The 69,333-nt window shown below is 49.0% G+C and overlaps 3 protein-coding genes across 12 annotated transcripts; all 3 read left to right on the forward strand.

Moving 5' to 3' along the window:
* The first annotated feature begins 5,856 nt into the window (after positions 1-5,856).
* Znf358 (zinc finger protein 358) lies at positions 5,857-10,308 on the forward strand. The gene is made up of 2 exons (XM_041678354.1): positions 5,857-6,017; positions 8,139-10,308. The coding sequence occupies exon 2, from the start codon at positions 8,177-8,179 to the stop codon at positions 9,860-9,862; it is 1,686 nt and encodes a 561-aa protein (XP_041534288.1). The 5' UTR covers positions 5,857-6,017; positions 8,139-8,176; the 3' UTR covers positions 9,863-10,308.
* A 2,540-nt stretch (positions 10,309-12,848) lies between these two features.
* Positions 12,849-26,635, forward strand: Mcoln1 (mucolipin TRP cation channel 1). 3 transcript variants are annotated; one of them, XM_041677668.1, is made up of 15 exons: positions 12,849-13,073; positions 17,141-17,346; positions 18,548-18,715; positions 18,793-18,958; positions 19,552-19,660; positions 19,892-19,988; positions 20,159-20,258; positions 21,696-21,802; positions 21,916-22,065; positions 22,197-22,298; positions 22,973-23,047; positions 23,188-23,310; positions 24,211-24,426; positions 26,208-26,338; positions 26,436-26,635. In XM_041677668.1, the coding sequence occupies exons 1-15, from the start codon at positions 13,043-13,045 to the stop codon at positions 26,470-26,472; spliced, it is 1,818 nt and encodes a 605-aa protein (XP_041533602.1). In that variant the 5' UTR covers positions 12,849-13,042; the 3' UTR covers positions 26,473-26,635. The 3 variants fall into 3 exon arrangements, with proteins under 3 accessions (XP_041533602.1, XP_041533603.1, XP_041533604.1); XM_041677670.1 differs by lacking the exon at positions 12,849-13,073 and adding an exon at positions 13,277-13,416; XM_041677669.1 differs by lacking the exon at positions 22,973-23,047 and having other exon boundaries at positions 12,851-13,073.
* Positions 26,636-26,812: 177 nt separating this feature from the next.
* Positions 26,813-55,451, forward strand: Pnpla6 (patatin like phospholipase domain containing 6). 8 transcript variants are annotated; one of them, XM_041677666.1, is made up of 35 exons: positions 26,813-26,973; positions 27,921-27,983; positions 28,094-28,162; positions 28,487-28,574; positions 28,724-28,806; positions 28,963-29,060; positions 32,200-32,340; positions 32,432-32,591; positions 33,025-33,105; positions 33,252-33,380; positions 33,584-33,664; positions 33,746-33,911; positions 34,266-34,349; positions 34,884-34,993; positions 35,117-35,284; positions 35,371-35,448; positions 41,917-42,122; positions 42,397-42,528; positions 42,606-42,729; positions 42,969-43,082; positions 43,258-43,333; positions 45,376-45,516; positions 45,698-45,761; positions 46,286-46,454; positions 46,576-46,758; positions 47,314-47,432; positions 47,653-47,809; positions 48,130-48,246; positions 48,333-48,402; positions 48,646-48,762; positions 52,460-52,761; positions 53,445-53,561; positions 53,752-53,848; positions 53,973-54,082; positions 55,143-55,451. In XM_041677666.1, exons 2-35 carry the CDS (start codon positions 27,960-27,962, stop codon positions 55,215-55,217), a joined length of 4,050 nt encoding a protein of 1,349 aa, XP_041533600.1. In that variant the 5' UTR covers positions 26,813-26,973; positions 27,921-27,959; the 3' UTR covers positions 55,218-55,451. The 8 variants fall into 8 exon arrangements, with proteins under 8 accessions (XP_041533600.1, XP_041533595.1, XP_041533596.1 ...); XM_041677661.1 differs by lacking the exon at positions 48,646-48,762 and adding an exon at positions 48,848-48,964 and having other exon boundaries at positions 26,814-26,973; XM_041677662.1 differs by lacking the exon at positions 48,646-48,762 and adding an exon at positions 48,848-48,964 and having other exon boundaries at positions 26,814-26,973; positions 27,924-27,983.
* Positions 55,452-69,333: the final 13,882 nt, after the last annotated feature.

The raw sequence follows: 69,333 nt of genomic DNA on the forward strand, positions 1-69,333 counted from the left end.
TCACTTTTTTTTTTTTTAAACATTGATTTGTGTTTGAGCATTTGCCACAGTGGGGGACGGGTGGCAGAAGGCAACTTGCAAGAATTGGTTTTCTCCTTTCACCATCTCAGGTCCCCAAGGACCAAGCTTTGTGGCAAGGCCTCTGTTTGCTGAGCCATCTTCACTGCCCTGAACAGAATTTAGAATCATCGTGAAAACCAACCACTGAGCATGTCTACGTGAGAGTTTCTAGATTAGGTTAAGTAAGGCAAGAAGACCCTAAATGTAGGTGGCACAATTTCATGGTCTAGGGTTCCAGCCTGAACAAGGAGTCTAAGCTCCAGCATTCTTCACTGCCAGCCGCCTCCTGACTGTGGAGGCAATGTGACCAGCTACCTTAGCTCCTGTCAGTTTGCCATCCCATCGTGATGAACCGCGCCCTCAAACTGTGAACCTTCCTTCCTTCCTTCCTTCCTTTCTTTTTTTCTTAGAGTATGTGAGCCGGGCGGTGGTGGCGCACGCCTTTAATCCCAGCACTTGGGAGGCAGAGGCAGGCGGATCTTTGTGAGTTCGAGACCAGCCTGGTCTACAAGAGCTAGTTCCAGGACAGGCTCCAAAACCACAGAGAAACCCTGTCTCAAAAAACTAAAAAAAAAAAAAAAAAAAAAAACAACAAAACTTAGAGTATGTGGTATTTTGCTTACGTGTATGTCTGCACACCATGGACATCCTGGTGCCTGTGTAAGCCAGAAGTGGACATTGGCTCCCTTAGAAGTGGAGTTACAGATGGTTGTGGGCTGTAGGTTCTGGAATTTAAATCCCGGTCTTATGGAAGGCAGTAGGTGCTCTTAACGCTGAGCCATCTCCACAATCCTGAACTGTGAGCTTCTACCAGATAGTTTCTCAAGTGATGAGACAAGTAACGAATACAGAGGGTTGTGCTGGAGAGAATGATGTCACCAAGACACCTGAGCAGCTGTGTGTGGTGGAGCACACCTGGAGACTCAGGCAAGAGGATGGAGAGTATGAGCCTCATGAACTACATGGTGAGTACCAGTTTTACAGAACAAGATCCAAGCATGGAAAAAAAAGACACTTGAGCAGGTTCTTTTGATTTTTTGTTGGTTTTGAGACAGGGCTTCTCAGTGTAGCCCTGGTAGTCCTTGAACTCTCTCTGCGCATCAGGCTGGCCTTGAACTCAAAGATCCACATGCCTCTGACTCCTGGGATTAAAGACATGCACCACCAACGTCCAGCTCTTCTGATGTTTGAATGACACACAGAATATGAATAGTGGGTCTGGAGATGACTCAGTGGTTAAGAGCCCTGGCTGCTCTTGCAGATAACCTGAGTTTTATTCCCAGCACCCACGTCTAGAGGCTCACAACCACCTGTGAGTCCAGCCCCAGTGCCCCAGCTTCTGACTTCTGAATGCACTAAACTCTCTCTCTCTCTCTCTCTCTCTCTCTCTCTCTCTCTCTCTCTCTCTCTCATACACACACAGATATGCATGTAGACACATAATTTAAAAAGTTAAAAATCAGCCAGGCAGTGGTGGTGCACTCCTTTAATCCCAGCACTTGGGAAACACAGGCAGGCGGATCTCTGAGTCAAGGCCAGCCTGGTCTACAGAGTGAGTTTTTCAGGACAGCAGGGCTACACAGAGAAGCCCTGTCTTGAAAACCAAAAAAGAAAAGAAAAGAAATAGCTCAACAGTTAAAAGCACTGGCTGCTCTTCCAGAGGACCTGGGCTCAACTCCCAGTGCCCATATGTTGCCTAAGCTATCTTTAACTTCAGTTCTGATGCCCTCTGCTGGGCCCTTATGGCACTTGCTTCTTTGTGGAGCACATACATACATGCTGACGAAACACCCATACATATAAAAATGACTAAATCTTTTAAAGAAAGTCTTTAAAGTACTTACTATAAAGAAGAGAAAATGGCTAGTGCCATACAAAGGCTTTGGGCAGGAACATTGAGTGTGGTGAAGAGTCCTGGACTCCGGGACAGTATCAGTCCAGACTCCTTCAGGTCTTAATTTTTTTTAATTTTAAAAAAATATTTATTTTATTTATATGCATCTTTGTTATGTCCACAGAAACCAGAAGAGGGCATCCTGTCCTCTGGAGCTAGAGGTACAGGTATTTGTGAATTACTCTATGTGGATGCCGGGAATTGAACTCTGGTCCTCTGTAAGAGCAGCAAATGCATTTAACCGCTAAGCCATTTCTTCAGAGGCCACCACCCCTTCCTTTTAGAGACAATATCTCACTACGTAGCCCTGATTGACTTGGAATTATCTATGTAGACCAGGATGTTCTCGAATTCATAGAGATCTGCCTTCTTCTGCTTCCTGAGTGTTGGAATTAAAGGCGGGTACCAGGATGCCAGTCTTTTTAAAGTTTCAATGGTTTGGGGTTTTGTTTGTTTGGTTTTTTTTTACATTCATTTACTTAGTGCAGGTTGTTGTGGGGAACAAGTGCTGTGTTGCTTGGGTAGAGGTCAGAAGACAGCTTGTAGGAGTTGATTTTCTCCTTCCACAATGTGGCTAAGGGGGGAGACTAAACTCAGGCTTGGCAGCAAGCACTTTACCCACAAAGCCATCCTTCTGGCTCTCACTGTAATGTTTTTGTTGTGTTTTTGTTTGTTTATTTGGAGACAGGATCTCACTCTATAGCCTTGGCTGGCCTAGAGTAGACCAGGCCAGTCTTGAACTCATAAAGATCTACCTGCTTCTGCCTTCTGAGTGTTGAGGTTAAAGGTATACACCACATGCTTGGCCACACCACAATCTTTTCCCTCTGGGGCCTAATATTACTGGTTCTTATCTCCTAGCAATAGACCTACGTCTGCCCAGACCATCTATCTAGTTGAAAATCATAACCTAACGAGGGTAAATTAAAGCCTTTAGTGAGCTCTCACTACTGAAAGGAATACTTAGGGTCTGTGGACAGGGAGTACTTAATCAGTCAGGAGAAAGGGGCAGCTAGAATCCACCTCGATTATCTCTGATAATGCCAGTTTTATCTCTACCTCATTACCTTCATCATTTGGTGTGGACAGAGAATTCAGCTCACCAATTTCACATGGAGTAGAAAAAAATCTCTTTTTTGTCAAAAAAATGTAAGATCTTATATGTCGGGGCTGGAGAGATGGCCCAGTGGTTAAGAGCATTGTCTGCTCTTCCAAAGGTCCTGAGTTCAATTCCCAGCAACCAAATGGTGGCTCACAACCATCTAAAAATGAGATCTGATGCCCTCTTCTGGCCTGCAGGCAAACACACAGAATATTGTATACATAATAAATAAATAAAATATTTCAAAAAAAAGAATCTTATATGTCTTTTAAGACATAAGATTGAAAGGGCCTGTGAGTTGGGCCCAGCAAGTCCAATTTGTGGCCAACTGGAGAGACCTGAGTTCCACCCTGAGAACCCACATTGTGGAGGGAGAGAGCTCCACATTTCAATGTCCTTTTCTTTCCGAGGGGTGATTCCTGTTATTTTGGTTTTCTTTGGGGGGCATTTTGTTTTTAGTTTCTTTCTGTCTGTCTTGTTTTGCTTCTATATTCTTGAAAAAGGGTCTCATTTAGCCCAGGATAGCCTTCCTCAACTATATAGTGAGTTTGAGGTCAGCCTGAGCTACATGTAGAGGAAGGGAGGGAGAAAAGCAAGGAGGGACACAAGCTTCTGTGTTCAGTGAGAAAGATCCCAAGCTGAAAGACAACTCTTTTTAGCAGAGGATGTTGGGAGACTTCTGGGGGAGGGGCATGAACTTGCGCCAGGTGGCTTTAGGGGAAATTGAAGCAGTTATGGTTGGTATAGTCTGTGTCTGGGATTCCAGCAACTCTTATTTCAGAGCTGTGGGAGGATTGAAAATGGAATGTGGGCTGTGGCTGGCAGACAGGGGCAGTCATTTGTGTTATGGGGGAAAGGAGGGATGTGTGGTCATTGTTTTGGTTTCAGCCTATCCTACGTCTATCTTAGTTCAGATATGGTCAGAGGGTGGCCTTGCTGTACCCTATCGTTTATGCTTAGGTCTGTGTCCCGCTGCCAGCCACCCAGGGCTTGTTTTCATTCTCTATGGTGGAGGGAGGTGTGTCTAAGTCGGAAAATTTGCCCTATAGCCTTCTTTAATCCTGGCTGACAGTCAATGTCAGTGTTCCCAAAATCAGCACTTTCTCCAGCTTCTTGACCTGCCATTAGAATAGGAGGCTGAGAAGATGGAACTTTCAGACTTTATTACTGGGGACAGGGGACGAAAGAGTTTCCTAAAGGTAGTGAAGGATTCTATGAACAAACAACTGTGTGTGTGTGGGGGGGGGGCTGCACACATACATGTGTGTGGAGTACAGTGTGGGGGGGGGCTGCACACATACATGTGTGTGGAGTACAGTGTGGGGGGGGCTGCACACATACATGTGTGTGGAGTACAGTGGTTGACTTCAGGTGTCGTCCTCAATTGTGCACCTCCTTATTTATATGGAATTTATTTATTTATTTATTTATTATATTTGGTTTTTTTGTTTTATCAAGATAAGGGTTCTCTGTGTAGCCCTGACTGTCCTGGAACTGGCTCTGTAAACCAGGTCATCCTCAAATTCAGAGATCAGCCTGCATCTGCCTCCCAAGTGCTGGGATTAAAGGAGTGTACCACCACAGCCAGGCTATCTTGATTTTTTTTTTTAGATTACAATTATTTACTTACTTACTTATTTATGTGGTGGGGTATGTATGGCTTGCATGTGGAGGACAGAGGACAACTTGTAGGAGACAGTTCTCTCCTTCCACCATGTGGGGACGAGGGAATCTAACTCAGGTCTAAGGGCCCTTGAGCCAATACCTTTACCCACTGAAACGCCTTGTTGGCCCTCTGACTTTACTTTTTGAGACAGAGTTCCTCAACGAAACCAGAACCACTAATTCAGCTAGACTGGCCCGTGAGTCCCTGGATCCTCTTGCCTCTGCTACCTCAACTCTAGCATTGTGGTTGCCCTCCACTAAGTCTGTCTTTCCACATCATTGCCAGAGGTTTGAAGTCCCTAAGCTTCTGCAACGTGCAGTTTACAGACTGGGTCACCTCTCTGTCCCCATCAGTCACACCACAGACCTTCTTCAGTTCACCCACTGAACTGTTTGGACAGCCCTAAACTTTTTGAGATAATACTGGATGAAGCAAAGACAAACACTTTAAATTGCAGGGCTTCTCAGAGCCTCCCTTTGCCTATGTGGTTGGATATCATGATAGCTGTTGTTTGAACCAAGATAGAAAAATGGGCAAAAGACCAAGACAAAGGCCGGCAGAAACAAAACAGGGCAAAGGCACAGAAAATGACCAGGCCAGAGGCAAAGAAATTGAAAGATGAAAAAGAGAGAGCCTGGTAGGAACAGAGAAAGAAAAGAAGAAAGAATTGTTTCACCAAATACAGGTTAACCATGGTTCCATCCCTGGGCTCTATAAAGTGGAAGGAGAGAGTCGACCCCTGCAAGTTGTCCTCCAACTTCCTTTCCCATAAGCAACACGGCACTAATACACACTAAATCAAATAATTTTTTTAAGGGGGTGAAGGCAAAAAGAGACAGAGAGGAGCAGACAGAATAGAAGAGAGATGTACAGATGGAGACACAGACAGGGATACAGATGGAGAGTGTCAAGATCAGAGTCGGAGAAGGGGCGGAAAGAGGCACATGGGTGAATGGAGGGATCGTGCCAGGATGGCGCGGGCTGGTAGGACGCAGACAAAGACTGGACGTGCGCTGGCCGGGGTTGCCCGGGCCGGGACAAAGACTTGGCCCGGGGGGCGGGGGCAGCGATGGCGCCGGCCGCCGAGGGCGCGGGCGAACTACAAGTCCCAGCAGCTCCCGCAGCGGCCCTCGGCCGGCCCCTCTCGCTCCCCGGGAGCGCCTGGCGGGGCCGCTGGGCCGAGGGGGCCGCCGGCGGGGCTGGTGGGCGGTGGGGTTTCCTGCGAGCCTGGGGCGGGGAGACGCCGTCTGGCCAGCGCGGGTGCAGCTGGGCCGGGCAGGGGCGAGGGGCATCGGGTGAGTGACCCCGAGAGCGGATCGGGCAGACTGGGAAAGACTCGGCAAAAGGGGGAGGTGGCTGGGAGGAGGCCCCCAACACTAAGAGCAGGGTGCGGGGCGCGGCTCTGGGCTGCTTATATGCACCCCTCGCCGAGTGCGTGATGCCAGCTCTCGAGCTAGGTAGTCAGGGTGGCAGACGCGGTGGAAGACGGGGGATCCCCAAGAAGCTCAGGCCTAGTGCATTTAAACCGCCACCCCCGGGACCACCCGCAACCCCCCCCCCCCCACTGTGAGCCTGCGATTGGGGTGGGTGGAGGCGCCCGCTAGCTCTGAGGTCCTGCAGCGCAGGACGCCTCCTTGCTTCAGGAGGTGATGGTGGGTGGGTGGAGGTGCTTTCTTTCTGGAAACCAAGAAAAGCCTGGGGTATTGTTCTTCCGATGTGGGACTTAAGAAAGGCCTTTTACTCCATAGTGTGTGTGTGTGCCGCGGGGAGGTATAGTATTACCTCAAGGGTCCCAGGAAAAAAAATCCCAATTGTTATCTCCCACCTCCCAGTCTTGGGAGTTCTTTGAAGCCCTTTTTCCCAAGAGGTGATCCGGGTGCACCTGCCTTTTCCCTCGTCTAAGAGATGGGAGTTTCCATCCAAGATGGGAGTTCATGAAACTGCTTCCTTTGAAACAATCTAAAAGTCCCCTGTCTCTCAGAAATCTGGGAGGACTCCCGGGAGTATTGCCCGCTAATCTCCAACAGTGGGGCCTGGGTAGAGAAGTTTTTAGGGGAACTCAGCACCCCTCTAAGTCTCCTGGCTGTGAGGCTGGGGCTCGGTAGATTTTCCTAATCCCCAGGAACCCAGCCCAACAAACAAAGAGTTCCCTCAGCCCCAAGGTAGAACTCTCTTACTTTCTCCCAATCTGCCCCCCTAGCTTTCCCCTTAACACAGTCTTCATACCCTAATCATTGAGTCTGGGGCTCAGGCATTCAGTTTCCTGGAGACATTCCTCCTCTCCCTTCTCCTGTCGACCCCCCCCCCCCCGCCGCCCCCAGTTTTCTCTATCACCCCACAGTGCCCAGCTATTGTTTTCACCAAGGGGTTAAATGCACAATCTTCTAGCCAATTGGAAAATAGATCTATTAACTACTCTCTCCTCCCTTCTGGCTGTGGAGTTCTTAGTGCCCCCGCACTCCCTTCCCCAGGAAAGACCCATGTATTTATTCACTCTCCTTAATTCTGAAAACTGTTACTTTGTAGCCCAGGTTGCCCTTGAATTGTGCAGATCTTCCAGCCTTAGCATCCCAAATGCTGGGATTACAGGTGTGTACTGAGCAGCTAGCTCAGGTCTCCTCTCCCGTGTCCTCTAGCTTAGGAAATGGACACCAAAGATCTTCTGTCTAGGAGATAATATATCCCACCCAAGCTGGGAGGTCTATAATTCTTCACTGGGACACAGAAGGGATACCAGCTATCATTAACTTCTCAGCGTTACCACCACCCATTCTGCTTCTGCAGGACAAACCACACAAGTTCCTCTCTCTATCAGGAACATCCTGATCTACCACTTTCTAAGGTGGGGCAAGAATTCAGACCATGACCTCATGAGGAACAAAGAACCCTGACATCCTTTTCCCCAGATGAAGGGTGTCAGACCTTAGAACTGTCTTCTATAAGACCCAAGCTCCCTTTCTACAAGATCTCAGGATGGGGCTGGAAATGTCGCTTACCTACCGTGCAGGAAACCCTGGGTTTGAATTCCAGGACTACCTAAGCCGAATGTGCTCGTGCACAGCCTGCAATTCTGCACTCAGGAGGTTGAGGCAGGAGGATAAGAAATTTAAGGTTATCCTTGGTTACATATGAGTTGAAAGACAACTCAGGCTACACAAGACCTTGCTTAAAAAAAACAAAATCCCAAGATGGCCTCTTATCCCCTCCAGGTTTAAGCTGAAAACGGAGACTATCATCATGTCCCACTAGGGTCCCTGTCCTCCAAATCCTAAGTAGGACACCAGTTAGAACTCTTCCTGTGGTTAAAAACAAAAACAAAATCTGTATGTAGTTAGCAGGGACTTTTGTGTGTCATGGGCCAGTCACTCCCCCCCCCCCCCACCTCCCTCCATCAATCTCCTGTGCTCATACTGCAGATTCTGTGCCAGAAGCCGCAAGCAGTTGCACTTCTAGGATGAGGCGCTCAGTCCTGGTTAGGAATCCGGGCCACAAGAGCCTTAGGCCACTTTATGGAGACCTCCATTCAGACCCAGAAGACCTGGACCCCAGTCCCAAAGATCCAGATCCTATTTCTGAAAGCCCCGAGCCGGAGCCAGAAGACCTCAACACTGTCTCAGAAGATGGGGACGCCAGCTTTGAAGATCTGGACCCTGAGGCAGACGAAGCTCAGCAATCCATTTTGGGGAAGCCAGACTCGGATTCCCAAAATTTGGATCCCACGTCTTCAAGTTTTGACCTTGATCCTGATGTCATTGGCCCGGTGCCCCTGGTTCTGGACCCAAGCAGTGACACCCTCAGCCCGGCTGCTCCAGATGTGAATCCCCTTCCCTCTGGCCTCACTGCCACCCCTGAAATCTTGGCCACAAACCCAGCAGTACTTCCCGCCCCCGCAAGTCCACCTCGTCCGTTCTCCTGTCCCGATTGTGGGCGAGCCTTCCGTCGCAGCTCTGGGTTGAGCCAGCACCGGCGCACCCACAGTGGAGAGAAGCCTTACCGCTGTCCCGACTGTGGCAAGTCATTCAGCCACGGCGCCACACTGGCCCAGCATCGAGGCATCCACACAGGCGCGAGGCCCTACCAGTGTGCTGCCTGCGGCAAGGCCTTCGGCTGGCGGTCCACACTGCTCAAACATCGTAGCAGCCACAGTGGGGAGAAGCCACACCACTGCCCGGTGTGTGGCAAGGCCTTTGGTCATGGCTCGTTGCTGGCCCAACACCTGCGCACACATGGTGGCCCTCGTCCCCACAAGTGCCCGGTGTGTGCCAAGGGCTTTGGGCAGGGTTCTGCGCTGCTTAAACATCTGCGCACCCACACTGGCGAGCGTCCTTACCCATGCCCGCAGTGCGGCAAGGCCTTTGGGCAGAGCTCAGCCTTGCTCCAGCATCAGCGCACGCACACGGCTGAGCGTCCCTACCGCTGTCCCCACTGTGGCAAGGCCTTTGGGCAGAGCTCCAACTTGCAGCACCATCTCCGCATCCACACTGGTGAGCGACCTTATGCCTGCCCACACTGCTCCAAGGCCTTTGGGCAGAGCTCGGCGCTCCTGCAACACCTCCACGTGCATTCTGGCGAGCGCCCCTACCGTTGTCAGCTCTGTGGCAAGGCCTTTGGCCAAGCCTCTAGCCTCACCAAGCATAAGCGGGTGCACGAGGGAGCTGCAGCTGCAGCTGCTGCAGCGGCAGCAGCTGGGCTGGGCCTCGGGCCTGGCTTGAGCCCAGTTTCTATGGTGAGGCCAGGGCAGATCTCTTTCCTAGGTCCCGATGCTGTTTCTGTGCTGGAATCTGGCCTGGACCTCAGTTCTGGTGCCAGCTCTGCTCGAAGTCCTGATCCTACTTCTGTGCTGGGTTCACTCCAAAATCCCATCCTCCAGACCCACTCAGGATCCGTCTCCAGTCCCGATCTTGTTCTGTCTTCTGACCCTAAACCAGCCCATGATGCTGACCCTGATGTGGTACCCAGTCCTGACCAAGAATCTGATCCCAGCCCAACCCCCGATCTTGTCCCCAGTCCTGACCCCAACCCCAAGTCCCAAATGAATCCCTGCTCTCCTACTCACGACAGTCCCAGCCCAGCCCTTCCAACTGGAGAGAGTCCCAAGTGGGTAAAGGAGGAAGGGGCACTGCTGGGGCCCGATGGATAAAGGGGGCACTGGCATCTATGGTGGTTTGGGAAAAGTGTCTGTTATATTCATAGTAAAATCCTCCTGCCTCCTGACTCTGTGTGTTGCTTGCCTTTTGCGCCTTCTCCTACTGCGGTAGGGGTGGAGGGTGTGGTCAGAGCCCAGACCGGTGGAGGCACACCCTCTAGGCTTCCTAGCTTCCCATACAAGGCCCCACACAATCTTTCCCACTCATCATGCCTCTGTTCTTCTGGGTCTGGCCACTGTGATCCGTCACTCAACGTCTGTGGGTGTTTTCCAGTGCTGGAATTTCAGGCATGCTGATGTTCTAGTGGGCTACTAAAGGATCCATTGGATCCTTGAGCTAACCTCCTTGCCCTTGAAAAGCCACTGGAGGAGCAGAGGTTTCTCTTCCTTATGTGCTTAACAAACATCTCTTAGCCTGTGTAGTGGTGCAGGCCTGTCACCCCAGCACTCTGGAGGTGGTAGCAGGAGGATTGGGCTATGTAGTGAGACTCTGTCCCAAAAGGCTAGGCTATTACTTGGTGATTGTTGCTTATTTCTATATTAAAATATCTATTTTTATTTGATGTGTATAAATGTTTTGCCTGTGTGTATATCTGTGTACTATGTGCATGGAATGCCCACATGGGCCAGAAGAGGACGCTGGATCCCCTGGAACTGGAGTTACAGCTGGTTATGAACCATGATCTTGGCGCTGGGAATTGAACCCAGGTCCTCTGTAAGAGCAGTAGTGCTCTTACCCACTGAGCCATCATATACATTCATTTTGTGTGGAGGCAAGGTAACTTTCAGGAGCCAGTTCTCCTACCATGAAGGTTCTGGGGACTAAACCCATCAGGCTTGGCAGCAAGTGCCTTTACCTGATAAGCCTTCTACCAGCCTTCTTTATTTTATTTAAAAGTTTTATTTTTATTTCATGTGTATGAGTGTTTTGCCTGCATACAAAGTGCATCAAGTGCATACCTGGTGCATGCCAGAGAGGCCAGAGTGGTGCTGGATGCCCTGGACTGCAGCTATGGGCAGTTATGAACTGCCATGTGGGTCCTGGGTACTGGCCCAGGATTAACATCAAAAGATCTCTTCTCTTGATTTGTTTGTTTATTGAGATAAAGTCTCATTTTGTACCTCATGCTGGCCTGGAACTTGATGTAGTCCAGGCTTGCCTCAGTTTCCTGGGTGCATAGCTATAAACCATCATGCCTCAATAAACATCTAATGCTCATTGAGGTCTCAGCAGGAAGCAAGACCAGCACAGTTTGGACACTTATAAAGCTAAGTACAGAGGGTGGAGCATTCTAAAGCATAGCAAGGTTTCTGATTTAGATGGGAGGATCACTTTTCCTGAGGAAGAGTTTTATGTTTGTTTTATTTTGTTTTAGGGGTAGGGTATCACTACACAGACCTTGCTGTGGTTTCAAAAACCATCTTCTACATGACGCAACATGCCTGCTTGTGTGTGTGTATGAGTGTGTGTTGTAATTGTGGGTGTGGATGTGAGTGCCTGTTTGTGTGTACACATGAAGGTAAGGAATCCAGGTTGATGTCTTCTTTTTTACTCTTCATTTTTTTATTTTTATTAGAGATCTATGAGTATTTTGCTTCCAGGTAAGGGTTCACTGTCACTGGTAACTTTGGAGGTCAATATATACTGGAAATGGAGTTAGGGAGGTTGTGAGCTGCCATGCTGGGAACTGAACTCTATCCTCTGCAAGACCCGGTGCTCCTAACTGCTATGCCATCTCTCCAGCCCCTTATGTGTTTTATCCCGGAGCTCACAGATTTACTAGAATGCCTGGCACCTGGCCCTGGGCCTCAGGGATCCTCTCATCTCTGCCTCCTCAATGCTGGGATTGCAGGTACCAGGCCAAGGTTTTTATATGAAATCTAGGGACTTGAATTCAAGTCCCGAACTCATATAAACAAGCACTTGGGCCACTAAGCTATCTCACCAGCCTCCACGCCTGGCTTTTGAGGGAGTCTTACTATGTTTACCAATATTACTGACTGCACTGACCATCATGCCTTGTTTCTGCAGTGCTGGGGACGGATCCCAGTTTGTGCATGCTGAACAAGCACCCTACCAACTGGGTGACAGCCTCAACACTGGGAAAATGGTCTTGTACCGCTCTGAGAGGCAGGTAACTGTGGGTGATTCCCATTTTACAAAGGAGAAGAAATTTTTGTTGTTTTTGGTTTTTTTCCAAGACAGGGTTTCTCTTTGTAGCCCTGGCTGTCCTGGAAATTGCTTTGTGGCTGACCTTGAACTCAGCTCCACTTGCCAGGATTAAAGGCATAAACCACCACGCCCAGCAAGATTTTAATTTATTATTATTAATAATAGAAAGAAATAGATCGCATAGTTTAAGGCACTCTGGAAAGTTTTGAAGCGATGGTTAGAAGTGCTTGGATTCAAACTCGTATTTAAACTACTTGTCTTACACAGAACCTATCTTTACAACCGCAGACCGCAAACGTCCTGAGGCCATAAAGAGGTGGAGTCTCCGTTTGAGCGCGAAGTTTTCAGGTCTTTGCAAAGCCACGGGAAACCACTAGGAGGTTCTAGTAGAGACAAATTTTATGGAGGTCCTTCAGGCTGCTCGTAGGCGGAGGTTGGCAGTAAAAGGCAGGACTGAATGCAGAAAGGCCGGTGTGTTTGGGCTGGTAGAAAATGGTTTTATTTGGCTTAGAAAGTACAGTTTGCTTGTAACCTGGATGGGAGACCGGAAAAGTTTCTGGGAGTTGAGGGGAGGGTACTTTCGGCTTAGGACGTAGGGTCATCACCGGACACCATGAAGGGTAACAGTGTAGACATAGAAGTCAAGAGGCTGACACGGAGCCAGATCGGAACCAGTCGCTGCCACACGCTAGAAATCAAGTTTCCCAGACCTGTTAGCCTTGCTAGTCGGTGCTAGGACCGCGCGACTGCCCTTAGCCGGCACGTCGCCACCGAGGAAGCGCATGCGCACTGCGGGAATGGAGGGACGGAGGGGAAGCACTGCCCTGGCACCCTAGGCTGGGTCAGAATTCGTCACGTGTTCAGCGCTGGCGTCCCGCTCACGTGACCGAGGCTCCTGTCAGCTGACGCGAGAGGGTTTGAAGCGACGCCGGGAGGGAGCGAGGCCGCAGTGACCGCGGCGCGCGCTCGGACCCGCCCGCGCCCGCGCTCACCGTGCGGCCATGGCCACCGCGGCGGGCCAGCGCGGCTCAGGTGAGCGCGGGCGGCGGGAGGGCGCGTCCGGCTCCTTGATCTCGGAAGGCGAGCGCCCAGCCCTCCGCTCCTCAAGTCTAGTGCGGGAGAAATGGGCATTGGGTTTCTGGAACCTGGGCGGCGGGTGGGCACCAGCATCTCCGACCACAGGCGGAGAGCTTCCACAGATCCTAGAATCTGGGCGTCTGGTGGGTATCAACATACCTGACCTTGGGCGGCGAGCGGCGAGCTTAACGTTCTGAAGTTCTCTGAGGTCTTCTCTGCATTCCTATGGGAGAGAGATTGACAGATGCCTCCTAGAACCTGGGCAACGTGTGTGCGTCAACATCCTCGACCTTGGGCGGTGAGCGCCCAGCTTCGCGTTCAAGTCTAGTGCGGACTTTCTCTGCTGCTCTGTTGGGAAGGGAAGGGCAGAAGGCTTAGAGAACTTGGGGGATGAGCTCCCAGTTTCCAGCTCTGAAGTTCCCCAGAATCCCCATGGGAACCTGGGTGGTGGGTGGGTACCAACATTTCTAACTTAGGTGGAGAGCTTGCATAGTTCCCAGAACCTAGGTTGTAGAAGGGTACCAGCATCGCTTGGCCTCAAGCAGTGAGCTTCCACAGCTCTTAGAACTGGGTGGTGGGTGACCACCGTCTTTCCCAACAGTTGACACTAAGCTTTCAGTTTTTCCCCTTAAGTCTGGTGCAGACTTCTTAGCTGCCCTATGGAGGAGACATGGGCAGATGGTTCCTAGGACCGGTGGATGGACACTGGCCTTTCAAACCTCTGGCAGAGAGTTTTTTTTTTTTTTTTTTTTGTTCATCCTGAAGGCCAGTCTTATGAGAGAGAGGCAGATAGTACCGAGAACTCTGACTGTGGGTGGGCATAAACTTCTCCAACTTCAAAGGGCAGGACTCCTTATAACCCCAGCTTCCGCCTCCCTTGTGCTGGGATTATAGGCATGGGTCATCATGGATGTCTTTATTATTGTTATTCTGGAGCATTTCTTTCCAGGTAGTATGTGACCTATGAGAGTGTTACCTTTAGCACCTAGTTCTGCTCAGTTTGTGAACACAGACAGCAGCCAGCTTCTCCTATTAGGACAGTAGTTGAAACCCAAGGATTTTGTTAGTGATGCTTTTGTTTTGTTTGGGATCAGTGTTTTATTCTGTAGGCAAGACTTCAACCTGCTTTGCTTTTGTTTTCGGTTGTTTTGAGACAGTCTTTCTGTGTAGCCCTGGCAGTCCTCTGCCTCCACAGTGCTAGAATTACATGTGTGCACCACCACACCAGACTTGAATATGCGATCCTCCTTTCTCGGCCTCTGAGCACCGGGATTACAGGCCTAGACAAGTAGTCCTCCTCTGCCTCTTCTCTCTCTGGATTGAACCTAGGGACACGCTTACTAAGCAAACACACTACCACTGAGCTATGTCCCCAGCTGTAAAGGTCCAGTTGCTCAGTTTACTGAAACTCAGTAACTTTCACATGAGACTCAAGGCTTCGCTTCTGGCAGCCAATGTTCAAATGCTCAGCTTCCCTAAATGCAGGCAGGAAGGGAGCTAGCGGGATGGCCTCCATGAATCTTGATTACAACACATGCGGTCTTGCCTTCCTAAACTGAGATTGTATGTTCCCAGCTTCCAGGCCTGCCATGGGGAAATCTGGGGTGAAATCTCATGTTGATCCCCACTGTGTTCTGACTTCAGACACTCCTGTGGGAGGCCTGGCCAGTAATGTCTGGGATAGGTTAGCTGGGGAGTAACAGCCTGCCTCTGGCTTTCCCCTACTAGCTTGTAAACAAGCTCACCTAGATTAAATAGGGAGGGGCCAGGTCCAGACCTGAAGAACCACAGGTAGTGACATGGGCCAGCTTCATCCTGGTAGGCTTAGTGCTGGAAGAATGGCTCACAGATAGAATGCTTGTGTTCCATCACCAGCAGCACAAATGAATCTATTTTCACCAGGCCTGGTTGTGTATGCCTTTAATCCCAGCACTCAGGCCCAAGAGGCAAAGGCAGGTGGATTCCTATGAGTTCAAGCCAGCCAGTGACACCCTGTCTTAAAGCGGGGAAAACTACATAGCTTTGTTAGATAGAGGATGAAAGCCAGGAGCAGAGGCATGCCTGCAATCCCAGCATCCAGCATGTGGGCGGTGGAGGCAGGAGAATCAGGAGTTTAAGGCCATCTTCAATTCTGTGAGTTGAAGCCACCTGGAACTACATCTGTTTGTTGTTGTTGTTTGTTTTGTTCCAGAGAGAGAGAGAGAGAGACCAACTGAGACCTGAAAGGTCTTCCAGTGGAGGTGACTAGGCTGTTAGAGACAAGTCTAGGCTACCAGGAACCAGGACTGATGGGGACTCCAACAGTTGCTGCTGCCTGGGAACTTTGTTTTTGTGCTCGTAGTTGACTCTCCCACACTGGCCTACGACTCATAGCTCTCTTGCCTCCAACTCTCAAGTGTTTGCCTGGCAGGTGTGAGCCCCATGCTGTGCCCTAGCTCTGCACAGACCTAGCTGTGCACTGAAGAACGGGCTCTTCCCTGCTGGATCTAGCAGGATTCTCAAAGCAGTTTCAGGATCTCAGCCTTAGGGGAAAATGGTTTCTGGAAGAGTTGGGGGAGGCGAACCGAGGCTGGAATTTGGCTCTTGGCTGTGTGGTCCCCTGAAGGATGATAAGTGAGTTGGTTGCACGGGGCAACCTGTCTCTTCCACCATGTGGGTTCCGGGATTGAACTCAGGTTGTCACCTACTTAATGAGTCACCTACTTTACCTACTTAATAAGCCAGCCCCAGTTTTGGGGTTCTTCTGGGTCAGGTTCTAACCCAAGCTGGCCTGTGTTTCGGTATGTAGTTCAGGGAAAACTTGAACTTTCACCTCTGCTGGGTTTACAGACATGAATCATTATGCCAGCCTTTATTATTGTTAGGCCCAGACCTGTGACCTGGGATGGGCTGGTTTCTAATGGGTTCAAAGGTTATTCTTGTGGGATTTGTCCTGAGAACTCTGGAATGTGGGCTCTGCTATGTGCTAATTACCTGTAGGCTAGAGTTGGGATAAGTATAGGGGCCTTGCCAAGCTCTCCAAGAAGCCAGCGTAGACAAAGCTGATCCTTCTTCTCCCCAGCCCACAAGAAAACTGGTGGATTTTTCTGGCTAGCCTCAATCCAGGCTCTGAGATAAAAGCTTTATAAGTATCGAGTGCTCCATTTATGGAGGATTGTGGCTACTTCTTTTGGAAGATGAGGCTGAGGCTCAGGGAGGAGAATAAATTTAGACTGCCAAGCTTGGTAGCAAACATCTTCACTCTCTGAGCTATCTTACTGCCTACGCCCCCGCCCCTTTCTCCTTGAGACAGAACCCCAGGCTGGCCCCAGACTTGTGGCTACCTTGAACTCCTGATCCTCCCACTTCTACTTCCCAAGTGCTGGATTATAGGCCTGTGCCTTGCCAGGTTTCTTTTTCTTTCACTGTGTGGCCCAATGCTGGCCTAGAGCTTGTAATCCTCCTGCCTCAACTTTCCAGTGTTCAGATTACGTTTGTGCCTTCTTCCCTTCCTACCTCCACCCTCCCCACTTGCCTTTCCTTTCTCAGCAGGGGCTCATGTAGCTCAAGATAGCTTCAGACTTACTGGATAGCCAAAGATGTACTTGATCTCCTGATCCTCCTGCTTCTAGCTCCTGAGAGCTGGGAGTTCAGGTGCGCACCACCATGCTCACTTTCTCTTACGCTGGGATCAGACTCAGAGCTTTGCGCTTCCTAGACAAACACTCTGACAGCTGAGTTACATCCCAGCCCTGGTTTTTCTTTTTTTATAAAATACTTCTTATTACATTTACTTATTGTGTATGTGTGCACGTGTGATGAGTTGGTGGGTTCTCTCCTTCCACCATGTGGGTTCAGAAGATCAAAGTCAGGTTGTCAGGCTCCGAGGTAAACCCCTTACCTGCTGAGCTATTTTACAGGCTCTCGCTCTAGTTTTTGTCCTACATTCGCCCTTGCCTGTAGGATTGGTGGGACTTGCTGGGGAAGGACGCAAAGGGCATTGTCCATCCCTGATCTTCTACTACCTTTTCCCATTCTTTTAGAAACTGAGAGACTGCTGACCCCCAATCCTGGGTATGGGACCCAGGTGGGGACTTCACCAGTCCCAACAACGCCCCCAGAAGAGGAAGACCTCCGCCGCCGCCTCAAGTACTTCTTTATGAGTCCCTGTGACAAGTTCCGAGCCAAAGGCCGTAAGCCCTGCAAGCTGATGCTGCAGGTGGTCAAGATCTTGGTGGTCACTGTGCAGGTGAGACCAGTCAGGCAGGGCTTCTGCCAAATGTCACCAAAACCACCACAGCCACTGTTCTCATCTCAGAGGGGCCCCTTGCTGCCTCACAATGACAATGACGTAATATTACCAGTTAGGAAGGAATCTGAGGTTTGTGCTCAGGAACTCCTTGTAGCTCCCCAGAAGCACTGGCCATACTCTTCCCTCCATTGTATACCTAAATGCCCTTGAGGCTCACACAGGTTAAGAGTCACGACTGAGCACTGGGTAGACAGCATTTGAATCCAGTTAATCTGATACTATCCTGATCTCCTCTCAGCAAAAGTGGACCTGCAGTACTTATCCTGGAGGCTTGGGTTTAGCACACCACCTGCCAATCAGTAAACATATTGACCATACTCCACTGCTGTGAGGTTTACCAGTATCCATCTTGTGCTGTGTACTGGGGATGCTTTTATGGGCGTAGCATGGAACTTAAGGAATGAGAAGTGAAGAGCACCATGTTACTCAAGGCAAAGAAGAAGAAGTACAAGGAGCTGGTGGTTTTTATATGCTGACACAAGCTAAAGTCATCGGACAGGAGGGAAACCTCAATTGAGAAAATGCCTCCATAAGATCTGGTGGTAAACAAGCTGTTGGGTATTTTCCTAATTCATGATCGATGAGAGAGGGCCCAGCCCATTGTGGAAGGGGCTACCCCTGGGCTGGTGGTCCTGGGTTCTATAAGAAAGCAGGCTGAGCAAGCCATATAGAGCAAGCTAGTAAGCAGCACCCCTCTATGGCCTCTGCATTGGCTCCTGCCTCCAGGCTCCTGCCCTGTTTGAGTGCCTGTCCTGACTTCTTTCAGTGATGAACTGAGATGTGAAAGTGTAAGCCAAATAAACCCTTTCCTCCCCAAGTTGCTTTTGGTCATGCTATTTCATCACAGTAGTAACCCCAAGACAGCTGGAGATATATCTCAGCTGGTAGAGCACTTGCCTGGTGTGCATGAAGCCCTAGGTTTCATCCCTGGTACTGCATAAACCAGGTGTGGTGGTGTACACCTGTTATCCCAGCACTTGGGAGGTACGCAGCCAGGAAGGTCAGGGTCAAGGTTATCTCTGACTGAATAGCAAATTACAGGCTCCCCCTGCAGTGCCAGTAGGGCCTTGTCTCGCCCAGGGAACATCTCTTGGATTCTCTTTTTCTTCCTTGCCAACCTCTGGCTCCTTCTTGGCAGCTCATTCTCTTTGGGCTCAGCAATCAGCTGGTAGTGACATTCCGGGAAGAGAACACCATCGCCTTCCGACATCTCTTCCTGCTGGGCTACTCTGATGGCGCTGATGACACCTTTGCTGCCTACACACGGGAACAGCTCTACCAAGCCATCTTCTACGCGGTGGACCAGGTAGGGGGTGTGAGAGGGTTGCAGGAGTACTGTGCAGCACAGGTGGGGCTGACAGGCCCTCTTCTCTCTATTCACAGTACCTGATCCTGCCTGACATATCCCTGGGCCGGTATGCCTACGTCCGTGGTGGGGGTGGTCCTTGGGCCAATGGCTCTGCTCTGGCTCTCTGCCAGCGGTACTACCACCGTGGCCATGTGGACCCAGCCAATGATACTTTTGACATTGACCCAAGGGTAGTCACTGGTGAGTAGCCAGGGCAGGGCCTAATTTTGGGGAGTTTAGGTTTCCAGGATTAAAATCCTGACCTAGGGGCTACAGATATGTCTTAGCACTAGAGAGCCTGCCTAGAATGCCCCAGTGAGGCTGTGGAAGAAAGGGAAATAGAGAAAAAGGAAAAAGTGTGTAAAATCCTGCCCTTGTCAGCTGTCTGTCTGTGTGATCAGATTGTATAATCATGAACAATTTGACGTGTGCAGCGTGCTTACTGGAATGCACGCCGCAGGAAGAGCCAGGCATTGTTTTGAATGCCATCCACTCACTGAGCTTTCAGAGAGCCCGTGGGACGCTGTGGTCTCTGTAGAGCATAAGGTAGATCATAACCCTGGTTTGGGTGGAGGCAGCAAAAGGTCAAGTGTGAAGGGAGGGCTGAAGGTATAGCTCTGGTGAACTCTGGCCTAGCACACAAATTCTAGGCTTGATCCCTAGTGCTGGAAAAAAGCAATAAAGCATAAAATGGGAGTTGAAACAGTGAAGAAGGCCTGACAGAACTGTGGGAAACTGGCCTGGGCCTCCCCAGCGCCCTGAGTCCTTTCCGTGACGTGACTACCTGTCTTCAGACTGTATCCAGGTGGATCCTCCTGACAGACCCCCCGACATCCCCAGTGAGGACTTGGAGCTCTTGGATAGCAGCACCAGTTACAAGAACCTCACACTGAAATTCCACAAGTATTACCATTTTCTCTTGAGGGGATTGATTCCTTGAGGGGCTCAAGGGCCCAGCTGAGGATGGGGTGGGTGGAGGTGGCAAGAGTCCAGGCATCTGGATCTGAAGCCATTTTCATGGGGTTTGTCGGGGGGCTGGAGCCACCACAGCTGTTTCCTCTGCTAGCTGCAGAGTCAGCACAGGATAGCGACTGACATTGAGCCCTTGACCCTCACCTAAGCCTCCCCCAATAGGCTGATCAACGTCACCATCCACTTCCAGCTGAAGACGATTAACCTGCAGAGCCTCATCAACAATGAGATCCCAGACTGTTACACCTTCAGTGTCCTGGTGAGCAGATTGACTCCCATGCACCCTCTGCCTGGTTAGGGGGCATCAGAGAGCTTTCACCAAGATGGTATGAGAGTGATGGGGTAGAAGCTAGGACCTGGGCCATCTGTCATGGGGGTTGGGAGCTGGTACTTGGGGCTGCTCAGGCTTACTCTGCCTTACCCCTTCAGATCACGTTTGACAATAAAGCACACAGTGGGCGAATCCCTATCCGCCTGGAGACCCAGGCCCACATCCAGGAGTGCAAACATCCCAGCGTCTCCAGACATGGTAAAAACCCTCCTACCTTCAGACCGCCCCCACACACTGCCCCCCAAACAGTCCTAACTCCCAGGTGTTTCCTGGGCCTCCTATAGTACTGTCCAGCGTCCTTACCTTTCACGCCTTGTCTGTGAGTCCTAGACCACTGTCAGTCATGCATAACCTGCCTGGGAGTGTCCTGGACCCAGTCAAGTCCACCACAAGTAGGCAGGCCTCTAATCCCAACTCTTTAGGAGGGTGATGTAGGATGATCACAAATTCAAAATCTGCCTGGCCTGCTGGACTTCAGAGTGAACTCAAAGACAGCTGGGCAATTTAGAGACCTTAAAACAAAAAGTAAAAAGATGACAGTGGTACAATTGTTGCCTAGCATGCAATACTAGTGATTTAGTCACTAGTACTGCAAATAAATACATGAGTAAATAAATATTTTCTTATACTCCTAGCACAAGGGTTAGGAGTTCAAGGTCACCTTGACTATGTCGTGAATCCCAGATTACTCTGGGCTGTGCAAGACCCTGTCTCAAAATAAAACTAAATGGACTGGAGATGTAGCTCAGTAGCAGAGTAATTCCTAGCAGATATGAGGTCATATCTTCAATTCTCAGTGCTTTGAAATTATTTTTTAAAAAAATTAGCTTTCCTGTAATCCTAGTATTCTGGAGGCTGAATTCAAGACCAACCTTGGTTACATAGTGATGGAGGAAGGTCATTGGCTAATAAAGGAACTGCCCTGGCCCATTTTATTGGTTAGAGGATAGGTGGGAGGAGTAAACAGAACAGAATACTGGGAGGAAGAGGAAGTGAGCTCAGAGACTCCACAGCTCTCTTGGGAACAGACGCCTGAGAGAGACGCCATGTCCCGCTCCCGGGATGAAGCTCCGACCCAGGATGGACATAGGCTAGAATCTTCCTGGTAAGCGCACCTTGGGGTGCCATACACAGATGATTAGAAATGGGCTAAATTAATATGTGAGAATTAGCCTAGAAGAGAATGGGCCAAGCAGTGTTTAAATGAATACAGTTTGTGTGTTGTTATTTCGGGCATAAGCTAGCCAGGCGGCTGGGGTGCTGGGGATGCAGCCCTGCCGCTCCTATTACTACAACATAGTAAGTATTAGATCAGCCTGGGATATATGAGATCCTGTCTTTGAGACAAACAACCAAACAAAACAGGGTTGGGATGTATTTTAGTGGTAGAGTGCTTGACTTAACACTGCAAAAGAATTATGCTCCATATCAGTGTTCATCAGGAATTTTGACACTTTCCATGCTAGGGAATCCCTAAATCTACTGATGGCCCTAAACCAGCCATGCACACACACACACACACACACACACACACACACACCCTCTCCTCTAGGACTCCTTCCTTGGCCCAACCCCTAGCCCCAACCTCTTATGGCCCCATGTGAATTTTGATGGGACCCACCCTCCTTCCTGTAGGAGACAACAGCTTCCGGCTTCTATTTGATGTGGTGGTCATCCTCACCTGCTCCCTGTCTTTCTTGCTGTGTGCCCGCTCACTGCTACGTGGCTTCCTACTGCAGAACGTGAGGCCCTGGTGTCACGAGCGCTGGTGCCCGCCTTGCCCAGCCCTGGGGCCATGGTGGGGGTGATGGCCTAGTAGTTTCTAGATAGACCCTCACCTGGGCTCCTCCCATAGGAGTTTGTTGCATTCATGTGGCGGCGACGGGGTCGGGAAATCAGTCTGTGGGAACGGCTCGAGTTTGTCAATGGCTGGTACATCCTATTGGTTACCAGTGACGTGCTTACCATCTCGGGCACTGTCATGAAGATCGGCATTGAGGCAAAGGTACAAGTCCTTCCAGTGACCTGCTCTCGGGGTCCTGTGTCTCTGTCTTCATGTCTTTGCCTGTTTGGGGACCACCTCCCCCCCCCCTTGTAGAGTATGCCTACGAGTTGATCCCTCACTCCTGCCTACAGAACCTAGCTAGCTATGATGTCTGCAGCATCCTCTTGGGTACCTCCACACTGCTCGTCTGGGTTGGTGTCATCCGCTACCTGACTTTTTTCCACAAATACAACGTAAGTCTCCTGCCCCTGAGCCGGCCCTGGGTATCATCTGCCCCAAGTTCTCAAACAAACCCAAGCACACAAAGCAGTCACTAATTCTTGTCAGTCGGTGACCCATCACAAACACCTTTCTTCTCCTTTTATTTATCTTTTTATTTATTTTCAAGTTTTTGAGACAGGGTTTCTCTGTGTAGCCCTGACTGTCCTGGAACTTGCTCTGGCCTCAAACTCACAGAGATCTGCCTGCCTCTGCCTCTTGAGTGCTGGGATTAAAGATGTGCACCACCACATCTTTATTTTTTAGTTTTAGGTTTTGGTTTTTTTTGAGACGCGGTTTCTCTGTGTAGTCCTGACCATATTGGCCTTGAACTGAGAGATTTTGCTGCTTCTGCCTCCCTGAGTGCTGAGATTAAGAGCATGCACCACTACCATCAGCTTTGTATTTTTTTTTTTAAAGGCAAGGTCTTGTGTAGCCCAGGCTGGCCTTACTACACAGTTGAAGATAACCTTGAGTTCCTGTTCTTTCAGTTTCTGCCTCCCAAGTGCTGGAATGATAGCTGTATGCCATCATGCTTGGTTTTAGGTAGCGCCAGGGATCACACTCAAGGCCCTGTGCGTACTAGGCACTCTACAACCGAGCTCCATTACCAAACCACAAATCTCTTTCTTATACCCACCTACCACAGACATACGCGTCTTTGTACCCGGGCAGGACCACGGGAGCCTGTCCCTACCTGCCCGTCCAGCTGAATCCAGCTGTGGTATGTCCTAGGCTCCTCCCAGGTGGGTCCTGCCCTATCTAAACTCAGCAGCGGTCACATTGGTGAGGTCCTCCCTGCCATTTGAGAGCTAGTTGGGTTGTGGCCATTGCCTTCACTGTGGTTCCGTTTCTTCTCTGCAGATCCTAATTGCCACACTGCGTGTGGCACTGCCCAGTGTCATGCGTTTCTGCTGCTGTGTGGCTGTCATCTACCTGGGCTATTGCTTCTGTGGCTGGATTGTCCTGGGGCCCTACCATGTGAAGGTATGGGCTATTGGGGGCTGTATTTGTGAACTGCCAAAGGGCCCCAGGCTCCCACCCCTCTCCCAGCCTCTGGTCTCTTAGTTGTTGATCTGATGACCTGAAAGACCCACCTTGACCTCTGCTACCATACCTACAGACTTGTAGGTTTTGTTTTACCATCTGTGTAAGTAAATTGTGCATGTGTGTGAGCGCATGTATACATGTACTGTGTATGCACATGTATATGGAAATCAGAGGTCAACCTTTGCTGTCATTTCTAAAAAAAAATTTCACCCAAATAGTTTTGTTTTAAGACAGGGTCTCATAGTGTAGCCCTGACTATCCTGGAACTGACTATATAAACAGGCTAGCCTCAAACTCACAGGCATGCATGCTTCTGCCTCCAGAATGCTGGGAGTGTCATCGTGTCCAGCCATATCTTGGTTTTTTTCTTTTGAGACAGGGTCTAATTAGTCTGTAACCCATGATCAGGATCAATTATCTGGCCTCTGAGCCCCAAGGGATCCTCCTGTCTTCACCTCTCCAGTTCTGGGATTGCAGGCACACTTCCACACCCAATTTTTTATGTAGATGCTGGGGCTCAAATGTGGGATCTCATACTTTACCAGCTGAGCCACCTCCTCTGCACCCTGTAGCAGTTTTATATTCTGTCCCCTCTGACCCCCAGTGATCCTGACATTGACCCTGTGACCAGGTCATTCTTGTGGTCACTGATGACTGTCTTGACTTGGGTTACTCCACCTATCAGCCCCTCTGACAGTCCTTGAGCCTGTGACCTTTAACTCCCCGACCTCGCCATTGATATGATGACCCTCAGATGGGCCAGTTGCCAGTCATTCTGCCGCTGACCCCTGGTGAGCCTGACAACCCCAGCCATACCTATCCTCTCACTGTCTACAGTTCCGCTCGCTGTCCATGGTTTCTGAGTGTCTGTTTTCGCTCATCAACGGGGACGACATGTTTGTGACATTCGCAGCCATGCAGGCCCAGCAGGGTCGCAGTAGCCTGGTGTGGCTCTTCTCCCAGCTCTACCTCTACTCCTTCATCAGCCTCTTCATCTACATGGTGCTGAGTCTCTTCATTGCACTGATCACAGGAGCCTACGACACCATCAAGGTCAGCCATCTTTACCCTCCTCCCTTCCTCGGAATCCTTTTTCCTTCTCCCCTCCTCCTGAATTAGTTCCAAGGGCTGCCTGACTTCACAGAGTTGACCTGGGGTCACAGTAGGTCAAGCAGGAAAGACAGTCCGAGGAGAGAGCAGGCTGGAACTGGATTTGTGGGTAGTTGGGGTTGTGTGTGGGGGTCATCCTGAAAGAGAAGCCTAGGGCATATCACAGCTGCATTCAGCTGGTGGGTGGGAAAGGACAGATTTCTGTAGTCCTGCTAAACAAAAACAAAACAAAAACGTGTATTTTATTTACTCTCTCCTCAGTGTGTGTGTGTGTGTGTGTGTGTGTGTGTATGCATACACCCTTACACACACATCTCATCACATGTGTGGAGGTCAGAGGACAACCTGCCGGAATTGGGTCTCTCCTTTCACCACATGAGTCATAGACCTGAGCTCGAGGCCTGCTGAGCTGTCTCACTGGCCTCCTCCCTCTCCCATATGATCTTTTTCAAACATTTTCTTATTTGGGGGGTGGGAGAGGGTTGTGCACAGCATAGTGTTGTTTGTGGAAGTCCGTTCTCTTCTTCCATGATGTGGAATCACCAGGGTTGATGTCAAATACTTTTATTTACCCTCTGAACCATCTTACAGGCCTGTTAAGTTCTGCCCTTGGAGAATAGCCTTGAACTTCTGTCCTCCTGCTTCCCCCACCTGAGTGCTGGGCTTATAGATACTTAGCACCACATCAAGTGTATGTGGTGCTGGGAATGGCATCCAGGGCTTCCCGAACACTACGTGATTGCTCTCCAACTGAGCCACGTTTCCAGCTTAGAAGCTTTTCCAGCCCTACCCTAATACCAATTGTATCAGGGTCCTTCTGTAGCTTTGCATGCTTCTTTTATACCTCTTGCTAGTGGCTATCAATCCATGTACTATTCATATTTCCCATTAGCACTAGATGGATGGTGACCACTTGATGCCCAGTGTACTCCACACTGAGTGTGATTCCTGCCTCCCTGATACCCCACTGTCCTCTCATTCAGCCTCCCACAGCCTGCAGGAAAACAACTTTTTCTTAGCACCCAAGAAGACACAGGAGCTAAGCACACATGCGTACAAATGAAGCAAATATACATAAGTATCCAGAAAGCCTTTGTGGCAGGTGGCTGCTTAGAATATTCCCCTCTACTCCTTAAGAATTCTGGATTGGAGAGATGGAATCCCAAGGGAGAGCATACTTCAAGACTGGAAGATTCAAGACATGGTAGCCAGAAAGGGCCTGGAAAAATAGTGGTGGCCCCAGGAAGTCTTGAGAAGAAGGTTTTCCTGGGACCCTGCCTCCTTCTATGTCATTGATAGCAGATGTGTGCCCGTTCCCACATGGATGGTCTGTAGCCATCCCACAAGTATAGTACTGTCACCCAGGCCCCAAGCAGCCACCTTGAGTCTTGCTGGAGCACACTCCTGTAGCACCTTTGGATGTAGGAGTTCAGGCCTCACATTCATAGCTGAGAGTTGCCTTGTTTTAAGATAGATTGCTAAAATACACAGTGTAGGCTCCTGGCCTACAGCAGAGGGCACTAAACCAATAAAATTGAGACCTGTGGCCACATCCAGGGATGGAAAAGGTTTCTACAGTGAAGCAAGCTACAAGGCAAAGGTCCAGAAGTGAGTCCAAGGCGGTCCCATCGGAGAAATAGTGGGGCACCCAGTTGACTGCACCTTAAGAGCTTTAGCGGTCAGGACCAACTTTCATGCTGTTTTGGGGCATCGTCTCTCCCCAGCACCCGGGAGGTACTGGCACAGAGAAGAGTGAGCTCCAGGCTTACATCGAGCAGTGCCAAGATAGTCCCACTTCTGGCAAGTTCCGGCGCGGAAGTGGCTCGGCTTGCAGCCTGCTCTGCTGCTGTGGAAGGTTGGAGCCCCAGGTGTGGGTTGTGGGTTGATAGAGCCTAGGGGAAGGCGTGTGTGCCAGAGATCCAAAGCTCCTTCTTTCCACTTCTCTTTTCCAGGGACTCCCCGGAGGACCATTCGCTGCTGGTGAACTGACTCCAGGATCATCGCCATAGACTTTATCCCCTGTACTGCTGGAACCCCAGCTTATTTATTTTTCGAATTTGGTTTTGACAGGCCTTGTGGACTTGTCGAATCGGACACTGGGAAAGGGAGGGCATGTAGGGTTGCTGTTAAATAAAAGGGAACATAAACGTGATGATCTAATTTGTAGCTGGGGTGGGAGGGCACCCCCACAAAAAAAAGCTGACTTTTTCCACAAGTCAGCTCCTTTAAGAGGCTGCCACACTCGGCTTGGCTGGTGCAGCGCGACCTTCCAAGCTTGGCGGGAGGCGGAGCTGGGGCGTGCCTTGCAGTGGAATAATTTAAAGGTACCGCGGCTGCGGACGGAAAGCTAGGGGTGTTGGCCAACGCTGGGTGAACACTGGTTGCAGCTCCTGGGTGGTCCGAGTTTCCATCGACCGAGCAAGGATGTCCCTTCGAGGACCGTTAGCAAGCTTCAGCTTTGTCCGGTATCGGTTTGTCCTCTGATTCCGGGTAGGTCCCGACTTTCTGATGCTCCCACCCCACCCCCATTCCCGAGTTCCTTGTGCCGGTGTTTCCGCTTCCATAGCCAGGTGCCTCCTGGAGTACAGAAGAGGAGTAGTTATTCTAACGATGTTCCAGGTAGCATCTCAGGGCTCTGCTATCCCTCTAAATTCGCATTAATAGTTCAAGGTATCAAAAAGATCTCCAGCGTCCCAAAAGAGTCCCGGTAGCATTACATCTTCCCTCGGTACCTTCCAGGAAGCTCGGGTGCTCTCCCAACACCTAGACTTTTAGATAGTAGTTATGTATATCTCCCGATCTCTCAGTAACTTTCCAGTGCGCCGCCCCTCCTACCCTCCCCCAATTCCGGCGTCCCTGGTTATACTGCCTGCATCATTCCTTTGATCCCAGGGATACTCCGCACCGTAACTTTCCTGTTTCATGACAGTTCAATCTGCAAGCGTAAATCTATAACACTTTGGGAGCTCATCCCACCCCGAGGGCCTTAGGGTCCCATTTCCAAGAGAGTCCATGGCAGTGCTCAACGCCCCAGCTCCCAAACTTCTCGATGGGACAGGCTTGGGTTAGGAGCCCAGAGTCCTGTTGTCGCCTCAGCTTCCTGGCTTACGGGTCCTAGCTTTTCCTGGAGTGGAACATCAAGTCTTAACAGGATGTAGGAGGGCGTCCAGCCTGAGGGTTTGTTAGTCAAGACTAGTCAGACCTACGAAAAGCCAAGGCTAACGAAGGAACCACTTTCAGAAGAGACCATGGCCTAAGGACACCTGCCAGGGAGCTGTTGACTGGACCACTACCCGTTGGCCATTAGGTGCTGATGAATATGTTGGGGAGTCTGGTCAGCCTTATGTATAAGCAAGGGGGTCAAATAAGGAGCTGGGGTTGATCTCACCCCTAGATCCGGGATGAGAGGTCAATTTGCCCCGCATCCCTCTGTCCAGCAGCAACCCCTCTAGCCGCTCCCACCCAAACCCTGGCGAATGGAGAAGTCATCCAGGCCAAAGGTATCTAGGGGGCGTGGTTTGTGAGTAGAACTGGGGTAAGAGCCTGTGATCAGGGCTGGGTAGGCTTGATTGACATCTTGCTCTGCTCCCTTCTGCTCCTCGATTTCCAGGACTGCAGGCTATCAGACCTGCTACCTAGTCTGAAACAACCAATGGAGGCTCCACTGCAAACCGGAATGGTAAGGGTTGGGGAATTTGTGCACTGGACTACAACTCCCGGCGGGCTTGCTATACGCCGCGGGATTCTCTCTTCGAGAACGATGAATGTGCAGGCGAAACTACGTTTCCCGGCATGCATCGCGGGATACCCAGCCTGAGGGAAGAGTCAGTCGCTTCCCCCGTGGAGGTGGGAAGGGAACCGGCATTGACCCATTCTGCAGATGGGGACACCGAGTCACGAGCTGAATACGACCTCCTCTGGGGCAGAGGTGATTCTAAAGGCCCCGGAGGAGGGCTTGGTGAGACGGATATGCGGTGCCCAGCCTGTGCCGTTCGTTCCGCAGGTGCTGGGCGTGATGATCGGGGCCGGAGTGGCGGTGCTGGTCACCGCTGTGCTCATCCTCTTGGTGGTGCGGAGGCTACGGGTGCAGAGTGAGGATTCAAAGGGCCCCTCTGGGAAAAGACTGTAGGGATGGAAGGGGAGCTTCAATACCCGAAGAGCCCAAGGGGCAGAGGTGGGGAATTTGCTGGAGCCTGCGTGGAGCTCAAAGCACCCTCCCTTCTCTCCCACCTATCCCCAGAAACTCCAGCCCCGGAGGGCCCCCGGTATCGGTTCCGGAAGCGGGATAAAGTGCTTTTCTATGGCCGGAAGATTATGCGGAAGGTGAGTTCCAGGACCTCCTGCTGGCCTGGCTGACCATAGGAACTCGGCCCTTTTCCTACTTACACTTACTAGGGGACACTTCTGCCCTTATATAAGGTCCCCTTGGATCTGCCCTTCCTCTTTCTCTAATTGACTTCATATTCTTAATTCTCCCAGGTATCACAATCCACTTCTTCCCTGGTGGACACATCAGTCTCCACCACTTCCCGGCCCCGCATGAAGAAGAAACTGAAGATGCTTAACATTGCCAAGAAGTAAGGCTGACACTGGGTACAATATCAAGTGGTGGACAGGGGTCAGCTCATGCCTGTACCTCAGAGTTGGAGGCTCCACATCAGAGGGCCATCTCAAGGCTTTCATTTGGCAGCAGCTGTCTCAGAGTTCTGCTTTCCCAGACATAATGCTTATGGTATAGGCAAGCCTGTGGCTTAAGACTTGTCTCGATAATGTTCCCCTGTCCCAAAGGCTATCTACCATGTCTTTAGGTATCTACACCTGGTGTTTTGCCATATTGGAGAGTTTATTGAAGGCGACGTACTGAAGTTTTTTTTTTTCTCAATGTTTGTGTGGCTAGCTAGAGGGGCTGTTTCAGGATTCTCTTCTCCACGGGCATCACTCTTTCCATACAGGAGAGCATCTCTCTTGAGTTCTCTGTGTTGTTCACCTGGGGTAGTTCTTTTTCCCTAGGAGCTATCATGTGTATGTGTGTATGTTGTTGTTTGCTTGGGTTTGTTTTGGTTTTTGAGACAAGGCCTCATTTAGCCCAGGCTGGCCTGGAACTTTCTATATAGGCAGGACTCACATTGACTTCCGGTTCTCCTTTGTGTTGGATATATCACCATGCCTTGTCTATATGGTCCAGGGAATTAAACCCAAGGCCTTGCACTCTACCAACTGAACCACACCCCCGTTCATTCATTGATTGATTCATTCATTCATTTATTTTTACAGCAAGCTTTCATTTTTATTTATTTTTGCAGAAAGCATTCTGTCACTGAGCTATATCCCTAGCCCCTACTTTACTTAAAATTTGTTTATTTATTGCATATGTGTTCACATGTAGAGGTGCACATGGCATAGCATGTGCGTGGCAACTGGTTGTCTCCTTCCACCACGTGAATCCCCGGGATTAAACCCGGGTTATAAGACTTGGCAGAAAGTACCTTTACCCACGAGCAATCTTGCTGGCCCTACTTTTCTGTTTTACTAAGCATATTTAATTTGGTGCACAGTATCAAATTATTATTACATAGTATCAAACTCAGAGACCTGGCCGTGCTAGTTAAGCAGTTTTATCAGTGAGCCAAACTCAAGCGCTATACTTTTTTTTTTTTTGGGGGGGGGGGGGGGACCAGGTCTTGCTAACTTATCCAGGTAGGTCTTGAATTTTTTCTGTAGCCCAGTCAGGCCTTGAATGAGTGATCCCTCTGTCTCAGCCTCCTGAGTAACTGGCATGACAGTCCTGTGCCTATCATGTTTGCCATCTTTAAGAATTTCTTTGTTGGCCAGTAAGATAGCACAGGGGGTAAAGGCATTTGCTGCTGAGTCTGAAGACATGAGCTCCATTCCTGGAACCCACGTGGGGGAAGGAGAGAACTGACTCTTGCAAGTCATCCTCTGACCTATGCATACACAAATAAATAGACAAATATAAGTTAAAAATTTTAGGAAAGTAATTCCTTTGCGTTAGAAACATAGGGAGAAGCTGGATGGTGGTGGCGCACACATTTAATTCCAGTACTTGGGAGACAGAGGCAAGCAGATATCTTTGAGTTTGAGGCCAGCCTGGGCTACAAAGTGAGTTCTAGGACAGCTAGGGCTGTTACACAGAGAAACTCTGCCTCAGAAAGCCAGAAAGAAAAAAGGAAAGAAGAAAGGTAGGAAGGGAGGGAGGGAGGGAGGAAGGAAGAAAGGAAGGAAGGGAGGGAAAGGAAAAGAAACAGGAAGGTTGACTCGGGTGTTTGTTGGTGTCTTTGAGAAGGCTCTTAGAGGAATCTCTGTAAATTAAGAAATGGTTTCTTGGATCTTCTTGCAGCAGGAGGTCTACCTGAAAGTCTTTCTCAAGGCTGTATTATTTAACTCCAGGGGCCATCCTTGACTGGGTGGCAAACCATGATGTTGCAGAGCTTTCTATGATTTGGGTAGAAGGGTTATTTGTTTCTAGTTTGTTCTGGTCAGGTTGGGAAGATGGCTCAGGTTGGCAAAGGATGTCGGTGTGGAGGATTAAACTCAAGTCCTCTTGCTTGTACAACAGGTGCTCTCCACTGAGCCCTTGCCCTGGCCCCTGCTTCCTGAAAACAAAACAAAACAAAACAAAAACCCAGAGAAAGGTCTTTCCAGAGAACAGAAGTCTGTATCCAGGGTCTTCAGAGCACGCTCATGTCCGAGGCTTGCTCAGGACTCTGTGAGCTGGAATGACTTTCAGGTCTCCTGTGCAAGTGCTCTTTCTGCCTGCAGCCTGAATGTCAGATTGCTATCTGAGTTGGTCATTGACCCTACTGAGGCCAGGGGCCGGGGTTCATGAGGCTCCACCCCTTCCTGAGGAAGTATGGATTATCAGTGATGCTTTGAGCCATAGTCCTCAATGGTGTAGTCACCAGGAAGTTGCCCTTGCTCAAGTAAATAACCTCCAACTCATGCTCCTGCAGGCACCCCTAGTTAAATGCCGAGGGCCACAAAAATAAACCAGACACCCCACAAAAGTAGGAAGGGAACTTCCCCAAAAGAAGGAGGTGAGGGCTAGAGAGGATGATGGAGGGTACGATTAAAGTCCATTAGATAGATGTGTGAAATTGTGAATGAATAAAATAAACCCCTGGCAAATTAGAGGATCCATTCCGGAGCCCTGTGACTGGGGAAGCAAGTCCCTGAAATTTGCACCATGAATTTCTTCTGTAAAATGTCATATAGTAAACATTTTAGGCTTTGTGGGGCATACATATATAGTCTCTGTGCTGGCTATTCAGCTCTCCCTTTGAAGTAAGAGGTAATAAGTAATACATGAGTGAATTATCACGGCAGTGTTCTAATAAAACTTTAATGATAAAAGTAAGTAGAGGGCCTGATCTAGACAATGGGCCGGAATTTGCTCTGTATAAACCAGAGGGAAGGGGTAAATGGGTGCCTGAGCTTTCTGTCATTCCTCTAACCCAGCAGTTCTCAAACTGTTGCTCGAGACCCCTTTGGGGAGGTCAAATGACTCTTTCACAGGGGTCGCCTAAGGCCATCAGAAAGCACAGATATTACATTATAATTCATAACAGTAGCAGAATTACAGTTATGAAGCAGCAATGAAAATAATTTTATCGTTGGGGTCGCCACAACATGAGGAACTGTATTAAAGGGTTGTAGTGTTCGGTTGAGAACCACTGACCCAACCCTTCCTCCCATCAGGATCTTGCGTATCCAGAAGGAGACTCCCACCCTACAGCGGAAGGAGCCCCCACCTTCAGTGCTGGAGGCTGACCTCACAGAAGGCGACCTGGCCAATTCCCACCTCCCCTCTGAGGTGCTCTACATGCTCAAGAATGTTCGGTAAGCGTCGGGGTCTGGATGCTTTGAGGTTCCTGCACAGCCTGGGGCTGCTTTGACCCCCTCCATCCCTCTCTCACTGCCCATTCTACAGGGTGCTGGGTCACTTTGAGAAGCCGCTCTTCCTGGAGCTCTGCCGGCACATGGTTTTCCAGCGTCTTGGCCAGGGCGACTACGTCTTTCGGCCCGGTCAACCAGATGCCAGCATCTACGTGGTTCAAGATGGGCTACTGGAGCTCTGCCTGCCAGGGCCTGTGAGTGAACCTCTCGGAGCCACCGTGAGAGGGTGGGCACTGCACATCTCTCCTGGACTTAGGCACTACTTTTGGAGTTGTGTGGTCAGAAGTCAGGTTAATGATGACTTCATGTGGAGCTCAATGGTAGAACCTTTGCCCGGTGAGGGGGCAGTAGGTATGGTAGATCTCCTACCTAGAATTCCCCAGGAAAGTGCTCGCTGGTGAGCGCTTGCCCAGTACATGCAGGGTCTCTGGGTTCTAATTCTAATGCTATAAAAATATCAGAGGATGGAGTGACCGTTTGGGGAGGTCCACACAAATGGGCAAGGAGTGATGGGCAGAAAACAGCAGCTGGTTAGGAGGTTGGTTATTACTGGGATGAGTCAGAGGTGAGGTCCAATGACAGCCTCTAGGAGGAGGCTGGCAATGATCAGTGGTCCCTGTGTCTCAGGACGGGAAGGAGTGTGTGGTGAAGGAAGTGGTCCCTGGAGACAGCGTCAACAGCCTTCTGAGTATCCTTGACGTCATCACCGTGAGTGACAGTTCCATGCTGGGTAGAGAGGTGGGAGGCCCCATTTCATCAGCTCCAATGCTGCTAGTGGTCACCTGCACCAGGAAGGTTGCAAGGAACAGTGAGTGGTCTCATAGATCTTACCTCTTCTTCCACCCATCTCCCAGGGTCACCAGCATCCCCAGCGGACTGTGTCAGCTAGGGCTGCCCGGGACTCTACGGTACTGAGACTCCCAGTGGAAGCCTTCTCGGCTGTCTTCACCAAGTACCCTGAGAGCTTGGTGCGAGTGGTGCAGGTCAGCTGGCCCTTCACCTCCTCCGTGGGCGGCAGAGCACCCCACCCTGGTACCCACCCCACCTATCCCAGGCATCAGTGCGGCGGTGGATAGGCAGACTTGTTGCTTATCACTCCTGAGCAGCAGACCTCCATGGAGGCTGCTGATGATGGCTGCTGATCCTGACCGCTCCCCTCTTCTGGTCCTGCCCCCCACTCCTGCAGATCATCATGGTGAGGCTGCAGAGAGTGACCTTCCTGGCGCTTCACAATTACCTAGGTCTGACAAATGAACTCTTCAGCCACGTGAGTTGGATGCAAGAGGATGTGGGGACACAATGAGGGGGGACACTTAGACATAAATTATTCTCTACTCCCCTACTCCAGGAGATCCAGCCCCTACGCCTGTTCCCCAGCCCTGGCCTCCCAACCCGCACCAGCCCTGTTCGTGGTTCTAAACGGGTAGTCAGCACCTCGGGTGCCGAGGAAGCCTCGAAGGAGACCTCTGGCCGCCCCCCTGACCCCACCGGAGCCCCACTGCCTGGACCTGTAGGTAGGTATCTGAGCGACTCCTTCCTTCTCTTCCCAGCTAGGGACTTGAGCCCCATTCAGCCCTGCCTCCACCTCTGTGCTCTCTGGTCCCTCAGTTTTGTGTGCTTTGTTTTTTACATGTGTTTATTTGGGGGTAGAGGGTTACACACATGCCATAGCAAGCAGTGGAGGTCAGAGGATAGCTTGCCAGAGTTAGTGCTCCCTTTCTACCATGGGAGTCCAGGGCCCTTACTCACTGAGCCTAGTTTTACAGGTTTAACCCTATCCTCCCCAGGCCTCTTCTGCTTCTCACTCTCTAGTCCTAGCTTGAGGCCTATGGGTCTGGGTGCTGGATACTGAGCATTTTTCTCCCCAGGAGACCCGGTGAAGCCCGCATCTCTAGAGGCCCCCTCAGCCCCTCTGCTGAGCCGCTGCATCTCCATGCCAGTAGACATCTCAGGTTTGGGCCCCTTGTAGTGGGGAGCAAGGGGTGGGTGTATGGAAGGGACTGTCAGGGGTCTAGATTTGAGGGAGTAAGGGGTGGGTGTATGGAAGGGACTGTCAGGGGTCTAGATTTGAGGGAGTAAGGGGTGGGTGTATGGAAGGGACTGTCAGGGGTCTAGATCGGAATCCAGGACATGCCGCTTGGCAGTCCTGATTTTGTTTTCTTACCTACAAAATGGCATATAGATCCTGTTTCCTTGTTTATTTTTGGTGGGTATGCTCTGAGATCGTTCTCCTCCCCACTGTGTTAAGAAAGATGCAGAGGTAAAGTGTGGTCATCAATTAGTCATGTCTGCCGTGGTTGCAGAGTTAGTGTGGAATTAAGATTGGTTATAGCTTATAGCTGTGGGCACTAACTTACTTGTTTACTTATTTACTTTGGGCCTGGGGGTGGAACCCAGGACCTTACACATTCTAGGCAGATACTTCATCGTTGAGTTCCTCCCCAGCTCCATCTTTATTGGCTTTCTTGCCTCTCCACCATGTACAGGCTTACAAGGCGGGCCTCGTTCTGACTTTGACATGGCCTATGAGCGTGGCCGGATATCTGTTTCCCTTCAAGAAGAGGCATCTGGAGGACCTCAGACAGCATCTGCTAGGGTGAGGCCCTCTCTTTTCTCTCATCTCACCACACCCCCCCTTTCCGACCTCTGGTCTTGGTGAGTCACTTGAAAAGGTCAATTGGGAGGTCGGCAGGAAGTCACACACCCCTGCCTTCCACAGACCCCCACTCAGGAGCTCCGGGAGCAGCCAGCAGGTGCCTGCGAATACAGCTACTGTGAAGATGAGTCGGCCACAGGCGGCTGCCCCTTTGGGCCCTACCAAGGCCGCCAGACAAGCAGCATCTTTGAGGCTGCAAAGAGAGAGCTAGCCAAGCTGATGCGGATTGAGGTGGGCAGACAGTGCATGGAGGCAGGGGATAAGGGAGGCAGGTTAAAGGCCTGGCTGGGTCCATCTCAACTCCCCTCCCTTCTTAGGACCCCTCTCTACTGAACAGCAGAGTCTTGCTCCATCACGCCAAAGCTGGCACCATCATAGCCCGCCAGGGGGACCAGGTAAGGCTGACTTTTGACCTGTGATACTAGATCTCTTCCTCTGACCTCTGATCCCTGACCTTTAAGTAGTGATTGCTGTTCTTTTCTGGAGTTCAACTTCTTATACCTGAAGTTTTTAGCCTCTTCTGCTGGGAGGCTGTGTTGTGCTGTTTTGCCATACCGTAACCCGACATTTATGTAGGTTCTGGGGATCTGAACTGTCACACTTTAGCAGCAAGTGTTTTAACAGCTGAGCCAGTTCCCAACTCCTGAGTTGAAATACACTTTGTCTCCAATTCCTTGTGTGACTCTAGGCAAAGACCTTAGAAATTCCTCAGCTTCCGCAGTCTGTGGGCATGGAGATAATAAGCAGAGTCCATCAGCTCCTTGTATCTGTCCGAAGGCCATGGCCCAGGAAAAGCTTTGCAGGGGCTCGTAGCTTAGTGTGTCTCTAGTGACGGTTGAAGCCAGCAATGGGATAGAGGCACGGAGAACCTGGAATGGAGGTGGGGGTTCAGGTGGAGTGTTCTGTCACGTGATGGGGGTGTTCTACTGTCCCCTTGGCTGCTCATGGCAGGTGCAGGCACCTTTCAGGAGAGGAAGTCAGATGAGGCTGATGTCAATCTAGTGTGACCCCAGGTGGATGAACTGAGGAAGTTACAGTCACACAGCCCCCACCCCCACCCCAAGGCCTTACTGATCAGGAAGATGCTTGAGTTGAACCCAGTCCTGGCCTGCGGAAAGGCCTGACTGGTCTGTAGCCCCTGCAGGAGGCTTTGCTCTGTTTGTCTTCTTGGCTTTGTTGGGAATGGCTGTGATGTTCTGCCTATTTCTAACATTTCATACCAGTGCTTTTTAAAAAAGGATTTGTTTATTTCTTTTTGTTTTTTTTTTTTTTTTTTTTTTTTGAGATAGGGTTTCTCTGTGTAGCCCTAGCCATCCTAGAACTCACTCTGTAGACCAGGCTGGACTCAAACTCAGATCCAATTGTCTCTGCCTCCCAAGTGCTGGGATTAGAGGTGTGTGCCACCACCTCCTAGTTAGCTCTATTTATTTTTATGTGTTTGAGTGGTTTGCCTGTGTGTATGTATACACACCATGTGTGTGCAGTGCCTGCGAAGGCCAGAAGAGGGCATTAGAGCCCCTGGATCTAGAGTTGTAGATGGTTGTGAGCTTCTTAGTATGGGTGTTGAGAACTGAACCCAGGTCTTCTGCAAGAGCAGCCAGTGCTCTCAACCAACTCATGTATTCTCTAGCTCTCAGTGCTAATCCTAGCACTTGGGAGGCAGAGGCAGGCAGATCTCAGTGAGTTCGAAGCCAGCCTGGTCTACAAAGCAAGTTCTAGGACAGCCAGGACTGTCCACACAGAAACCCTATCTCAAGAAATAATAAAAAATAAAAAAAAAGGAAGAAGAAGAAGAAAAGTGTGTGTGTGTGATGGATATGTAACTCAGGGTCTTTGCACATGCTAAGCAAGTGCTCTTCCACTAAGCCACCCTTCTCCGACTCCAGCATTTTAAAAATAGGTATATTTATTTTAACTGGGTGTTAGTGGTACATACCTTTAGTTCAGCACTCGGGAGGCAAAAGCGGGTGGATTTCTATGAGTGTGAGGCCAGCATGATCTACCTGTCCTACTATATAGGATCTCTATTGCTGTGAAGAGACACCATGACCACAGCAACTCTTCTAAAGGAAAAGATGGCTTACAGCTTCAGAGGTTTAGTCCATTATCATCATGGCAGCATGCAGGCAGACATGGTGCTGGAGAAGGAGCTGAGAGTTCTGCATCTTGATCCACAGGCATCAGGAAGTGAACTGTCTCACTGGGCATAACTTAAGCATAGGAGACCACATAGCCCACCCCTACAGTGACGTACTTCCTCCAACAAGGCCACACCTACTCCAACAAGACCATACCTCCCAATAGTACCACTCCCTTTGGGGTCCATTTACTTTCAAACCACACCACACCTTATGTCAATTTTTTTTTTTTACTTTTTAAAATTATATGTGTTGGTATTTGCATGTAAGTACAGGTGCCTGTGGAGTCCAGAGGCATCAGAGCCCTTGGAGCTAGAGTTATGGGCAGTTGTGGTTGTACTGCAAACATGGGTCCTCTACAATAGCAATATGCATTCTTAGCCACTGGGCCATCTTGCTAGGGCCCCCCACCCACCCAACTGTCACATTGTTGATTGTTATGACTTGGGAAGTGTGTGTATGCCCCCCAGTCCAGGATACTGGAATCCTCAGGCAGTGCAAGGAGTCATCCAGACTAAAGTATCAATAGTGTCAATGCTGAAAAACACTGCTGTACCAAAGCATCTTCCCACGTGAGTTCTCTGCACCATCTCTAAGGCATCAAATCCACAGTGCTCCCAAATCTAAAAGCTTGTGCCAACATGATATAAATATTGAAGTCCACTCCTGACCTGGGACAGATTACAGTCAAATAAGAAGCAGTAAAAATAGTAAGCAGTAAAAATTACCTCTTAGAGGCATGGAAGGGTAGCTTAGCTGGTACAGTGTGTGCTCTGCAAGCACAAGGACATGAGTGTGATCTCCAGACCCCACATTCCCACATTAGAATGCAGGCTGTAGTGTCGTGGTATTTGCCTGTAATCCCAGCACTGGGGAGGCAGAGGTAGGCAGATCTCTGTGAGTTCGAGGCCAGCCTGGTCTACAGAGTGGAGTTTCAGGACAGGCTCCAAAGCTACATAGAAACCCTTTCTCAAAAAACAATTGAAAAAAAAAATGAACCTAAAAAGAATTAGACTTAGGTTGTGCATGTAAAATGTATATGAGACAAAAGTGACACCTGTTTAGATCTGTATCATTTTGTTATTGTGTGTTTTTTTTTTATTTTTAAGATACCTCATTCTACTTCTGCAAATATTCCAAAATCCAGGTGGTAGAATTCCAAAATACCAAACACTTCTAGTCCCAAGCACTATGAATAAGGGATACTCAGCCCATATTATAAGAAGGGATCTGGTGAAACACGTTTTGAGAAATGTTCTTTTATCCTTTCTTGGGAATTCTGAGTGGATTCAATAGCATGCTCACGGCCCTGAGAATTCCTGCACTAACATTTTCCTAGTATTCTCAGTGTTGGTGGCAAGCTTCTTTAATCCCAGAACTTGCAGGCAGAGGCAGGTGGGTCTTGGTGAGACCAGCCTGGTCTACAGAGCAAGTTCTAGGATAGCCAGGGCTACACAGAGACAGAGAAACCCTGTCTGGAAAAACTGGCCAAAAAAGAAGTTCCTAATCTAGAGTTGGCAGTCATGATAGCTCAGTTGGTAGAAGTACTTGCTATGCAAGTCTAAGATCCAGAGGTCAAATCCCCAGCACCCACATGAAAAGAACAGGGTATTGTCGGTTTGTAACCTTTGCAGAAGTAAGGCCAAGACAGGAGGAGACCTGGGGCTTGCTAGCCACCCAGTCTAAGCTGAGCAAGCACTGGGTCCCAAGGGTAAACCTTGTCTTAAAAAACCACTGAGAGCCGGGCAATGGTGGCGCACGCCTTTAATCCCAGCACTCAGGAGGCAGAGGCAGGCGGATCTCTGGGAGTTCGAGACCAGCCTGGTCTACAGAGCTAGTTCCAGGACAGGCTCCAAAGCCACAGAGAAACCCTGTCTCGAAAAACCAAAAAAACAAAAACAAAAACAAAAAAAAAAACACTGAGGTACTGGGTAGTGGTAGCGCACATCTTTAATTCCAGCACTCAAATCACAGCAGAAAGATGGACAGCACCTGAGGAACAATATAGTAAGAGATTGCTTGTTCATTCCTGGACGCCCAGACCTAAATCATTGGGCGCCATTCTGTAGTATGAACCTGCTTGCTCATTCCCGCCTGCCCAGACCCTAAATAATCACAGAGAAACTATATTAATTACAACACTGCTTGGTCAATAGCTTAGGCTTCTTGTTAACTAACTCTTATATCTTAAATTAGTCCCATTCTTATTATTTTATATTTTACCATGAGGCTTATGGTTTACCAGTAAGGTTTTGCGGCATCTGTCTCCTTGGGCAGCTACAATGGTGTCTCCATGACTCCGCCTTATTTTCCCCTCTATCTCTGCTTGGAAATTCCCACCATAGGCCCAAAGCAGATTCTTTATTAACCAGTGGTAACAAAACACATTCACAGCATACAGAGGGGGGAGTCCCACATCAGAACAATACCTGAACCTGCCCCCTCTGGCTTTCATATGCACACATACACCTGTGTGTACACACACACACTCCCAATAGCATGATCTTTAATAATGCCTGTATGTAATCCAAACACTACCTGGAAATTGTCTTAGAAGGTCCTAGCATATATGCATGGCATCAGACAGGTTGGTGTGTTGAACAGAGAAAGATCTTCCCATCTCTAGGTGGTTTCAATTCCTCTTTTCTAAAGGGGTGGGGTGGGATGTGTCTGGCTGGTCAGGCTAACCACAAAAGAGAGAAACATCCATTTACTGAGCCTTTGCCATGTCTGGGACCTGTCCTGCTTGCTAGACAGGTGGCAAAAAAAAAAAAAAATCTGTATGCCATTGGTGAGTCAGCAGTTCTGACGGACGTCACGCAGAGGAGCATATAAATCCTTGTAAACTCAGAGGGTTAGAGCTACAAAGGTCACATTCTTGACACTACAAAGACTGGCTTAAGCAGGGCAGTGCCTCTAAGGAGGTGACCACCAGCAAAGGAGGAAGGGTGGGGCAATGAGTTGGGTAGAGGAAAGGCCAGTCTAGATAGGGAGCAAGTTGTGCAAAAGGCCTAGGGTCACCGCCTCGCTTTTGAACGCCCAGTATCGTCTTTTTCCTTTTTTATTACATTTATTACATTTGTGTGTGTTTGTATGTGTGTGTTAGTGTGTTTGTATGTGTGTATGTGTGTTTGTATGTGTGTATGTGTGTGTTAGTATGTGTGTATGTGTGTTTGTATGTGTGTGCGCACGTGTACATGAAAGGTGCACATGTGACGGTCAGGACAGCTTGGGAGAGCCCGCTGTTTCCTACACCATATGAGACCTGGGACTGAACTCAAGTAGTCAGGCTGGACAACAAGCACATTTACAGCTGAGATATCTTGCCTGCCCGTGTTTTTTTCCTTTTCTGAGGTCTCAAGTAGCCCAGACTAGCCTGTATAGTCACTGTATAGTCCAGGGGCCCCTGAACTGGAGCCCCCTTTGCCTGTGCCTCCTGAGTGCTGACCTCAACACCCCACCTGGATGAAGACCTGTTTGATCCCTAGCACTTGTGTGTGTGTGGGGGGGGGTGAAAAAAGACAAATGCTTTAAAATACCTTGGAAAGGAACATGCTCCGTGGAGGAAACAAAAGCAGTTGGGGAGCAAATGGAGTGGATACACGGGCGCAAAGGGGGCCTATCCTATTGCTTTAAAGTTTTTTAATCCTCTTTTTTTTTGTATGTGGGTATATATGTGGGCATGCATGCCACAACATACATGTATTGGTCAGAGGACAGCCTTTCAAAGTCAGTTCTCTCCTTCCATATGTGGGGCCCATGGATTGAACTTGGATGTCGAGTTTGGGAGCAAGTGTCTTTACTCTGAGCCAGTGCAAATACGCCAAAGAGGATCTTTTCAAGGGGGACCCCATTTTTGAATAGTAGTAGTTCATACTACATATGGTTTGCCTATTTTTTAAAAGGTCTTTTTTTAAAAATAAATCTTTATTTGTTTATTATATATAGTGTTCTGCCTGCATATATCCCTGAAGAGGACACCAGATCTTACTATAGATGGTTGTGAACCACGATGTGGTTGCTGGGAATTAAACTCAGGACCTTTGGGAGAGCAGGCAGTGCTTTTAACCACTGAGCCATCTCTCCAACCCAGTGAATATTTGTGTGTGTGTGTGTGTGTGTGTGTGTGTGTGTGTGTGTGTTTCGAGACAGGGTTTCTCTGAGTAACAGCCCTAGCTAGAATTTTTTTTTTTTTTTTGATTTTTCGAGACAGGGTTTCTCTGTAGCTTTTGGTTCCTGTCCTGGAACTAGCTCTTGTAGACCAGGCTGGCCTCGAACTCACAGAGATCCGCCTGCCTCTGCCTCCCGAGTGCTGGGATTAAAGGCGTGTGCCACCACCACCCGGCCCTAGCTAGAATTGTAGGTGAGACACTACTCTTGGCTTGCTTGCTCCTTTTTCTTTTTTTCTTTTACTTGTGTTGTTGAGACAGGTCTCAGCCCAGGGTGGTCCCAGACTTGCTCTGTAGTCAAGGGTGGTCTTGAACCCTCCTTCCTCCTGACACACTTCTGCCTCTGCTTCCGTAGTGCTGGGATTGTAGGTGTGCACCACCATGTCTGTGTATGTGGCGCTGGGAATGGAAGCCAGGGCTTCCTGTGTGCTAATTTACCACAGGAGCTCTATCCCAGCCTTTTCTTCTTTAAGCTTTCCTGTGAGGCGCACCGCCTGAGTTTAGGGGAGAGGTGCTGTGGCCGGCTCACATCATGGCCCAATCTCTGTCCTAACAGGACGTGAGCCTGCACTTCGTGCTCTGGGGCTGCCTGCACGTGTACCAACGCATGATTGACAAGGCTGAGGAAGTGTGCCTGTTTGTGGCACAGCCAGGAGAGCTGGTGGGGCAGCTGGCTGTGCTCACTGGGGAACCTCTCATCTTCACACTGCGTGCCCAGAGAGATTGTACCTTCCTGCGGATCTCCAAATCAGACTTCTATGAGTAAGACTGGGATTGGGGTGGGCGTGGCACCCGGATGACCACAGTCCATTTATTTTTTTTTCCAAGAGAGGGGGGAGAGACCAGGACAGTACCCCCCTACCCTATTTCTAGAAGGGCGAGAAAGAGCCCCTAGATAGCCCCTCCCAACACCACCTAGGGCAGGTTCGAGTCCTTCCTGTTTCACTTCCAAGCCGACACACATTTTCTTCATTCTTTTTAATGTGTTCTAAGAATGCCTGGTTCCACAATCCCTTTTTTTTTTTTTTGCTTGCAGGATCATGCGTGCACAGCCCAGTGTGGTGCTGAGCGCAGCGCACACAGTGGCTGCGAGGATGTCCCCCTTTGTGCGCCAGATGGACTTTGCCATCGACTGGACTGCTGTAGAGGCCGGTCGTGCACTCTACAGGTACCATCCTGATCCCATCTCACTGTTCAGACCCTACCTACAATTTTCCCTGACTCTCCACTCTTCATCCACCCTAGGCAGGGCGACCGCTCAGATTGCACGTACATTGTACTCAATGGGCGTCTCCGCAGCGTCATCCAGCGAGGCAGCGGCAAGAAGGAGCTAGTGGGGGAGTATGGCCGCGGGGATCTCATTGGTGTGGTAAGGGCAGCTCCCATCTCTCTCCTAGCATAGCTTCCTTCACCTCCATGCTCATCATCCGGGTAATCTGATGGAAGTGGAGACTGCACGCCCAACTTCAGTCCCGACCCAGGCCGCTTCCCTGGCTCTTGCGAGTCAAAAGCAATCAGTCCTGGTGGGGGAGGAGTCTGGACTCCACCCTCAGTATGTCTCTTCAGGTCCCATTGTCACCTGTGGTGAATTCTTATTTTGTATCCCAGGTGGAGGCTCTGACCCGGCAGCCACGAGCCACCACTGTGCACGCTGTGCGAGACACGGAGCTGGCCAAGCTCCCAGAGGGCACCTTGGGCCACATCAAACGTCGGTACCCACAGGTACATCTAGTTGGGGAGGTGGAGGACAGGGAGCAGAGCCTCCCTGTGCCAGACTGCCCTAATCAGAGTGCAGACCGAGTAACAGGATTTCTAGCCTCCCAGGCGAAGGAAGCAAGGTGGGGGACTTCCGTCTTACAGAACACAATTCTCACCGTCTCCCAACCCCCTGCGACAGGTTGTGACCCGCCTTATTCATCTGCTGAGCCAGAAAATTCTAGGCAATCTGCAGCAGTTGCAAGGACCCTTTCCAGGTGAGTTTGCCAGCCTCTGGGCATAGTGGAGGATTTAGACTGCTGTGCCCTGAGCGTTCTATCAAACAGCGTGATAGGAAACCATATTTGACTGTAAATCTTGCTGGAGGCAGGATTGAGACCGGTAGTTGTCCCAGTGGGGGCTGCCCTTATCACACGTGCATCTCTATATAGCCTTTGTTTCCAGGCAGCTTGTTGAATGGTCTAAAGTGTGCTAGTGGGTAGGTTCTTTTTTGAATAAGGGCAACACTGTTATTACACTTATTTATCGTGTGTGTGTGTGTGTGTGTGTGTGTGTGTGTCCCCGAACATGTGTGAGGATGAGGAATCAGCTTTCTACCTTCCACCGTATGGGTCCAGGGATCACCTCAGGCAGTCAGACTTTGAGGCAACCTGTTAGCCATCTCTTAGGTCTGAGGGGTGGAGTCTTCAGCAGGGAGGTTGGTTCCTCGTCCCAACAGAATGCAGTGTGAGCATCTTGGGAAAGAATCCGAATATACTAACAAGAGAGCTTGTGGCACATGGCACTAGGGCACGTTGGTAAGTAGCTTTTGAAGTTAAACTGACCTGCTAGGAAGTGTGGTTCTATATACTGGAGTGTGGTTTCTGTGAGCTAGAATAGATCACAGAGCAATCTGTTTAAGCCATGCCACTGAATGGGCCTGAGGGTCTACGTTTTTGCTAACCTTTCCCCCACATGAACATTGACATTCAGGAAATAAAGGTCAAGGTCGTGTAGGTACAAAAGGCATAATTTAAAAAAACACACATAAAGATCCCAGTGATAGGAGGTGGTAAGTACAGAGAAGGAAACTAGGCAAGGCAATTAACAGGGCTGCAGGCAGAAAGCAAGAGAGAAAGAGGGGTGGACAGAGGATTTCTGAGGCCTATGGGCTGAACCTTGACAGTTGACCTAGAGCTAGATGTGAGAAAGAGGTAGGTCCACACAAGGTTCGGTGGTTTGGGGTTCTTGTTTGTTTTGTTTGTTCTGTTTTGAGACAGGGTCTCATGTTGCCCAGACTGGGCTTGAACTCACTATATAGCCAAGGATGACCTTGAATTTATGATGTTCTTGCCTCCACCTCCTGGGTGCTTAGATGACAGACATAGGCTCCCACATCTGGTTTATGTGATATGGCTGGAACTCGAGTGTTGCTCATGCTAAGCCAAACACTCCAACTGACCAGTAGCCCCAAGCCAGGGTTGGTGCTTTTGAACCACTGCAAGGAGTAACTTGAGAGGGAAAGATAGGGTCAGGAGTAAAGGGCCTTGGAAAGTATTTGAGCTCATTACAGTGTGTCCTATGGGGGAGAAGGACCAACCAGGAGGTGCGTATGAAGCGGGGCCTGGGTGAGAGCTGAGAGTGACATCTGCATCTAGGCTGTTAGCTGAGAAGCTGGGAAGTGACTGATGAGTCAGAAGTAGATTCTTGTCGAGCTTGATGTTGGGACACAGTAGCCCAAGTCAGAGTGGAATGAGTCTGAATGGTTCTAACATTGCATAATGGGTAACTGGGTATAGTAGCACATGTCTGTTATCCCAGCTCTTGGGGGTTGGATGCAGGAGGCCAGATTTCTGGGTCATTCTCAGCTGTATAAGACCATGTCTCAGAAAAAAAAAAAATAACAGCAACAACAGAACTGCATAACGGGTCTCACTGAGATTAAGGTCAAAAGTGAAGGGTGCTGGCCGCGTCTTAACAAGAAACACCCAAGGATAGAATCGTATGTTGGGTAACACAGTCATGGCCTCAGTGTGACAGTTATCATAGCTGAGAACAGTGAGGGCCATAGGCAGGGGACAACAGCAGATATAGAGGAGGAAGTAGAGGAGGTGGAGGGGAGGTAGGGAAGGAGATGGAGAAGGGAGATAAGGTAGGAGGGGTAGAAGGGAGGGTGGAGGATGAAGAGGAAGTAGAGGAGCTGGGGAGTGGAAAAGGAGCCGGAGAAGGCAGATAAGGGAGTAGGGATAGAATGGGGGAAGAAGACATCTACTGCTTCAAACAGAGTTGCTCAGCCAGTCTGCTATTGGTGTTTCAACAGGCTCTGGGCTCAGTGTTCCACAACACTCAGAACTGACCAACCCAGCCAGCAATCTGTCCACTGTAGCCATCCTCCCCGTGTGTGCTGAGGTGCCCATGATGGCCTTTACTCTGGAACTGCAGCATGCTTTGCAGGCTATTGGTGAGTGGGAAGTCTGTCCAGTATATGCACCCGTCAGTGATGTACCCTGGTTGGTGAGTGGGTGGTAAGAGGGATGGAAGAAGATCCTGAGCCACAGCAATGGGTGACAAGTATCTGTTCTAGGAGAGGCCTCCCAAATGTTGAACTGGGTTCCTGATTTCCATTCCTCAACTACCACTAGGTCCCACGCTCCTCCTTAACAGCGACATCATTCGGGCACGCCTGGGGGCTTCAGCACTGGATAGGTGTGTCGGGTCTGGGGAGTGAGGCTGGAAGGGTGGAAGGCATATATTGGAGATCCTTCCTGATTGGGTTGGAATGCTGGGCTTATGAACGAGGTGTCCCATCTGTGGCATCAGTAGGGAGACAATGTGGGCAAATCCTCTTTGTAGCAGGGGTGTCCAACTAGAAACCCCGGGGCCATATGCAGCCCTCATAGCTATAGTGGGGCTCAAAGCATACTTAATTATGAGTGGTTTATTATTATTATTATTTGTAACTTGATTACATGGTTCTTAGCATTTTTGTAGATGATGTCACATAGCAAAGTAATGCAAAACAAATATGTAAAAATAAACATACGGATGCCCTTGCAACATCTGAGTCCTGATTTTGACACCCCCACCCCCATTTTGACATGAATCTTAATTGCCGGGACGTTGGATTGTCTAACTCTTCCCAGCAGTAGGATTACACTATCTGTTTATTGGGAGAGGCTGTGGGTCCCCAGACCAGGTCCAAGATGACACTCACACTCATCTCATCCCAGCATTCAGGAATTCCGGCTGTCAGGGTGGCTGGCCCAGCAGGAAGATGCCCACCGCATTGTGCTCTACCAAACTGACACATCACTGACTCCCTGGACTGTGCGTTGTCTGCGCCAGGCCGACTGCATCCTCATTGTGGGCCTGGGGGACCAGGAACCCACCGTTGGTCAGGTCTGGCATCTATGTATAGTAATACGCACCCCCCATCCTTCCCTCCGGATCCGTCCCTTTAAGTCCATGTACACTCTCACAGTGTTGTTCCACGACCTCCTCTTGTCTCTGTCTTCCACAGCTGGAGCAGATGCTGGAGAACACTGCCGTGCGTGCCTTGAAGCAGTTGGTTTTGTTGCACCGCGAGGAAGGCCCGGGTCCCACGCGCACAGTGGAGTGGCTCAACATGCGCAGCTGGTGCTCGGGGCACCTGCACCTGCGCTGCCCTCGCCGCCTTTTCTCGCGCCGAAGCCCAGCTAAACTGGTGAGGGCTGGAACCTGAAAAGGGGGTGGGGCTTGGGAGTGGTGTGAATAAGAGCCTTAGGAAGTACACCTTCTTCTTGCAGGTATAGTTTGGGGGCTACTTTCCTTTCCAGCGGGGCTAGAACTTGAGGGTAACTGCTCTCTATCTGGGGTTGGGGTTTGGGCATGGCTTGGAAAAGGGCCCTCAATGGTATGCCCTCTGCTGCTTCGGGTTGAGGTTTGGGGACACAGCCCTTCACCTGTGGGCTAGCTTGATGTCATGCCCTCTTCTGCTTATGGGTGAAGTTTGGGGCCAGGTCTCATCTGACTAAGGTTGAAGGGGTACAGCGTGCTTCATAACTGACCAGGGCTCTGGCAGGGTAAGGGCGTGGGCAGGGCCTTGAGAGGGCTCTAGGAGGCACACCCTCCTCTGTCTAGAAGCAGGACTTAGGGAGCTAAGACAGAGTCTGGACCAAGCGGGGATAGATAGCAAAGATCAGCATGTGCCTGAGTGATCCCCTAGACCTGGTCACTGTTACCCAAGTCTAATGCATCTTTATTCTCTCTTGGATCCCAGCATGAGCTGTATGAGAAGGTTTTCTCCAGGCGTGCAGACCGCCACAGCGACTTCTCCCGCTTAGCACGGGTGCTAACAGGAAACACTATTGCCCTGGTGCTGGGTGGGGGCGGAGCCAGGTAAGGACAGGGTCATGTTCAAAAGCACAGCTTCCTTACTGAGGAATCCTAAGGGGCGGGGCCAGGATTCCCAGTGGGTGGAGCTTATTACCTGGGAGAGACCCCATAGCCTGGTAGCTGGTCATAGTTTTCTTTGCCAGGACGGGAAGTGGGAGCAGAATTCCTCGGGACAGGTCCTAGCAGATCCCCAGTCTGTCACTGGGTTCCCTCCATTCTGCAGAGGCTGCTCACATATTGGGGTGCTGAAGGCATTAGAGGAGGCAGGGGTACCAGTCGACCTTGTGGGTGGCACATCTATCGGCTCATTCATCGGAGCCCTGTATGCGGAGGAGCGCAGTGCCAGCCGTACTAAACAACGAGCCCGGGAGTGGGCCAAGGTGTGTTTTATGGGTATAAGGAGATGGGGTTTCGGTACCCCAAGGGCAGGGAGACCTGTGATGATGGATGCCATAGCCTGATCTGGTAGTGTGGGCAGGTTTCCGTGCTCTGGAGATTCTGGCTAGATCCTTTCAGAAACATCACTGGGACCTCGGATGACCCTTCCGTGACTTCTTAGCCAATGACTCTAATCCCATACTCTACCTAGAGCCATCATGGTACCAAGTAACACTCATAATCCCTGTGTGTACCTGACTGTTCCTGGAGCAGTAATGTCTCTGTGATTCTAAGCAAATCGTTCTGACCATTTGATCCATAGAGCATGACATCTGTGCTGGAGCCCGTATTGGACCTCACATATCCTGTGACTTCCATGTTTACTGGCTCGGCCTTTAATCGAAGTATCCACCGTGTTTTCCAGGATAAGCAGATTGAGGTATGTCCATTCCCCACACCTGGCCCTGCGTGTCTCTTCCCATGGGTTTTCTACCCACTTCTACCTCAGTTTTTGCCCCTTCCTAGGACCTGTGGCTGCCTTACTTCAATGTGACCACAGACATCACTGCCTCAGCCATGCGTGTCCACAAAGATGGTGGGTGCCATCCTGCCTGGCCCTGCTACAACCATGCTGGCCAGCTGTGTGTGGGTGGGCTGTAGGGGAGGGGCAGCTGAGCATCTGAGACGTTGTTAACACAAGTGACCGTCCACCTGGGTCTGTCCACGACCACTAACCATCACCCACTAATGTCCCGAAGGCCCCAGGTATGTCCATTTCCAGGGGTGGGGAGCTGGGAGATTTGTCGGGCACCTCACCCCTTCCCGCCATCCCCCACAGGCTGCGTGTGGCGTTACGTCCGGGCCAGTGCCTCCTACTGTCCCTACCTGCCCCCGCTGTGCGACCCCAAGGACGGTCACCTGCTGGTGGACGGGTGTTACGTTAACAACGTTCCAGGTCAGCGAGCCCACGGGCTGGCCGGGCCTCCAAGTGTGTCTGAGCGTGTCTGTGCGTGTCTGTGTCTGTGTATCCCACCGGGCAGGCTCCCTGTGGCGATATGTGCGTGCCAGCATGACGCTCTCAGGCTACCTGCCCCCGCTGTGCGACCCGAAGGATGGGCACCTGCTCATGGACGGTGGCTACATCAACAACCTGCCAGGCAAGTGGCTGCCCACTCACTCTGCATGGGTGTTTGTCACCAGGCACATGCCCACGCTGACTCCTGCACATGCAGGCTTGAAGGGGCTGAAACCTGTGGATGGACAAGCTCAGGAGGACACACAGCCTGCACAGAGATGCAGACTGACACACATGCATGCGTATACTCATACAAACAGATAGGTGAGTGTATGTGGGCAGGAACATGAACATTTAAAAAGTACACACATCAGGCATGTTAGAACACACCTGTGATCCCAGCACCTGGAAGGCTGAGGCAGGATGATAGAAGTTCAAGCCCAGGGCTGGAGAGATGGCTCAGCAGTTAAGAACACTGCCTGCTGTTCCAGAGGTCCTGAGTTCAATTCCCAGCAACCACATGGTGGCTCACAACCATCTGTAGTAAGATCTGGTGCCCTCTTCTGACCTGCAGAACACTGTATACATAATGAATAAATAAATCTTTAAAAAAAAAAGAAGAAGAAGAAGTTCAAGCCCACCTAGCAACAAAGACACACTAAGAAGGCAGAGGCAGGTGAATCTCTGAGTTTGAGGCCAGCCTAATCTACAAAGCAGGTTCCAGGAAAACCAGGGCTACACAGAAAAACCCTGTCTGGAAAAACAAACAAACAAACAAAATAAAACAAAAAAAGAAAGAAAAAAGAAATTCAAGGCTATCCTTAGCTATATAGTGAATTTGAGGCCAACCTGGGCTACATGAGACCCTCTCTCAGCATATGCACACATTGTTAAAGGTGGGCTATAGCTCGGTTGGTAGAGAACTTGCCCAGTGTGAGGAGAGCTCTACATTCTACCCCCTGCTTACACAAACCAGGCGTGATGCTGCACACCCGTCTTTCCAGGACTCAGGAGCATCAGGAATCAGAGGCCATTTTCACCTACAAAGCAAGTTCCAGACAAGCCTGTGTGTAAACAGATAGACAAATGAAGTGCCTCTCCATCCTCAGGTATTACAGTGGACACAGAAAGGTGTGCCCATGAGGAACAAGGACTGGTGCACAGTTCCACGTGCAAATATGTATAGGATGCATTTCTACATATGCACACCAGCTCCCCCCACACGCCTGTTCTCTCAGGTGCTTACATAGGTAGAACACATGCACATATATGAATAAACATATGCCTGAGATGTAATTTATCCACCCTGACCCGTATATTCATTCACACCTGTCTTGCACACTCTATGGAATATGTGTGTATAGACATGCAGATAGAGTAAGGTGTCTATGTGACCAAACAAGAATTTTTCATATCCACCAACTTAATTTTTTTCTTCTTTTAGACAGGCCTCAAACTTGATAGGTAGTCAAGGATGATCTTGAACTTCTGATCTTCCTGCCTCCACCTCTGGGCTGCTGGAATGCAAAATGTGCTCTACCATGCCCAAGTTACATGGTGCTAGGGATGGAACCCAGGGCTTCCTTTGTGCTGTGCAGACACGGTACTAGGCAGGCTACATCCCAGCATGCCCACTGACTTTACAAGGGCAGATGGGAAGTGAATGAGTGTGCTGCTGTGAAAAAACAGCCCACTCTCTGGTCGGGTGGTGGTTGTACACCCCTTCAATCCCAGCACTCGGAAGGCTGAGTAGATCTCTGAGTTCGAGGGCAGCCTGGTCTACAGAGTGAGTTCCCAGGACAGCCATGGCTATACAGAGAAATCCTGTCTCGAAAAACATAAACAAAAAAGAATGAATGAATGAAATAAAAAAAAATCACTCTCAAAATGTACACTCCAGTCTCATAGACCAGGAGCTGGCCAGCTACAGCACACAAATTGCTTCTGGGCCCACACTTGGCTTTATAAATAAAGGATTTTTTTATAACTACATATTATTTATTTGTGTGTGAGCATGCACACACATACCACAGTACATGTGGTGGTCAGAGGACAAACTTATAGAAGTTAGTTTTCTCATTCCATCAGGTGGGTCCTGGGAGTTGGACTCTGCTCATCATGGTTTAATAAATGTCCCTACCTGCTGAGCCAGTTTATTAGGCCTGCTTGTTGTTGTTGTTAAACCTAAACTGGCCTTCAACTTACCGCATAACTGAGGATGATCTTGAACTTATAGTCTTCCTACATCCACTTTCTAAGTGCTAGGGTTATAGGTAGGAGCCTGGCTTAAAATAAGCTTTTATTGGAAGAGCCATGCCCCTTGATCTACCTCTTCTCTGCAGTTTCTGTCGTAGTACAAGGGTAAAACTCAGGGCAGGACTGAAATCATTTTCTCATGGTCCTGTGCTGTAATTGTGCTAGACACATAAACACTGGCACAACCCTCACGTGGAGCACGTGTTAACAATGGCCAGTGCTGTAAGTGTGCTAGACGCATAAACACTGGTACAACCCTCATGTGGAGCACGTGTTAACAGACCTACAGGAGACCAGCACACTTGGATGTGCAGACACATATGGGCTGGAAAAATGATTGTTGATAATACAAACATAATTACGTGAGCTTCGTCCCAGTATCGATACAAAAAAGATGGGTGCAGTGGTGGGCATCCATAACCCCAGCACTGAGGGGTGTAAGCAGACAGGAGGCTTTGCTAGGGCTTGCTCACTGGCCAATCTAGTGAAATGAGTGAGTTCCAGGTTCAATGGGAGACCTTGACTCAAGAAGGTACAGGTCTGGATAGATGGCTTGGCAGTTAGTGTGCACTGCTCCTGCAGAGGACCTGAATTCTGTTCCCAGCACCCACATCCTCACAACTGTAAGTCCATCTCCAGGGACTTCCATACCTCCCTGGCCTCTGGGGGCACTGTACACAAATACACATAAACACACACAGGTGCACACATACACACATAAATCTTTTTTAACTTTTTGTTTGTTTGGTTTTTTTTGAGACAGGGTTTCTCTGTGTAACAGCCCTGGCTGACCTGGAACTCGCTCTGTAGTCCAGCCTGGCCTTAAACTCAGAGATCCACCTGTCTCTGCCTTCCAAGTGCTGGGATTAAAGACATGTGCCCCCACTAATGTGCCCGGCCTAATCCTTTTTATTTTTAAGGTGCCAAGAGGAAGACACTCAGTGTTGACCTCCAGCCTGCACACAGCACACACACAGATGGACATTTGCTGACATGTATTCAGATAGTCCTAGCCAGAGATGCAGGCAGTAGACAGACATACTGCTTCCAACAAGTACTCAGGCTAGAGGGGCAGGTGACATGCATACCCAGAAACAAACTTTGAATAGATAGCTAGTCAGGAATTTCCTTGGGCTGAGATTGCCTACTAGACAGTCTCTGGAGTACACAGACATGCAGATAGACAGCCACAGACATAACTGCCATCCTCACCGAACCATCTTCTCCCCCTGGCTTCATTTGCATAAATGTCCATGTCATTTGCATGACACCATGCCATTTGCATGCACCCTCCCACGCCCCACCCTAGTATTATATTGTGGTATCTGTGGGACTGGGTTGGACATCCCTGCCCTGGGCTGCTGACCTCTTGGCTCCACAGCGGACATCGCCCGCAGCATGGGGGCCAAAACAGTCATTGCCATCGACGTGGGAAGCCAGGATGAGACAGATCTCAGCACCTATGGGGACAGCCTGTCTGGCTGGTGGTTGCTGTGGAAACGGCTAAACCCCTGGGCAGACAAGGTGAAGGTTCCAGACATGGCTGAGATCCAGTCCCGCCTGGCATATGTCTCGTGTGTGCGGCAGCTGGAAGTTGTCAAGTCCAGCTCCTATTGCGAGTACCTGCGCCCGTCCATCGACTGCTTCAAGACCATGGACTTTGGAAAGTTTGACCAGATCTATGTGAGTAGGTGGGCTGTGGGAAGCTGATCGGCGATTGAACGGGAATGTCTGCAGTAGATGCAATGTGGATATGGCTGTGTGTATTCTATGTTAGCTACATTCCCTGAAGCACTGTGGAGTGGTTTCTAATGCCAGAGTGGAGAATGAAAGCAATGATCGGTTAGTAATGTCTGCCATGGGTCTGGAGAGAGATGTAGCAGTATGTTGTGTACCACTGACCCTGCAAAACCTGTCTTAGCTCACGTCACTTGAAATTGATCAGTAGTTGCTCCCAAAGGCCCCATGTTAAAATGTCTGATACCCTTCTGTGATCGCTGGAAGGGTGTACCGTAATGGACTAATGTCTACCGTGGACATGGGACACGACACTATTCACAAATAGACTCCATATTTGCAGACCTTGAAAATAATTTTGCACGTTGCCGTCTGGTGTGAGTTGATACTTGAAATGCCGCATGGGGCTGAGTGGGAAAGACTGTGAAGAGGTTGACTGGTAATGTCTGATAGGGATACCAACTGGAAATCTCTGGGCAGGCATGCTACCTGTCTCTCCGTGATAGAATTAATCCACATGTCTGCTCTCCCAGAACTCAAGCACTTAAGGCATGTAGAAGGAAGCTGTGTGTAGATGCAGGGGCAGGGAATGGTATCAGATATAGTCCCAGCCTCCTTGTGTCTTACAGGATGTGGGTTACCAATATGGGAAGGCTGTGTTTGGAGGCTGGACCCGAGGTGAAGTCATTGAGAAAATGCTCACAGACCGGCGGTCTACAGACCTTAATGAAAGTCGCCGTGCAGATGTAAGCTTTCGATGCTTTTGCTGAGGCCAATCTTATTCAGAGATTCCAGAACCCCTAGCCCCTCTATTCTGGAAACCTCAGATGATCCAGTACATCCGAGTCTCAGGGACTACCTCCGGGTTCCCCTCTGAGTTCTTAAAACTCAGCAGATCACCCCTACTTCCAAAGCCTCACCCACCCTACCCCACAGATACTCGCCTTCCCAAGCTCTGGCTTCACTGACTTGGCCGAAATCGTGTCCCGGATTGAGCCTCCAACAAGCTACGTCTCTGATGGCTGTGCTGATGGTGAGGGCTGAAGGAGCTCTTGAGAGTTGAGGGTGCTGGGCCTGGAGATGGGAATCATGCGTGACTGGAAATACCAGCCCAGAGTCCGTGTCTCCTTACTTGTACCCTGCGTTTCCCACCCCAGGGGAGGAATCAGATTGCTTGACCGAGTATGAGGAAGATGCGGGACCTGACTGCTCAAGGGATGAAGGGGGCTCCCCAGAGGGTGCCAGCCCTAGCACCGCCTCAGAGGTGGTAAGAATGGACAGTCCCCAGCAGGTCTCATGTGCCACTGCTTGGAGAGTACTGATGGAAGTCTTGGAGGGTTGTAGTAAGGAGGTCGCTTGTTGGTCCCTGGCCCCTTAGCCCCAAAATAATCACACAGAAACTATATTAATTAAATCACTGCTTGGCTTATTAGCTCTAGCTTCTTATTGGCTAACTCTTACATATTAATTTAACCCTTTTCCATTCATCTGTGTATCACCACGTGGCTGTGGCTTATCGGGTAAAGTTTCAGCATGTCTGTCTCCGTAGGAGGCTACATGGCTTCTCTCTGACTCCACCCTTCTTCCTCCCAGCATTCTGTTTAGTTTTCCCCACCTAGCTCTGTTCCCTTATAGCTCTGCTATAGGCCCAAAGCAGTTCCTTTATTAACCAATGGCATTCACAGCATACAGAGGGGAGTCCCACATCAGAGGGTGGTGTTGGGTGGCTTGAGAGCACAAGTTTGAAGACTCGTGCCTTGGAACTGATAGACTAAACCCACATTGGCTTCAGGTCTGTTGCTATGACAGAATACTCTCCAAAGTGTTTACTTATCGCACAATTCAAGGTTACATTCAGTCTTTGCAGGGGAGACAAGGAGGCAGGAGCTTGGCAGAGCTGATGAAGTTATGATGACATCAGGTCCGCAGTCAGAAGACAGCAATAGGCGTATGCATGCTTGCACTCGGCTCACTCTCCCACTGTGTAGCCCTGACTAGGGAATGGTGCCACCTACAGTAGACACCTCTTCCCACGACAACTTGGTTTAGATACTTCCTTATTGAGACTCTCCATTCCCAGGGTATTCCAGATTGTGTCAACTCGACAAATAAAATTAACCATCAGAGTGTTAGTGTCCCTGGGACAGGCAGTGTGTCATGATGCACAAACCAGTTGTCTCCGAGGTGACATTTATCAAGCAAGACCCAGGATGAAACTGGTTTTGAGTGGTGAGGGTTGGGCAGTTTTATTTGTGACTGTCATGTAGATGCCACAAAGTAGGTGGCATTCACCCTGTCTGGATATCACGTGTTGCCTGTCTCTACAGGAGGAGGAGAAGTCCATGCTCCGGCAGCGACGCTTCCTGCCTCAGGAGACCCCCAGCTCGGTAGCAGATGCCTGAGGACCTTGACAGGGGATCCCTGTTTCTGGACCAGGATGAGGGTGGGCCTGAGGGGGAGCTCACACCCCTATTCCTGCTGCTATACTGTGACACTCCCTGGGCCCTTCCCCCTTGGCTCCAAGGCCCACACACTGGACTGACTTGCCATCCCGGAAGGGAGGGCAGAACTGCACTGATGACCTTTGACCAACTATTGTACCTAACCCCTAATAAACTATTACCCCTTTGGAAGCAGCCGGGGCCTTTATTTGGGTTTCAGGGGCTCTTCACCACATTGTTCAGCATGCAGGGTGGAATCTGAAAGTGCCTGTAACTTCTCCCACTGCAGTGGCAACTCGCATGTGGGTCCACCGCATGCTGGCACCAGACAAGACAGTCCCTTCTTGCCTGGCTTGTAGATGCTCCCAGAATGACTCAGGTATCCCTTAGTTTCCCTATTGAATTCCCACAGCCACTAAAGAAGGGGCACAAAATGGCCAGCTCTTGCGGAGGAGCTGAGTTGGACTCCTAGCACCCATCCCAAGTGGCTCACAGCTGGCTCTAGCTCCAGCTCCTGGGGATCTGGTGGCCTTTTCTGACCTACTGTTTCTGCATTCTTGCGTACATACAGCCTCTCATACACACACTTATACAAAGTAAAAAAAAATAAAAAGTTCCTATGGCCTATTCACCTCGGTTAGTCCTACTGTGTGCAGGAGCTCTGTGTGACAGTATACACTACAAACTGAGCCCTACAGGATAGATCACCACCTCTGCTCAAGACGTGGGCATAGACAGGGCTTTCTGGAAATCTCAGCCCAGCTTGGTGGTGGAAGACTGTCATCCCAAGATACTCAGTAGGCCGATTCAGGAGGTCACAAGTTCAAGAGCAGCCTGGACTTCAGAGGGAGTTCAAGGTCAGACTAGGCAACTTACTGAAACCTTATATTGCCATAAAAAGTAAAAAGGGTAGGTCCACAGAACAGTACAGAGCCTGCCTAGAACCACCTTGCCCCCAGTGAGGGTCCGAGGGCATTGCCCTTTGATGAGCATATGCAAGGCCCTGAGTTCTATCCCCAGCAGTAAAAAAAAATTATTTTTTTAATGTGACTTCTAAGCATTGTTCCTACTGTGTGCTCAGAAATGATTTCCCAAAATGAACCTGTCCCCCTGGACCTTGAGATTTGTCTCAGATTCTTGCTTACTGTTCCAGCTTAGGCCATTGAACCAGACTGACTTGGGGGCAAGAAGAGTCCGCAACCTAACCTCTAACAGGTAACGGAAAGTGACTGTAGATCTTAGAGGTCTTAGTTGTTGTTCCGGTTGCTGTTGTAATGAGATACCTGAGGGAGGGAGGGAGGGAGGGAGGGAGGGAGAATGGGGGGGGCGATTTACATTTCAGAGAGTATAGTCCATCATGGTATAGGAAGCACGGTGGCTGACCGGTCACATTGTATCTACAGACAAGAAGCAGAAAAGGGGCAGGCAGGAAATAGGATTGAGATACAAAATCTCAAGGTCCACTCCTGGGGCTCGCATCCTCCTAAAGCTTCCACAGTCTTGCTAAACAGCTCCACCCACTGGAGATCAAGTAATTCAAATGGGCATGGGGGACATTTCACACTGAAATCACAATAGTGACTTGGCTATGGCACCTGCATCATTGGATATTACTTGTATGGGGCCACAGCCTGGGCCTAGATCCCAGGACCTTAGCATAGGCTGGACCAGGTGGGAGAGTGGAAACTCTGAGAAGCTTCTTTAGGGCCTGGTGAAAGAGACCTTGGAAAATAAACAGTGTATCAAATGAACCAGTGTGCATGTGTGTGTGTGTGTGTCTGTCTGTCTATGTGCGCATGGCACTTGTGCACATGCAGAGGCCAGAGGAGGGCATTCGGTGTCCTACTTTATTCCTCTCTACCTCATTCCCTTGAGACAGAGTCTGTCCTGGAACCTGGAGCTAGGCTGGTGACCGTTCTCTGGTCCCCGCCTTCCATAGCACTAGGGTTACAAGTGTTCTATTGCCCATTCCCCACTTCCATGATTTCTGGGGATTTGGATTCAAGTCATAGGCTAACGCAGCAATGCTCCTAACCTGCTGAGCCATCATCTCTCCAGCCCGAAAATGAACCATCTTAATCATTTCTTTAAAAAATTTATTACATTTTTTTGTGGTACACTTGCATAATGGAGTACTATACAGTGGTAAAAAAAATGGTATCTTGAAATTTGTGGGCAAATGATGGATCTAGAAAACATCATATTGAGTGAGGTAACCCAGACCCAGAAAGATAAATATAATATTTACTCACTCATAAGTGGCGTTTAGTCATAAAGCAAAGAAAACCCAGCCTACAATTCACAATTCCAGAGAACCTAGACAACACAGAGGATCCTAAGAGAGACATACATTGATCTACACAGGAAGGAAAAAGAGACAAGATCTCCTAAATAAATTAGGAGCGTGAAGGTCACAAGGATAGAAGGGGAGAGGGAGGGAAAGAGGAGAGTGGAGAAAAACATATAGCTAAATAAAATCAGTAAAAAAAAATTTTAATTTATTACATTTTTATTTATTATGGTGAGGGTGCATGATTTGTGCTTTAGGAGTTAGTTCTTCCTTTCACCTGTGGGACCTGGGGATCGAACTCAGGCTATCAGGCTTGGTTGCAGGCGCCTTCACTTGCTGAGTCGTTCTGCTGGCCCCTATCCTAATCTTTTCCAAAGAGATGTATTTGTATTCTTACTTATGTGCCTAAGTCTGTGTGGGAGTGTGTGCACAAGAATTCAGGTGCCCACGGAGACCAACAAAGGGCGTCAAATCCTCCCACTGAACTGCAGTTACAGACAGTTGTAAACGGAACCACGCGGGTGCTGGGAACTGAACTCGGGTCTTTTGCGGAACAGTGTGCTTGCTGGGTTTCTGTGGCTGTGATAAACACCATGGCTGTGCAGCTTGGGAAAGAAAGGCTTTCTTTCACACATCACATCTGTCACTAGGGAGGCAAGGGCAGGAGATCGAGGTGGGAACTGAAACAGAGGCCTTGGAGGAACACTGCTATACAGGCCTGCTCTTCATGGCTTGCTCAGTTTGTTTTTATACCACCCAGGCCCACCTGCCTAAGAGTGGCGTGGCTGGACTAGGCCTTCCCACATCAATTCCAGCCAAGAGAATGCCCTATAGACTTTCCCACAAGCCCGTGACAGAGGCAGTTCCTCAGTTGAGAGTCCCTTTTTCCAGGTGTGCCTAGGTTGATGAAAACAAGCCAGCCCAAGCAGCAAGTGTTTTTAAACTGCTGAGCCATTCCTCCAGCCTCTTAACCATTTTTGAAATGTAAAGTTTAGCGACGTTTATTACACTTGAATTGTGCAACCATCTCCACTGTCCATCTCCAAGCTGAATCTCTGTTCCCATTAATCCCTAACTTCCCATGTCCTTCTCAGACCCCTGGTACCCAGCACTGTATTATTTCCTGTCTGTAGGTCTGACAGCTCCGAGCGGAGGATCCTCCTGGGTGGTCCCTTCATGTCTGGCTTATTCACCAGTCCTCATGTTTTGAGTCTGTTTGGAATGGAAGGTGTTTCACTTTTCCTTCATTTTTAGAGCCGAGTGATATTCCATCATAGTACTGGGCCACATCTTATTCATCTGTCACCCACTGTTGGACGTTTGGATGACTTCCCCTTTTTGTCTGCTGTAAATAATGCTGCTGAGCGGATGCTCTGTTCCATCCCTGCCTACAATCCTCTCAGGATATAGTTAGGGTAGGATCTCTGAGTCGTGTGTGTTGAACCACCCCTCACCCGCAAAACAACAACCTGGCTTATTAGCACCATGGACAGCAAGAGTACTGTCTGAAGTGCTACTAACCGCCCCCCCCCCCCCCCCCCGCTGCTGAACCCCCAATGTGTCTGCACCCTCCAAATCCCTTTGTTTCAAGGATAAGGAAGCAGATTAAAATGAAAATTCAGAGACTGGGGAGCTGGCTCAGTGGTTAAGAGTCTTGTTCTTGTAGAGAATCTGGGTTCAATTCCCAGCACACACTAGCCAATAATTGTCTCTAACTTCAGTTTCAGGGGATCAGATATGCTCTTCTGGCCTCTGCTGGCTTCTGCATGCACACGGTGCACAAACTTACATGCAGGCATACAAATTATTATTTCTAAAAAATGAATATTCGAAGCTATGCCACATGGTAATGCCTCCATCCTAATCATTTTTGGCTCCTCTCTCTTGCTATTCCGATACCATTGACATCCTTTCTTTGTACTTTATGTATTTTAAATTTTATTTTATGTTGATGGGTGTTTTGTCTGCCTTTATCTCTATGCACAACAGGCATGCCTGGTGCTTTCGGGGACCAGGAGAGGGCATCAGATTCCCTGGAACCGGAGTTCCAGATGGTTATGAGCTGCCATGTGGGTGCTCAGAATCACATTCAGTTCCTCTGGAAAATTAACCAATGCTCTTAACACGGAATCATCTCTCCAGTCCTGGTCTTGAACTCTTAATCTTCCAGCCTTCACCACCTGAGTTCTGGGAGTTTCGCCAGCAGGGCTTTAATTCCCTAATCTCTCTTTGTTGTTAATGTATTTGAATAACTCTGTCACCAACTGTCACCTCTTCAGTCCCCAAGGCCACTGTCTAAAATTAACTTATCTGTCCTTGCCAGCCATTTCCTTGTCTTCAAGCATGTTCATAGTTCACAGTTGGCTGATGTGTGGGTCATTTATATTTAGTGTTTATTTAGTGTGTGTGTGCTCACATACATACACCCAAGAACACAAGTGTGGAGGTCAAAGCAAGACTTTTGGCCAAGCAGTGGTGATCCAGTCCTTTAATCCCAGCACTCAGGAAGCAGAGGCAGGAGGATCTCCATGAGTTTGAGACCCAAAAAAAGAGGGAAGATTTTTTGGGGGAGTTTGTTCTCACTTTCCACTATTTGTAATAAACTCAGGGTGTCAGGTGCTGGGAAAGTGCATTTACCCACTGGGTCATGCCACCAGCCACTTCATTATCTCATTGTGATAAGACAAGTCTCAGAGGAACAATTTAAAGAATATCCCCCCCCCCAATTCTTATTTTGTTTTGTTTTTATGAGACAGGGTTTTTCCATGTAGCTTTGGCTGTCCTGGAACTCTCTCTGTAGATCATGCTGACGTCGAACTCAGAGATCTGCCTGCCTCTGCTTCCCGAGAGCTGGGATTAAAGACATGTGCCACCACTACCTGGCTCTCATACTTATTTTTAAAGACAAGACCTCGTGTAGCTCAGGCTGGCTTTGAACTTGTTATGAGTTGAAGGATGACCTTGAATTGTTGGTCCTTCTGCCTCTACCTCCTAGTGCTGGAGTGACAGGTATACACCACCACACCTGGGTTATATGTTGGGGATGGAACCCAAGACTTTGTGGTTAATAACTCTTCTTCTTTTTCTTTTTCTTTTTCTTTTTTTTGTTTGTTTTTCAAGACAGGGTTTCTCTGTAGCTTTGGAGCCTGTCCTGGAACTAGCTCTTGTAGACCAGGCTGGCCTCAAACTCACAGAGATCCACCTGCCTCTGCCTCCCGAGTGCTGGGATTAAAGGCGTGCGCCACCACCGCCCGGCCTTCTTCTTCTTATTATTGTTATTATTATTATCCTATTCTAATATGACTATATTATAGTTGACCCGTCCAGCAGGTCCAGTTATTCAGGGTCTGAAGAAGTTCTACCTGTATGAACCATGGGTGAGACAAAAGGAGACCAAGCAAGATTCAGTTGTCAAGGTCTCCCTTTATTAGGGTAATGGTTGCAGCTTATATAGCCCTTGAACGAAGAACTTGGCTTGGGGTGGGGAGTAGGGGTAAGAAGGAACTTTGCTGGGGTAGCAAAGGTCACCAGTCAGCACACCTAGTGTAAGCAGAAACATTCTTTTTGTGATTCCGTTAACAAACAGTTCTCAAGATAGTTGGAATGTGGGGCTCTCTGCAAACATCCTTAGGACAATGGTCCCTGCTATCATCTTTAGGACAACGGTCCCTGACATATAGTCAGGGTCTCATATAGTTCAGATTGGCCTTGAACTTCCTATGCAGCTGAGGCTGGCCTTGAATTCCTGATCCTCCCGCCTCGGACTCTTAAGTGATGGGATAATCAACTGAGCCACAGCTCCAGCCAGGAAATATTCCCGAGATTGATCATCACACTGTAACAGCTCTATAAATACACTAAAACCCACCAGACTGCACACGTTTTGTATGTCTAAGTTAAGCTTTTTATTTTTTTTATTTTTTATTTTATTTATTTATTTATTTATTATGTATACAATATTCTGTCTGTATGCCTGAAGGCCAGAAGAGGGCGCCAGACCTCTTTACAGATGGTTGTGAGCCACCATGTGGTTGCTGGGAATTGAACTCAAGACCTTTGGAAGAGCAGGCAATGCTCTTAACCACTGAGCCATCTCTCCAGCCCCATAAGTTAAGCTTTTTAATGATGTGTAGATGGGTGTATTTATGTGTGCCCTTGTGAGTACATGTGCCCTCTGTGTTCAGAGTGCACATCAGAGCCCCTGCAGCTGGAGTAACAGGCCATTGTGAGCTGCCATGTGGGTAGGTACCAACTCTGCAAGAGCAACAAACGCTCCTAACTGCTAAGTCATCTCTCCAGCCCACACACTGGGTTTTGATTCCCCAGTACTGCAAGAAACAAGAAAGTGCTTTTTAGACTCGAGCAAGGGAAAAAGTACAGACATTTAAATACACCAACATGGCTTTCTCAGTCATAGGACTTGAGGATTGATCACTTAGTACTGGACAATCAACTGGGCGTTTGTCCCTTGGAAAAACGAATTCTCCTGCTCTCAGTGTTCCTTAGTTGCCCGCAGTTCTTTGTCGAGGGGTGGACCCTGTGAGATTTCCTCCCTCCATGTTACATGTCTGCTTGTGTTATCACTGTCCATGTCTCGTTTCAACAGTCATCTTGTGGAGCTATCATGGGTAAAGCTGCTTGTCCTTTCTAGGAGACACCGCTTCACAGCACATGTCCCTGAGGACTAGAAGCTATGTTGTAGATATATCTGAAAGACCCTCTGGACACCCCCCTCCCCCCAGAACCCGCAGCTGGCCTGCTCTCATGAGAACATCCTGTTCGCTTGAGACCCTCAGGACCCTCTCAGGACCTGCAGCTAGCCGGCTCTCATGAGAACATCCCGTTTGGTCTCGGAGTGTCCTGGTTCTGGGGTCTTCATCGGAGAAAAAGTCCTCTCTGAGGGTCTTTCATATCCACTGGGGGCGGTACCTGCGATCAGCTGTTCTCTGCATTTTGTCTGTGATTTTCTCTGATAGTCTCCATCTGCTGGGAAGAGAAGCACTTGTCTGTGGGTGTTTTTAGAATGCAATTAGGAATTATGCAGCTTCAGGAAAGTGGCAGTCGTAGATTCTCCTTTACCTCACCAGCCTCGGGAAGTTGGCTACGACACCAGTACCAGGCAGGCTTTGCCTCCTGTTGAGCAGCTCTTGAGTTCAATTAGGTAGCCATTGTTTATCCGCCAGAGTGTACGTCACTGTTGCCACGCTGCTCTTTGTTGCAGATCACAGGCTTCACAGTGGGAGGGGATGCGGGTTATTTTATTTTCTGCCACTAGGGGGCTCCCATTGTGCTATTCAGGAACCTGGCGGGAAGAGTGCAGATCTCTGGGAGTTCTGGAAAGGGAAATTGTAAGAATTAGTATTGAACTTTCGGCTGTCTCCTTGTTGTTTTTGTTTGTTTGTTTGTTTGTTTGTTTGTTTTTTGTTTTTTATTGGAGGCAGGAGACGGGAGAACTGTTATTACGAAACTACTCTGTAACTAAAGTAAGCTTACAAAATAAGTGAAAAAAAAGTAGCAGCCATGGGTGCTCACTGGGAGACGCGAGACCAGGTGGGGCACCGAAGCGACTGAGGAAGAGTGGAGAAAGATTTGAGGCCCTTCCTGCTCTCAGGAGGCAGAGACAGTTGGATCTCTGTGACTCGGAGGCCATCCAGGGCTACACAGTGAGACTGTCTCAAAGAACAAACAAACAAAAGAGAAACAAGAAAAGAAGGGGAGAGTTTGAGGCCATCCTGGGTTATTGCATAAGACCTTGTCTCAAGAGAGATGGCTCAGTGGTTAAGAGCACTGACTGCTCTTTCAGAGGACCTGGGTTCAATTCCCAGCACCCACATGGCAGCTCACAACTGTCTAAAGATCCAGTTGCAGGGCATCTGACACCTTCACACCAATGTATATAAAGTTAAAAAAAAAAAGAATAAAAAAGAGAAAGAAAAAAAAAGAACAAGAACTGAGGATGAGGCCCTGCTGGTAGAGAGTTCACCTAGTCCTGGGATCCACCATCCCTAGCCCTGCAGAAGTCAAGAAGAGTGGTACACAAATGTCACTTCAGCACCTGGAGGCAGAGACAGGAAGATCATAAGTTCAGGTCATCCTCAGCTACATAGGGAGTTCAAGGCTAGCCTGGGCTATGTAAACCCCTCCCCTTTCTTTTGTTCTTTCAAGACAGGGTTTCTCTGTGTAGTCCCGGCCATTATAGAACTCTCTCTGTGTAGACCAAGTTGGCCTCAAACTCAGAGATCCCCCTGCCTCTACCTTCCCAGTTCTAGGATTAAAAGCATGGGCCACACTGCCCAGCTTAAGACTCTTTCCTAAAACAAAATGAAAACTTCTGCTAACAGTTTCTTTTCTTTTTTCATATTCATCGTCTTGCTCTCCCCTCAACTTAAACATTCTTTTATTCTTTAAAAAACTTATTTATTAGCCGGGCGGTGGTGGCGCACGCCTTTAATCCCAGCACTCGGGAGGCAGAGGCAGGCGGATCTCTGTGAGTTCGAGACCAGCCTGGTCTACAAGAGCTAGTTCCAGGATAGGCTTCAAAACCACAGAGAAACCCTGTCTCGAAAAACCAAAAAAAAAAAAAAAAAAAAAAAAAAAACACAAAAAAACAAAAAAACTTATTTATTGGTAATAGTGCCTTTAATCCCAGCACTTGGAAGGCAGAGGCAGGTAGATCTCTGTGAGTTTGAGGTTAGCCTGGTCTACAGAGAGAGTTTCAGGATTGCCAGGGATACATAGAGAGACTCCCTGTTTAAAAAAAAAAAGTTATTTCTTCCCTATCTCAAAAAAAAGTTATGTATTATATGTGTGGATATGCTCATACCACATGACTTACATTCTAAGGTCAAAGGACAATTGACAATTTACTAGGATCGAGTCTCTCCTTTTACATATAGATACCACGGGTTGAACTCAGGTTGTCAAAATTGGTAGCAAGCCCCTTTTCTAGCTGACCCACCTGGCCAGCCCCTTGATTTAAACATTCTGATTTTGCTTTTACTGAAACTCAACCCTGTGAGAAGAAAGACTGTAGGATTCTGAAACATGCCAGAGAAAGAAGACAGACATGCCTGTTAGAAGATATTTGTATCATTTTAGTTTTGCCGTCCTGTTTGGAAACATTTTAATTTACTTAGGTATGGAGATAGAAGCCAGCACCTTACACACAGCAGGCAGGCACTATACCATCAAGCCCATCAAGCTGTGCCTTGGGCTGTGCCATTAGGTTTTGAGTCCAATGGATTGTACGCCTCCGCATTCACCCCACGTGATGGGTGTTGTTCTTACTCAGACTGAGAGACAGAAACAGGTCCAGAGGCCTGAGTGACTCAACTAGAGGCATACCTCAAAGCTGAAAACATTACAGCTTTTAAAGTATTTAATTTTTTAAAATTAATATACAATTTCATGATTTCCTTCTTCCTTCTCTGCCCCCTCCAACTCCTCTCTTGTTTTCAGACAGAGATTAATTTCAGGTACCACTTCTCCACCTTGATTTTTTTGTTGTTGTTATTCTTTTGGTTTGTTTTTTGTTTTTGTTTTGTTTTGTTTGTTTGCTTTTGATACAGAGTTTCTCTGTGGAGCTTTGAAATCTGTCCTAATAAATGAGCTGGCCTCGAACTCATGGAGATTCACCTGCCCTTACCTCCCAAGTGCTGGAATTAAAGGCATGCTCTGTCACTTACTGCCCCCCCCCCCCCCCCCCCCCCGCCCCAGCCCCGGCTGTCTATACTAGTCCTGACTGTCCCGGAACTCATTGTGTAAGCCTTGAACTCACAGAGATCCTCTCTCTGCCTCGAGGATGCTGGGACTAAAGGTGCCTGCCAACAGGTCCGTTTCACAAGCATTTTTTTAAAGACAGGGTCTCACATTGGGGTTCCATTAATCTAGGCTGGTTGGTCAGTGAGTCCCAGGGAATACCCCTTACCACTGCCTCTCCGACACTGCGATTACAAGCACAACCCAGCTTTTCATCTGGGTGCTAGGTACCCAACTCAGGTCCTCCTATCTCCACATGGCCTGGGCCACCATACCTAGTGTATACATCGTAGAGGACTGAAACCAGCTCTTCGTGGATGCTAGTCAAACGCTGCCCTCTGAGCCACATATCCAACTCTCCTTTTTTCTTTTCTTTCTTTCCTTTTTCTTTTTGGTTTTTTTTAAAATATTTATTTATTTATTATGTATACAATATTCTTTCTACATGTATGCCTGCAGGCCAGAAGAGGGCACCAGACCTCATTACAGATGGTTGTGAGCCACCATGTGGTTGCCGGGAATTGAACTCAGGACCTTTGGAAGAGCAGGCAATGCTCTTAACCGCTGAGCCATCTCTCCAGCCCCCTCTTTTTGGTTTTTTGAGACAGGGATTCTCTTAGCTTTGGAGACTGTCCTGGAACTTGCTCTGTAGACCAGGTTGACCTCGAACTCACAGATATCTGCCTGTCTCTGCCTCCTGAGTGCCAGGATTAAAGGTGAATGCCATCACCACCAGGCTCCAACTCCCCTTTTATAAGACAGGGATTCACATAGTCAGGCTGAACTCCAACTGGATTAGTAGCCGAGACTGACCTTGAATTCACATCCCCCTTCCTCTGCCCCTGAGTGCCGGGATGTCAGGAGTGCTCCCCAGCACCTGATGCTCCCCATCACTGACTTTAGCACTGAATAATATTGCTTGGATGAGCCCAGCTTCTAGAATCTTGAAAGCAACTCACAGATAACTGAGTGTTTTACCTCAGTAACACTCTCACACATTTTATTCTTATTCCTTAATTTGGGAAAAGGCTAAAATTGGTAACAAACTCAGCCTTATTGAGAACTGGGTTAGAAAAGCTATTGAGCCAGAAAATGACAATCATTTTTAAAACTGGCCTGTGTGTATGTGTGTGTGTGCATGTAGGTATGTGTGGGTGTGAATATATGGGAATACATGTAGAGGCAGGCACATGTGTGTATGGAGACCAGAGGTCAGCCTTGGGTGTCCTCACTGACATGTGTGTGCAGGTGTCTGTGTGTGTGTGCAGATGTGCATGCGTGCATGTGGAGGCCAGAGGTCAGTGTCAGGTGTCTTTTTCCTCCATGTTTTGTATTATTGCTACATTATTATAACATATTGTATAAATATAATAGTATATAGTTTTAATATTTTGTATATGAGTGTTTGTATGTATGTATATGCATGACATGTGACAGCGCATCAGAGCCCCTGGAACTGGAATTACAGTTAGTTGTGAGACTCCAAGGCAGATGCCTTCCTGAAGTCGATGTAACAGACATATAAGTCTTTTGAAAATTCTTCGTGTTTTTCTGTCAGTTGCATCAAAGTGAAGATCTGATCTATTGTGCTCCGGTTAGCTCTGAATCTGTACTGGGCCTCTGCTAGGATTTCTTCTGTCCTGCCCTTGATCCTTTGCAGGACAATGGAGGAGTAGATCTTGCTGCTAAGGGACAACAAACTAATGGCTCTGTAATTTGAGCAGTCCAGCTTGTCCTTCTTCTTGTGTATGGGAATTATGACAGAATGCTTCCATTCCTCGATTTCAGGAAGGCATTCGATAGCATTTGGAGGAAACGACTTTGGGAAACAATGGACTTCTACAGGTTCCCAGAGAAGATCATAAGAATACTAAATAATGCCTATAAAGACACCTTTGCATCCGTCACAGTCTGCAGAGAACTAAGTGATGAGTTTAAGACAATCGTAGGAGTGGTGCAGGAATGCGCCCTCTCACCGCTACTCTTTAATATATTCCTGGAATTAATACTAGCAACAGCCCTGGAGGATGAAGAGATAGGCATGCAGATAAGTGGTGTGCGAATCAATAACTCGCGTTTCACTGACGTTACAACACTACTTGCTGAGAGTCCAAATGAGCTGCAGGCCATGGTAAATAGAGTGGTGGAAGTCAGTGAAAACCTTGGTGTGAGAGCAAGCACGGAGAAGACTGAGATGCAACACATGGGCAGGGCGCACAAGGATTTTAACATTGTAACGAAGAATTAGAACATCAAGCAAACAGGCAACTTTGTCTATCTGGGAGGAAACCTCACTTCAAAGGAGGGAACTATTTCAGACATCAAGAGGCTGATAGAGCCAGCTAGGGCTGCATTCCAGGCACTAGGAAAGGTTTGGCCAGCAAGAGACATAACAACAACAACAACAGAACTACAAGTATGTGAGATACTTGTCTTGAGCTGCCTTCTTTACAACTCTGAAACCTGGACAATAAAACACTCCTCAGAACAGCAGCGGAAGGTGTTTGGGATGGCATATCTCAGGAGAATGCTAGGTGTCACACGAAGAGATAGACTGTGCAAAGATGACATTAAAAAATTTCTCCATCTACAGAAGGAGTAAATTACAGGATATGGTGTTTGAGATATTTCAGCCATGTTATAAGAATGAATGATGACAGATACCCAAAGATAGCACTGCTTGGAGGAGTGCATGGAGTAAGACGAAGAGGAAGGTCCAAAAAACGCTGGATAGAACATCATAAAGGAAGACTGTGGAACCTTGGGTATGACAAATAGCACAAGCATCTAGGACTGCCGGGATAGGAACAACTGGAGAACCAACATAAACAGGCTGCCCATGGATGCTTAAGCACTGCCAGGGCATAAATGGTGACAATGACAATGACATCAGCCTCCAAATGGGTTCTAGGAATCAAAGCCTGGTTTGTTCAGTAAATGTTCTTGACCAATGAGCCATCTCTCCAGCTTCTCCCACCTTATTTCCTTGAGATGAGCTCTCTCAATGAGCCTAGGGAGCACCTTTCTGCTAAACTGGTTGGCCAGGGAACCTTAGGATCCTCACCTCTCTGTCCCCAGTGACCACCATGTATCTGAGGAGGTGTGCTCATCGCTGCCCTTTTGGGCAGTGACACCATCGCTGGTAAAAGGAGAAATGGAAAATAATTCCAGTGGCTGTCCACGTAGAAGTGTGCGGACAGTGTAGGAGTGTGGGGAGAACCAGGCAGACCTGTATTTACTGACGTGGAAATATTCCTCAGTATTGCTCTGTGGGAAAGGCAGCCAGGACACCGGGTACAGGTGGATTGAAGCGTAGGCGAGCACAGTGAGCTAGGGGCAAGCAGAGCAGCTGCGCTGAACAGCCTGAGCCCCGGTGTGCTAACTGAAGGAGGGGCATCTAAGGGAGCAAGGTCTACATTTTGTTGTCACACTCTTGGCCTCTTTCAGAACAAGGTTGTCCTATTTAGGAGAATTCATAGAGCTCCAGAAGGAGGTGTCTTGTTATTGAAGGTGAAATAGTCCTTGAACTTGTGACTTCTTCCTCCACCAGGTTTTTGTTTGTTTGTTTGTTTTAGTTTGGGTTTTTTTTTTTAACTTTTCATTGTCATAAATGAAATTGGGATGAAGATTTCTCCTCCTCCTTCCTCTCCTCCTCTTCTCTCTTTTCCAGGTAGGATCTTGTGTGTTTGTTTGATTTTTTTTTTCCCCCTGAGATAGGATTTCTCTGTGTAGCTCTGGCAGTCATGGAACTCATTCTGTAAACCAGGCTGGCCTCAAACTCAGAGAACCTCCTGCCCCTGCTCCCGAGTGCTGGGATTAAAGACAAATGTGCCACCACTTCCAGGCGCTGGTGAGTTTTTAATATGTAGCCCAGGATGACCTTGAATTTGAGATCCTCCTGCCTCAACCTCTGGTATTCTGGATTCTCAGTTGTACACCACACCCACAAACTTGTTTTCCTTCTTTCCTCCCTCCCTCCTTCCCTCCCTCTCTTCCTCCCTCCCTCTCTTTCTTCCTTCCTCTCTCTCT

This window comes from Microtus oregoni, unplaced genomic scaffold (assembly GCF_018167655.1).
Source record: "Microtus oregoni isolate MIOR12 unplaced genomic scaffold, Mior012 000029F_ref0000214, whole genome shotgun sequence".
NCBI lineage: Eukaryota > Metazoa > Chordata > Mammalia > Rodentia > Cricetidae > Microtus > Microtus oregoni.

What these genes read in the sequence shown, in the direction of transcription:
- Mcoln1 (XM_041677668.1), top strand. Translation starts at nt 13,043, where the DNA reads ATGGCCACCGCGGCGGGCCAGCGCGGCTCAG. An exon ending in CTCACACTGAAATTCCACAA is followed by an intron (nt 19,661 to 19,891) that starts GTATTACCATTT and finishes CTCCCCCAATAG; the next exon opens with GCTGATCAACGTCACCATCC. An exon ending in CTTTTTTCCACAAATACAAC is followed by an intron (nt 22,299 to 22,972) that starts GTAAGTCTCCTG and finishes CACCTACCACAG; the next exon opens with ACATACGCGTCTTTGTACCC.
- Pnpla6 (XM_041677665.1), top strand. Translation starts at nt 28,364, where the DNA reads ATGGGGACACCGAGTCACGAGCTGAATACGACCTCCTCTGGGGCAGAG. An exon ending in TTACGTTAACAACGTTCCAG is followed by an intron (nt 48,763 to 52,459) that starts GTCAGCGAGCCC and finishes TTGGCTCCACAG; the next exon opens with CGGACATCGCCCGCAGCATG. An exon ending in CTAGCACCGCCTCAGAGGTG is followed by an intron (nt 54,083 to 55,142) that starts GTAAGAATGGAC and finishes CTGTCTCTACAG; the next exon opens with GAGGAGGAGAAGTCCATGCT.
- Znf358 (XM_041678354.1), top strand. Translation starts at nt 8,177, where the DNA reads ATGAGGCGCTCAGTCCTGGTTAGGAATCCGGGCCACAAGAGCCTTAGG.